General features: G+C 36.0%; 2 protein-coding genes and 2 long non-coding RNA genes across 5 annotated transcripts; 2 read left to right on the top strand and 2 right to left on the bottom strand.

The window, feature by feature from the left end:
- Positions 1 to 9748: 9748 nt before the first annotated feature.
- On the bottom strand, positions 9749 to 10387 carry LOC121978244. The gene has a single exon (XM_042530616.1). It carries the CDS (start codon positions 10385 to 10387, stop codon positions 9749 to 9751), a length of 639 nt encoding a protein of 212 aa, XP_042386550.1.
- A 5879-nt stretch (positions 10388 to 16266) lies between these two features.
- LOC121977530 lies at positions 16267 to 16608 on the top strand. The gene is made up of 2 exons (XR_006110898.1): positions 16267 to 16424; positions 16504 to 16608. It is a non-coding gene; the product is annotated as an uncharacterized LOC121977530 (long non-coding RNA).
- Positions 16609 to 27245: 10637 nt separating this feature from the next.
- Positions 27246 to 28131, top strand: LOC121977529. Its single transcript, XR_006110897.1, has 3 exons — positions 27246 to 27343; positions 27930 to 28001; positions 28076 to 28131. It is a non-coding gene; the product is annotated as an uncharacterized LOC121977529 (long non-coding RNA).
- Positions 28132 to 35569: 7438 nt separating this feature from the next.
- On the bottom strand, positions 35570 to 44568 carry LOC121975029 (eukaryotic translation initiation factor 5A-like). Of its 2 annotated transcripts, XM_042526382.1 has the most exons (6): positions 44431 to 44568; positions 44184 to 44318; positions 38512 to 38634; positions 38382 to 38438; positions 38229 to 38303; positions 35570 to 35847 (listed from the first exon to the last, which is right to left on the bottom strand). In XM_042526382.1, the coding sequence occupies exons 2-6, from the start codon at positions 44304 to 44306 to the stop codon at positions 35746 to 35748; spliced, it is 480 nt and encodes a 159-aa protein (XP_042382316.1). In that variant the 5' UTR covers positions 44307 to 44318; positions 44431 to 44568; the 3' UTR covers positions 35570 to 35745. The 2 variants fall into 2 exon arrangements, with proteins under 2 accessions (XP_042382316.1, XP_042382315.1); XM_042526381.1 differs by having other exon boundaries at positions 38229 to 38438.
- Positions 44569 to 60948: the final 16380 nt, after the last annotated feature.

Here is a 60948-nt window from a genome sequence, read left to right as displayed (position 1 = left end):
TAGATAATTTGCTCCTTCTAATTCAAGTGTACAGATTGATAAGAACCGACAGCATCATACAACAACTTACTAGGCATGATAATGGTTGAACAAAGAAATATGACTACACAACAAATCCAGTGAAGGAAGCATAGAAGAACAAAGCTACCTCTGATGAAGAGATATACTATTTATGGGAGTCAAGTGAGACTAAACTTATTTCTAGTTAAAATTCTTCCCTAGACCAAGAATGTTTAGGATCTACTGAAACAGGAATGAAGAGGTCCAGCTAATGGATTCCAAAAATCAGAGAAAGTAACGACATTGTAAAACTCGTAATCGGGCACGCAAGCTTGAACCCCAAAAGATTTTTTTTTCTTCATATGCTGGAAACTTCATTCAGATCTCTTGCTGGAAAGATCAAAACAACTGACTAATTAATTATTAGAATTACTATATCACCCTAGTAATAGCTCCAATAATCAACGAGCTTGTCACTCAATTGGCAAAGTCTTTTCGGATCCGGTCTATCCTAAATCCTAAACCGTATTAAGAACTATTCAGATGGATTCAGAAATTCACAAAATCATAATTAACTTGGTCATGAATCGATTTAACAAGAAGGTCAAAAGAAAATACTCACTTAATGATCAAAGCCTTTAAGTTATATATGTAGCGTCTAAGAAGCCCAACACACAAATCCTGTAGAAACAATAACAACAAAAAGAGGTAAATTTATAAGCCAGAAAACATGTCATATTAGTGGAAAGAATTAGCATAAACATAAAAGAAACTTGATAGTTGAAAGAATATATAAAACCAACTTAGCAATAGGAAATAACAACTAGTGCACCTGAATCAAGAACTAGTGCACCTTACTAGTGCATCTGAGACAACAGCTTTGGCACCTGAATCTAAGAATTCTTTCGCCAGGCATGGAGCAAGCCCTTATCTACTCATGCAGATTACATTTTGGTCTCACCAAGCTCCAACCTGGTAGAATGCATGTGATTGAATAAGTTTGTTTACACCTCTTAACAACTGAATTAAAAATGAACAAAGACAGAGTAATGGATAATCACCAGAGTAACCAGACATTGTATATAGAAACAACTAGATTTAAGAGTGAAAGCATTGTCAGATATATAACAGCAATTAGAAATGACTAGATTAAGAGTGAAGCATTGTTTGACTTCTCAAACGCAACGACAACCAAATGATACCCTCCCCAGTATGGACCTTAGATTTAATGTGCTAAATTTGTCATAAAATTGAAAGTATGTACATGTATTTATTAACACTTAAAATTTGTATTAGATTCATTAGAATAGTAAGAATTCATGCTAAATTTACAAATTAATTATCCTAATTAAAAATGCAAGCATTAATATTCAGTCTAGATGATCATCAAAGTAATTGAATTTTTCTTCAACTACAAAGTATCATAGCCACTCTGCACATAATTACCATCTTCAGATGTCAAGTAAACAGCAGGAACTCTAAGCTGAAACATAAATGCACTTAATTATATCTTAGTTGTTATCCTCCATAACCATTAGTTATAAGAGAGTAAATTTTGTAAATTAGGTTCTTGCTAAAGAGACAGTAGATACAAAATTCACAAGATGAGAAAATCCATACTTGCATGTGTTTTACAGCCCATATAACTTTGGTAGATACCACGTGACTTGAAAGGTCGCCATTTTGTTAATGGATCAGCTACAGATGAAGGCTTAGCCAAGGCGTAAGCTTCCTTTCTGTTTCTTCCTCGAACAAGCTAAGTGAAGACAGGCTCATTTAACACATTGGAGAAATGTAAATAATTTTGCCCATGTAAGATCAATATTGGCAAAGGTAAATCTTATTTTCCCCAGAAATGTGCTAGACTACACTGGAAAACTCAAGTGAGGGACATAGCATAGTGATTTTAGCACAGAAGTTGGCATGACATTAATCTGTGCATTAGATGATGATATCAACCCAAAGGAAATTAGGAATAAAAATCAACAACAAATTATACTGCGCGAGATTTACGTCTAAACTCTCTGCAGGTGTCTAATGTACTAAAGCTAGATCATAAAAACACTGCCTTAATAGTCAACCTACCAAGCCATGGATTAGAACTTTCCCTGGATGTTCTATAATGTACAAAGCTTCATCCATTACAAAGATTGTCATAAAAGTCAACCTTCTAAGACATGGATCAAAAACTCTCCCTATATTTATCAACAATGCTGCAAATGTATATTTTCTTTCATTATATTGCCTGGTTCCTCCATTCTCGTTCACACGATGGGCTCATTAGTTCTTCTGGGTGTAAAGCTCCTCTTCGCATCATTAAGAAAAAAAAAGAAAAAAAATGTGAAATAAAAAATGCGATTAATTTCATTGCCCTTGTTAAAAACCCAAGATGTGTCCATTCGAATTAGGATTCCAAAACAAGAAAATTTTAGCATAAAAATTTGCAAATTTCTTAACCCTCAAACACCAGAATCCTCCAATTTCAGCCCAGGATACTTGGAGCCAACGAGAAACTTAGCCCTTTAGCTCCGCCGTTGGGATGGACAAGCAAAAAGGGAAAAAGAAATGATACAAACATTAAGCGGCAAATCTATGGGAGGCTAAAATCGAGATGTACTTAAAATATCGAACACACCCTTGAGATCGTCTCTTCTTTTGTAGGCGGAGGTGAGGGCTTGGGACCGCTCAGACCAGCGAAGAGAGTACGACTCCGGGAAGTGGCAGATGGTGGAAAGAAGACGACGAGTGGGCATCAACGGCGGCGAGGCAAAGGGGGAGCCGTCGTAACCCCTCCCCCTCGAACCACCGCTCCCCCTCCAGGTGGCGGCAAAGGGGGAGCCATCGGAAGGGCGCCGACGAAGGCGAGGTCGTGATTGCCGGAGAGGTAGATCTGGCGCAGAAGGGGAGATAGCAGGAGGGGAGGGATAGGAGGAAGTAAGTCGATGCCCCTTCTGTGTACGAGCTCCTGGATCTCGGTGCTGTTCTCTCTTCCTTCGGATTCCCTCACGTTGCCGACCAACCGTGCCATGGTGGTCGTGGGTGTCCTCTCGCTGTTCGGATCTCGTCGGTCCCTACCTTTGCCGGGAAGAGCGAAGAGAGGAAGGAGGAGGAGGAAGAGAGGATCGGACGAGGAGGCGGGGAAGGGGCGTCGATCGAAGGGGAAGAAGGAAGGGGCGTCGATCGAAGGGGAAGAGGGAGATGAGGCTGAGAGGGTTTAGGTTTAGGCTGAGAGAAGGGGCGCAATATTGGTTTAGGTTTGGAGGGAACTTTGTGAAGTGTTGTAAATTTTGGCTGGTGGAAAAATTAATTTTTTTTTTTTATTCATTAACACCGGGTTTTAAAAACCGCTGTTAAAACCGGTGTCTATTAACAAAAAAAAGGCGCTCATAGACATCGGCTAAAAAATCGATGTCTATGAGCGAAAATCTGCGCTCATAGACACCGGTTTTTGAAAAAATCGGTGTAAAATACTCAAAGACATCGGTTTTTGCTTAAAATCGTTGTTGTTCCACCGATGTCTATGAGGGTTTTTGTTGTAGTGGTTCTCAATTATATTGACTGTCCATAATTAACCATTAATTATGAAATGATCATGAGTCACACCTAGTAGTATATTATGATCCCCAATTGACTGAAAAATCACAATTGATTCCAGAACCACTTCTGACCCCTCAGCTGTTACAATGAGTCTTGCCTCATTCCTTTCACTTGTTTTATACCCACTTAGCTTAGGGCATAGTTTCTGTATCAGTCCCCACTAGGCTGACTATGTCACACCTAGTCCAAGTAATACTTCATTGTCCTACAGATTCAAATTACTTTTACATGTGTCAAAGAGTACAATACTCTTAACATGTGATGCTTCGACCAACGACTAAGTAATAATCCTAACAAGTGGTCATAGGGTATACATCTCCTCACAATGAGCGGTGAATCCTCTGTGAGCTATCTAAACACCTTCGAATACTTTGACTTATACCCAATCATTTCGGGTCCACTCCTCTACGGAGATGCTTGCTTAAGATGTCAAAGAATAGGTCTTCATGACCAAAGTGACTTGAATACTTTAAGTCGAAGGAAACTTATACTTGAGCTGCAATGAAATCTTCATTGACATATCTATATATGTAAAGAACTATATGAAGTCTCATATCATATCACTCCAATGAACTAGTTGTTGGGACCGATGTGCCCACTAGAGGGGGAGGGGGGGTGAATAGCGTTTCGTCGCGCTTGCGTCGGTTTGCTTTGTCTTGTTGTTGTGCAGCGAAATACTCAAAGACAAACACTTACAATGCTAACACCTAGGATTTACTTGGTATCCACCTCAAGAAGAGGTGACTAATCCAAGGATCCACACACGACGCTATCTCCACTAATGAAACACTCCTTCTCGGTCGCAGCCGGAGGCAGAGAAGCCTTGTACAAACTCACACAACAACATAAACAAAAATACAAGAAGAGAGTACAAGATACAAATGAAAACACTACTTCTTCTTGCTTACTTGTTACTTGTTGTTGCCTCTTGAATCTTGAGAGAACACTCCCAAGAGCCTTCAAGAACTGGCGGTGAAGATAGGAGAAAGTCGCTGAAGATCGCTGTAAGCTCGCAGGAAAGAAATCGCAAAGATCTGCGAAGAAAACGCTCCTCCCAGGCTTTAAACAGTGCTCCCAATCGATCGAATTCATCCCCAATCGATTGCCACGTCAGCACCGCTCCATCGCAGCTGTCCATCACCTGCATCCTGCGCAACGGTCACTTCCCAATCGATCGATCGATCGATTGGGACTTCCTGAATCGATTGCCCGATCGATTCAGAACCTTTCTGTGCTCTCACATCCGCGTGAGAGCTTCTGCTGCCCAATCGATCGACCGATCGATTGGCAGCTCCCAATCGATCGCCCGATCGATTGGGAAAGTCTCTGTGCTCGCGATTTCATATCCCAATCGATCGAACGATCGATTGGGTCTTCCCACAATTGCAGCACAGTCCAATCGATCAACTGATCGATTGGACCCTGGTTCAATCGATTGCCTAATCGATTGACTAGCCTGAACTTGACTCAATCTCAAGTCCAAAGTCTCCAACCCAACTCCCAGTCAATCGTGATATGTTGGGTCTCCTTGCCTAGCATTTGGCCACACCCGACCAACCTCGAACTAGCCTTCTAGCCTCCTCTATCAGCTTTGCGTCTCTCGGATATCTCCCCATCCTTCACGCCTTGCCTTCAGGAGCTTCCTTCGGCCTCATCCTAGTTGTCGGGTTTTCCTTGCCAAGTCATACCAGGACTTACCTTGCCAAGACCATATGTTTGGACTTTCCAATTGTTGGCTCCTCACCAGAGCTTTCTCCTTTGCCAAGATCACACTTAGACTTTCCAACTGCCTGACTCCTCACCAGGACTTTCTCCTGCCTAGCTCCTCACTAGGACTTTCCCGTTGCCTGGCTCCTCACCAGGACTTTCTCCTTTGCCAAGATCACACTTGGACTTTCCAACTGCCTGGCTCCTCACCAGGACTTTCTCCTTTGCCAAGATCACACTTGGACTTTCCAACTGCCTGGCTCCTCACCAAGACTTTCTCCTTTGCCAAGATCACACTTGAACTTTCCAACTGCCTGGCTCCTCACCAGGACTTTCTCCTTTGCCAAGATCACACTTGAACTTTCCAACTGCCTGACTCCTCACCAGGACTTTCTCCTGCCTAGCTCCTCACTAGGACTTTCCAAATGTCTAACATCCAGCTAGGACTTCTCCAGTCAAATCTCCTATCAACCTTGACCTACTTGACTTGTATTCTCATCAACCTGGTCAACTCTTTGACCATCTCCATAACCGGACGATTGCTTCCAGCAATCTCCTTATATTGTCAAACATCAAAACTCAAATCCTGACTCAAGTTAGTCAAACTGGTCAAACTTGACCTAGGAAAATTGCCCAACACTAGTTACCATAACTAGCATCCATGTTTAACTCTTAACATCTCAATGCCTCCAACCAGTGAAGAATAGCTGCTTGGTTAGGCTAAAGAGTATAACCCGCGTTAGTCTCACAGAATAGATGGTGTCCGCACTCATCAATTCATCAACTAGGGATTATTTCAATACATTCATAATTACACAACTTGAGATGCTCACAAGTTGTGATACAATCATAAGTTCTCTCATGCTATAAATTGTATTACGGATATTCAGTAACTGGGTTTAAGATTAAATCATATACATAGAAAACATACACTCAATTAATGAAATTTTATTTATCTAATAAATAAATGCAAATGATAAGACAATTATCTTAGAATACCTCTCAAGTATAACAGTATCCACATTCTTTGAGCTTAGGACAACTTGATCAATTGTTGTTTGTATGAACTTTAGTGTTGTATGTGCAAAGGCAATTTATAGAGAACAGGTCCACCCACTTTTTCTTCTGGCTAGGCTACCGTCTCATCTGCCTCCTTCCTATTGCTCCTATGCATCTGACTTTCCCAATAGGGGTGTTGCTACAACCTTTTCCACTTTTGTTGTTCCTAGTGACCATGACTATGTAGGCCCCCGAGCTTTAGCACTAGATTCCACTTTAGCTGTCGTTGGTCGGCCAACAACTCATTAATTTGCCACTCGAGTTCTCCAAGTGTTTCCTGTTAATCTTTCCCATCTAATAGAGTTGTAAATGAGCAGAACATTTATAAACAAATTTGGTGTTCGGTTTAGTAAGAATTGGTTTATGTTCATTCAGTATACACAAGATTAATTAAATGAACAAGCTTGAACAACTCGTTTAATTAAACAAACAAACTTGAACACATATATGTATTCAGCTTGTAGCTTGTTAACGTTCGTGAATATGTTTGTGAACAATGTTCGTGAACATGTTCGCAAACAATATTTGTGAACAACATAAGTGAAAAATATTCATGAATAATATTCATGAACAACATTTATGAACAATATTCATGAACAATATTCGTGAGCATATGTGAACAATATTCGTGAACTATGCATGTTTATTAATAAAATTCTTTTAAACTTGCTAAATAAATAAAAAAAAACAAAATGAACAAATAAATTTGTATTATCAAGCTCAATAACTAATCAAACAAACTTAAAATTTAAAAGTTTGAAACAATCAAACAAGCTTGAACTTAGAGTTCGATAATATCTAAACGAACCAAGCTCAAGTCAAGCTCAAACTAAACTCAAACTTATAAAAAAGTAACCAAGGTAAGTTTGAACAATCATTTTAACAACTTGGTCTATTTTAGGCTCAGCTTAACTTGAATTAGTTACCTTATCAAACAAATTTGAACACCATAAAACTTAGCTCCTGCTTGTATGAACTTTAGCGTTGTATCTATTGTGCAAAGGCAATTCATAGAGAATAGGTCCACCCACTTTTTCTTCTGGCTAGGATACTGTCTTATCTGCCTCCCTCCTGTTGCTCCTGTGCATCTGACTTGCCCAACAGGGGTGCTGCTACAACCTTTTCCACTTTTGTTGTTCCTAGTGACCACGACTATGTAGGTCCCTAAGCTTCAACACTAGATCCCACTTTAGATGTCGTTGGTCGGCCAACAACTCATCAATTTGCCACTCGAGTTCTCCAAGTGTTTCCTATTAATCTTTTCCATCTAATAGAGTTAATGAAGTACAAAACGTTTATGAACAAGTTTAGTGTTCGATTTAGTAAGAACTGATATATGTTTATTCAATATACACAAGATTAATTAAATGAACAAGCTTGAACAACTCGTTTAACTAAACAATCAAGGTTGAACATATATGTATTCAGCTTGTAGCTTGTTAACGCTCGTGAATATGTTTATGAACAATGTTCGTGAACATGTTCGCGAAAAATATTTGTGAACAACATAAGTGAACAATATTTATGAACAATATTCATGGACAACATTCGTGAATAATATTCGTGAGCATTAGTAAACAATATTCGTGAACAATATTTGTGAACCATGCATGTTCATTAATAAAATTCTTTTCAACTTGCTAAATAAATTTTAAAAAATTAAAATAAACAAATAAATTTGTATTATTAAGGTCAATAACTAATCAAACAAACTTAAAATTTAAAAATTTTAAATAATCAAATAAGCTTGAACTTAGAGTTCGATAACATCTAAAGGAACCAAACTCAAACCAAGCTCAAGCTTATAAAAAAGAAATCAAGCCAAGTTTGAATAATCATTTTAACAGCTTGATCTATTTTAGGCTCAGTTTGACTTGACTTAGTTACCTTATCAAACAAATTTGAACACCATAAAACTTAGCGCCTGTTTGTATGAACTTCAATGTTGTATCCATTGTGCAAAGGCAATTCATAGAGAACAAGTCCACCCACTTTTTCTTTTGGCTAGGCTACCGTCTCATCTGCCTCCCTCCTGTTGCTCCTGTGCATCTGACTTTCCCAACAAGGGTGCTGCTACAACCTTTTCCACTTTTGTTGTTCCTGGTAACCACGACTATGTAGGCCCCCAAGCTTCAACACTAGATTCCACTTTAGATGTCGTTAGCCGGCCAACAACTCCTTAATTTGCCACTCGAGTTCTCCAAGTGTTTCTTGTTAATCTTTCCCATCTAATAGAGTTGTAAATGAATAGAACATTTATGAACAAGTTTGGTGTTCACTTTAGTAAGAACTGATTTATGTTCGTTCAATATATACAAAATTAATTAAATGAACAAGCTTGAACAACTCGTTTAACTAAACGAACAAGCTTGAACACATATGTATTCAGCCTGCAGCTTGTTAACGTTCGTGAATATATTTGTGAACAATGTTCGTGAACATGTTCACGAACAATATTTGTGAACAACGTAAGTGAACAATATTTGTGAACAACGTAAGTGAACAATATTCGTGAGCAACATTTATGAACAATATTCATGAACAATATTCGTAAACAATATTCGTGAACATTTGTGAACAATATTCGTGAGTAACATTCGTGAGCCATGCATGTTCATCAATAAAATTCTTTTCAACTTGTTAAATAAATAAATTAATTAATTAAATAAACAAATAAATTTATATTATCAAGCCCAATAATAAATCAAACAAACTTAAAATTTAAAAGTTTCAAACAATCAAATAAGCTTGAACTTAGAGTTCAATAACATCTAAACAAACCAAGCTTAAGTCAAGCTCAAGCTTATAAAAAAGAACCAAGTCAAGCTTGAACAATAATTTTAACAGCTTGATTTATTTTAGGCTCAACTTGACTTGATTTAGTTATCTTATCAAACAAATTCGAACACCATAAAACTTAACTTGACTTGACTTATTTATAACCCTACCATCTAACCGTTGTGCAATTGCGTCAGATTTACTAGCAACTTGTTGGAGTGTATACTAAAAGCCTAGCTTTTGTAAACATTTATTTGAAATAAAAGAATCACATTGGTCAAAATCTACATTTATTTGTTAAATGTAATTGTTCAATTAATTTATATAAGTAGACAACATGATCTGTGGTGTCACACACAGAAGATCATGTTGACGGTTCTTTATTTTTTTTTGGGGGGGGAACGTAAATGTATTATACTCCCAAAAAGAACAAAATACAATCATATGATGACTACAAAGTGCATAAGAGATTTATGACTTTGTATGACACCATTACACAAACATCACTCATCATCATCTCACTAGTGTCTACAAAGTACCAAACATGACTTGGACTTTGTATGATATCCGAGCATATCATAAAGCATTACCACACATTACAAAAGAATCACTTGATATCAACAGAGCGCCAAACATGAACTTGGACTTTGTGGAATATCTTCTCAAAGCAAGGAACAACATTCTCAAATCGACTCATGTTACGTGCATTCCAAACGAGATAAATCATTGAAGATAAGGCAAGATGTCTTGCTTTCATTTGCCGCCCTTTACCTTTATAATGTTGTCGAAATGTATCAAGATAAGAGGCCATATCGGTGATGTCAAAAGTGATGTCCATCCATGTCTTGACTTTATCAAGTAGAGGCTTGACAATCTCACAATCAAAGAAAAGATGAGTATTGGATTCATCTTGTTGGTGGCATAAAGCACATAATTTGTTGGGCTCATAAGGGATGGTGTCCGCCGTTCTTAGTCTTCCATGAGCAAGTAACCAAGATGTGAACCTATGCTTGGGCAAAATGTATGGCTTCCATAACACCAAAAACCAATCCACTTTAGCCGCTCTTGGACGGAAAAACTCATACGCCAAAGCCATCCCTTTATTTTCCCCCGCAAACCACTCTATCATTTTCATATTTGCGACGCCAATAGAGGTAGTTCGCTGTACAAGTTCATCACGAATAAAAAGTAAGCGTTTAATAAGGGGAGAATCCGAAGGCTTACTTCTCCATTGCCAAAAGCCCATATTTCGAAAATAGTGTTGATGAACCCATCGAACCCAAAGAGACTCACGTCGATTTTGAATATTCCATAGATTCCGACATAATAGAGCCATATTCCATGTTTGCAAATCACGTAAACCATATCCACCTTCTTCTTTGGGTAGACATATAGAAGCCCATGAGATTGGTGGATGTTTTGTTGACCATACAAAGGAACGTGAGATGCCATAAATCTTGTCAATAACACCTAATGTTGACGGTTCTTTAGAAATTATAAACAGTTGCTCACGACTAAGATGGAAAGGAACAAACTATCGGAATAGTCGTAGTGTAATTAAGTATTAGTTTATCTTGATTAATAAATTACACTGGTACACTCTAAGTATATTGAGTAAGACCATTTGGTAAGTTCCTTTTGTACTGACTTAGTAAAAGAACTAGACCTTAGTTATTATGAAAGTGTATGCTCTTAATCCTAATATAATAACAAGCACATATATTTAATATTTATTTCTTTGACTTATCAAAGGGTGAGATTTAGCTCGATAAATCAATATACCCGATAAGTTGGGAAATGATATTACTTATAGTGTGTATTGTTGATTATAGAAGGAATCTGTGTCCTAGTTATCTAGGTTGAGAATATCCCCAAGAGGAGCTCATAAGAATTACCATGTTAAACCCTGCAGGTGGACTTAGTCCGACATGACAATGAAATTGAGTGATACTACTCTTGGAGCTAGATATTAATTAAGTGAGTTGTCAGTAACTTACTTAATTAGTGGACATTCGTAATCTTAAACACAAGGAGACTAACACACTCATGATAAGAAGGAGCTTAAAATGTAATTTGGGATTGATGCGGTAGTGCGATAATAACTCTCTAGTGGAATGAGTTATTATCGATGAACTTGAGTTGTGTGTTCGGGGCGAGCACGAGATACTCAAGTTCATCGGAAGGCCAAAACTAATTTCTCCTCTAGGTCCCTGTCGTAGCCTCATTATAGCCTCAAGTCCATCCAAATGTAAGGCTCTTGTTGGTGTCCAAGAAGGGGGCCGACCCAATGCTTGGTAATCAAGCAAGCCGACCCTATTGCTTGGTGACCAAGCATGTAGCGGCCGACCAAGATTAATTCAAATAGGAGGGGTGTTTTGAATTTTTTTAAAATCTTCTCTTTGAAGAAAACTACAAATTTTAAAAGAGAGATTTTAATTTTTAAAACTTTCCTTATTTGAATTAGGCCACATGTTTTAATAGAGAGTTTTAAAAGTTTTAAAACTTTTCTTTTTTAACCATCCTCATGGTTTAAGAAAAAAAAGGAAGATAAATTTTAAAATTAAAATTTTCTATCATCATGTTTAAAAAGAAAATTTTATAACAGAAGTTTTAAATTTTAAAACATGGTTTTAATTTTTAGAACTTTCCTTTTTTAACTCTTATTTTAGGAAAGAGAGCTTGTAAATTTTATAAGAAGATTTCTTCTTGTAAAATTTTTAAAAAATATATTTCCTTTTTCCTTGATGAGGTGGCCGACCACCTTGCTTGGTGCCCAAGCAAGGGGCCGACCATAATTAAAATAAAAAATCATCATCTAATTGATTTGGTGATTGATTTAATCAAAAGGAAAGAAAATGAAAAATAAAAAGAGAAAAGGAAAAACTAGAGGATGATTTTATTTTTTGTCAAAAGTTTTTCCTTATTTGCCTTGGGCAAATAATATAAAAGAAGGGGTGAGGAGGCTTCATGAGACACAACAATTCTTATTCTCTTGCTTGGAGAACCTCAAGTGGCCGGCCCTCTCCCTCTCCCTTCTCTTTTCCCTTTTGCTCTCTTCTCCTTGGTGGTGGTGGTGGCCGGATTTTAGAAGAAGAGGAAGAAGCTTTTGGGTGGTGTTCATCTTGGAGGATCGTCGCCCACACGACGTCCAAGGTGAGGCGAGGAATACGACAGAAGATCTTGAGGTCATTAACTTACAAAGAGAAGGTGTAACTAGTAGTTTTCTTCCGCATCATATTAGTTATTTTCTTTGTAAGAATTCTAAATACAAGAGGCAATTTGATCTAGTTTATCGAATTTATTTTTCAGTTTGTGTTTTCTTCTTTTTCGAATTTGTGATTCGATTGTTCTTTTTGGTTAACCTAGAGTTATTTAAGAAAATTAAATATTAGCTTTCCTTAAAAGCCTTTGACTAGGCGGTGGTGGTTGCTCCCATATCCAAGAAGGCCATGTGCCTCGCCATGCAGTCCTGGAAGCTAATTTTGGAAATTAATATTTAATGGAATTAATAACATAGGTGGATTTGAATCAATAGTGTTAAGTTCCGCTTGTGATTCAAATCTAAACCATTAAGAACAGATAAGTTAAATTTGGAATCAATGATGTTAAGTTCCGTCTGCGATTCCTAATTTAACTTCTAAAGAACACAATAGGTTATTTAAGGAAAGGTTCGACACTTGTACAAAAAATTTTGTACAGTGGAATCGATACGTTTTCCTAGGACTAACCAACAATTGGTATCAGAGCTAGAGTTTGTCTCTGTATGTTTAGAATTCAAATAGGTTATGCACATGTCATACATAATTTAGGCAGGATAAAAGTAGGATGTGCTAACTCTTTGGTTGCAGGCTCCAACTATTATGGCTTATTGATGTTGTGTGTGATTGGACCCTTGGACATGTCAAGGGCATTATTTTATGTGCATGATTGTATGTAACTAATACAGCAGGAGCTGTATTAGCCCTAGGATTTTAGAATTTTATTTTCAATCTAGATTACATGTACATTCCCTCGTGGAATATAGGAATGATATATGTAAAATTCTATATTTGTCGCGAATCGTATCTTTAAGAGGCGTGGTGTTATTGGAGGACCAGAGGCGCAGCGGAATAAGAAGCAAAATAGATGCGACAACTCAACCCGATGGCGGTGACTAAAGATGATAGTAGCTAGGGTTGGAGCATACTGAAGACAGTGAAGGAAAAGACCATAATAGTTGGAAAATTAATTTCCAAATTTATTGCTTTTATTTATTGTGATGTTTATGTGCATGTGATGTATGCTAGCATAGGTTAAAATCCTCATTTTTAAATAACTAAGTGGGAGAGGAATTTTAATAAATCTCATGGTCTCCATTACTGGTTTGTAAGTGATGCAACAAACTTGCGTGTTGGCTCTGAGTGTCTCCCTCCACAACGGATGAGTTTGTTACGGATCACTAGAACAAATTTCCTTAATGGATAGTTATAGGAAATTATTTAGGAGCGTGTGATCTTCTCCAACTGAAGGGGCATAATCCTATTTAATGGACTTAGTATCAAGTAATGGTATACACTTAGACGCATTCAATAGTATCCTCCCCAACGGAGTCACTGCTATTGTATTGTGTGACCAAAGTGAAACCAACTATTAATTTTATTTGTCATAAAGTTAGGATGACAAGATAATAAAATTAATGGGTCACACCCTCCTCTTACAAATGTTGAATTTGTATACGTCCACACTAACGTGGCATGCAATATTCACGGTGATTTGAGGTGTTGGTTAATTTAAAATAGTATTGTTTGAGCAATCAATATTATTCTAAATTTAGAGTCTTGACCAAAGTTTATTTTTGTGATTCTTAGGATGACTTTCAACCCACTGGCTATTATACTGAAAGAGAATAAACTTACTAGTCCCAACTATATTGATTGGAAAAGAAACCTGGACATTGTTCTTACTGCTGAAAGCTATAAGTTTATACTGACTGAGGGTTGCCCTGATGCACTTGACGGTGACTCTACCCCAGAGGAGATTGAGTATCATAAGAAATGAGTAAAAGCTGATGAGATGGCGCGGTGTTACATTTTGGCTTCAAAGTCAAATGTATTGCAACATCAGCATCAAGATTTACCAACAGCTTATGATATAATGAACAATCTCAAAGAACTCTTTGGGCATCAGAGTCGGACTGCTAGGCAAGAGGCAATGAGAAAGCTAATGACAACCACCATGTCGGAGGGGGCACCCATAAGGGATCATATCCTCAAAATGGTGGCTTATCTGAATGAAATACAAGTTCTTGGAGGAGAAATCGATGGGGAAACTCAGGTCGATATAATTCTCCAAACGCTACCCAGAAGTTTTGAGCAGTTCCGCTTGAACTATAACATGAACAAAAGAGAGTATACGTTGGCAGAACTTCTGACAGAACTATAGGTATTTTGCAAAGTTCTCAGATTCACTATGCTGAAAATGGCTCTACTTCTAAGTCGAAGGCAAGAAGAAGAAGAAACAGGTCTTTTCAGAAAGAAGGTGAATAAACCTCGTGGTACTGGACAAAAGCTAGAATGAAGAAGTCATCTGCAAGCAGTCAGGACATTGGAAGACGGGCTGTCCTCGTAGGAATCAGAACAATAAAGGAATATCTCATGCTCTAGTAGTTGAAACATGTTTAGCGGTGTTATCTACCAGCACCTGGTGTGTAGATACGGGAGCTACTGATCATGTCTGCAATTCTTTGCAGGGGTTCCAGGAAACCCGACGACTATTTGAAGGAGAAATAACCGTCTACATGGGCAATGCTACTAAGGTGGCAGCTGTTGCAATGGGAGACGTCTATTTATCTTTTGATAGAAATAGAAATTTGGTTTTAAGAAATTGTCTTTATGTACCCAGTTTTAGAAAGAATTTAATTTCAATTTCTAAACTGTATGTGGTTATAAAGAGAAATAAGGTGATTATCTGTTCTGGTGCATTGGTTGGCAATTTATATACTTTAAATCCAATTTCTCCCACAAAGTAAAATATGGAAATTAATACACTACAAGAAAAATGTCATTCAACAACACTCAAAAGACAACGGTTTGGTATACAACGGTTTTATACCAAACCGTTGTCTTTTTGCCTTTTAACAAAGGTTTTAACAAAAACTGTTGTCTTTTAGTAATTTTTTTGGCCTATGACAACGGTTTTTAAAAACCGTTGTCTATTTATGTTTTTTTGGGGATACGACAACGATTTTTAAAGGGTACGACAACAGTTTTTTAAAACTGTTGTCTAGGTGTGCTTTTTTGGGATTACGACAACGATTTTTAAAAACCATTGTTTATTAAGTGTTGTTGAATGCGATTATTTTTGCTTTCGCCACTTTTTCTCCTTCGTCATTTTAAGTCACTACAACAAAAATAGCTTTTCGCAGCTTGCTATTAACAACGCACATTAAAAGCACGCCGTTAATAGTATTATTAACGGCGTGCATATTGATGCGCGCTGTTAATAGTATAAACTTAAAGAAGGAAAAAAATTACGTCTAGATATTAATGGCGCACATTAAAAGTATGCCGTTAATACTATAAATATTTAATAACAATAACGACATGCAAAAATAGGCACGCTGCGAATACTTTTTAAAATTATTAACGGCATGCAGTATGCTGCGATTAGTTTAAAAAAATAATAAAAAATTATTATTTATGTTTTGACCAACTTCAATTTTTTTTAAAAAATTTTAGTTTTAAAAAAAAGTTATCTTTAAAAAAATTAAATCAAACAAAAATATGTAAATAATAAAAAAAAAAGATTTTTTGCCCTATCCTGCAACGCGCCGAAGTCGTTGTTCATCTCCTCTTAAGTTTGTGTATATCCTAATTCTCCCATATTTCTACCTCTTTTTCCACTACTAGAAATATACCCTATTACTACACTTTCTTAATGTCATTTGATTTAAAATATCATTATAAATAATTTTTAACGATATTTATAAAAAAAGATTATTTTAAAAATTAAAAGATCATATTACACTATTTATTGAGACAAACTTTATCAATGTCACCGTATTATACCACCCTAGTAACATAATTACCTTCAATCCTTTTTTTTTCTATCTATTGTTTGTTTCTTTTTTCTCCTCAATCCCTAACCCGTACTTGCCACCACCGTTCCTCTCACCCACGCTCACGCATCCCTATCGCCGGCGTTGCCAGGCATCGTTCCTCTCACCAATGATCACGCATCCATGTCACCGTCCCTTGCAGGTTGCAGCCTGCAGTTTCGCCATTGTAGAGAAGGTCTCGATAGAGGTCACTAGCTTGACGATGTTAGGGAATACCTTATCTCCAAGTGAATCTCACCTCCTCAAATTTCCTTTCCTCTTTGCAGCTCTTCCCTCTCCGTAGCAAGCAAGAGGAGCGCAACAAGCTCGTCTTCCCTCTCCACAGTAAGCAAGGAGGAGCTCAAGGTAATCGTAAATTTTTTATTTCTCATTAAAATAGAATCCCAGAGAGCGTCGGCTGCGCGAACCGGCTACCTGCCAACTGCTTGGTGGAGGGTGATGATTTGTTTGATGAGGACTTGAACGGATTTATTTCTGAGCTTACGAATGTGATTCCCAAAGTCAATAAGGCCATGAGCTTTGTTGAAATTATCAAGTGAGTTTTTCTTTGTCCAAAATCTCTTGCTTTTGGACTGTGATAAGGTATAATTGAAGTCGTGCAATTTAAAACCTTTTTTCTCTTGTCTGATGGCTTACTTGAAGCCTTTATGCGCTTGGATTGATAGATCCTACTTTAATTCTTTGTCAATTCTGAGCAAGGTTTTACTCTCATTATGAGCATGGAGGTTTATAACATTTCGGTGTGACTCACAGTTAAGAATACATATAACTTATGAGAAGGACAGATTCCATTTTGTAACGAAACTCATTCTTCATATTTGATAAATTTTTAGGTGCTCTTCAGAAGTCCATATGATTAGGTTAACATTTATAAGTTTGTTTTATATGTTTGATAAGTTATGTACCAATTCATTTATGATACAAACCTTTGAGGTTTGTTTTTATAATGATTAATGCTTGTGTTCTATGGGGAATCTTGTTATATGATGTGAATTCTTATGCTTATCATCTTTGAAGAAGTTTTTATTTTCTCGAATGATGTATATGAGCCAAAACTTAAGAGGACGAACTGCTAAAAAACATCTTTCTTTCTTTTTATTTGCAGATTAGTTAGTTATACTGTTGGATACTGCTCCAACTGGTCATAATTTAAGAGTGTTGCAATTCCCATCTGTTAGAGTGTATACTAAAAGCCTAGCTTTTGGTATAAACATTTATCTAGAAATAAGAATCACATTGGTCAAATATCTACATTTATGATAAATGTAGTTGTTCAATTAATTTATATTGTAGATAACATGGTGTGTGGTGTCACACACAGAGGATCATATTATCAGTACCTTATAAATTATAAACAGTAGCTCACGACCATAATGGAAAGGAACAAACCATTGGAAGGTCGTAGTGTAATTAGGTATTAGTTTATCTTAACTATATAATTACACTAGTACACTTAGAGTGTATTGAGTAGGACCATTAGAGGCCGTTTCTTTTATACTGACTTTATAAAGAAACAAAGACCTCAGTTATTATGGAAGTGTGTGCTCTTAATCCTAATATAATAACAAGCACATATGTTTGATATTTATTTCTTTAATTTATCAATGGGTGAGATTTAGTTCGATGAATCAATAAACCCGATAAGTTGGGAAATGGTATCACTTATAGTGTGTGTTGTTGATTATAGAAGGAAACTGTGTCCTAGAGATACTAGGTTGATAATGTCCCCAAGAGGAGCTCATAAGGATTGCCATGTTAAACCCTGCAGGTGGACTTAGTCCGACATGATGATAAGGTTGAGTGGTACTACTCTTGGACCTAGATATTAATTAAATGAGTTGTCAGTAACTCACTTAATTAGTGGACATTCGATATCTTAAACACAGGGAGACTAACATGCTCATAATAAGAAGGAGCCAAAATGTAATTTGGGATTGGTGCGTAGTTCAATAATAGTTCTTTAGTGGAATGAATTATTATTGATGAAATTAAGTTGTGTGTTCGGGCGAACACGGGATGCTTAATTTCATCGGAGACCAAAACCAATTCCTCCTCTCGGTCCCTATCGTAGCCTCTAGTATATAGAGATTTATACCCACATTCTTACCCATCCAGTGGGGTCGGCCAAGCTAGCTTGGAACCCAAGCTAGGGCCGGCCAAGACCAAGTGGATGAGCCATGTAGGTGGGTCCCAAGCTTAGGTGGCCGACCACTAGAATATTTAAAAGGATTTTTATTAAAATTATTTCTTATGTGGATATCATGATTTTAAAAGAGAGTTTAAAAATTAAAAATTTCCTTTTATAGCTTTCTACAAAAGATTAAGAGAAGAGATTAATCTCTTTCCTTATTTGTAGTTTAAAAGGATGGTTTTAATTTTTGGTAAAAACTTTCCTTATTTGTAAATCATCTACATGTTTAAAAGAGAGTTTAAAATTTGAAATCTTTCCTTATTTGTTGATTAAAGGAAGATTTTAAATTTTAAGAAAACTTTCCTTTTTAACCATGTTCATGATTTAAAAGAAAGTTTAAAAATTAATAATTCTCTTTTATTAGTTTCTACAAAAGATTGAGAAAAGATTTGATATCTTTCCTTATTTGTAGATTAAAAGAGATTTTAATTTTTAGAGATAACTTTCTTTTTATCCACATGTTTAAAAGAAAGATTTTAATTTATTAAATTTCTTTTTTTAAACCAATCATGAAGGGATTAAATTATTGGAGAAATTTTATAAATTTCTGGAGACAAATTATGAAGTTTTAATTAATTAAAACTCTCCTTGTTTGTAGCTTTGGTGTGGCCGGCCAAATAGAATTGAGAAAGAAAATTATTTTTAATTAAATAATTTTTCCTTTTCAATGGAAAAAGAATTAAGGAAATTTTTATTAAATTTTCCTTATTCGCCAAGACCAAGGATTATAAAAGAGGGGGTAGAGAAGGCTTCATTGTGAACAACCTCTATTATTTCTCTTCCTCTTTTCCTTGGTGTTGTGGTCGGCCAACCTCTCTTCCTCTCTTCCTCTTGGTGGTGGCCGAACCTTCTCTATTTGCTTGGAGCTCTTGTGGTGGCCGGATACTACTTGGAGAAGAAGAAGAAGAAGGAGAGAAAGCTTGTATCCCTTGGAGCTTGGTTGGTGGAAAAGATCTTCATCTTTTGGAAGCTTTGTGCTTGGCCGAAACTTGAAGAAAGGAGAAGAAGGTGCTTTGGTGGATTCTCATCTCGGAAGATCGTTGCCCACACAACGTCCGAGGTTAGAAGAGGAATACGGTAGAAGATCAAGAGGTCTTTCTAAAAGGTATAACTAGTATTTTTTCTTTCCGCATCATACTAGTTATTTTTGGAAATAATACCAAATACAAGAGGCTTACGATTCTAGTATTTCGAATATGTTTTTCGAAGTTGTGTTCTTTTGTTTTATTTTTCCTTGTGATTTGATTGTTCTTTTCGGTTAACCTAAAGTTATTTTAGGAAATTAAATATTAGATTTCTATAAAAGGTTTTGTCTAGTCGGTGGTGGTTGCTCCCATATCCAAGAAGGCCATGTGCCTCGCCACGTCAGTACTGGGAACCAATTATGGAAATTAATATTTAATGGAATTAATAACTTAAGGTGATTTGGGTCGAACGTGTTAAGTTCTCAGGAGATCCAAGTCAAAACCTAAAAGAACAAATAGATTAAGTTTTGGATCAAACGTGTTAAGTTCCGCAGGCGATCCAAAATTTAATTTAAAGAACACATGGTAGCTAGGAAAAGGTTCAGACCTTTGTACAAAATTTTTGTACAGTGGAACCTCTAGGCTTTCCGAGTAGCAACCAACAATTGGTATCAGAGCTAGGGTTTTGCCTCTGTGTATTTGGTATTAGTTTAATTATGCACATGTCATACATAATTTAGGCAGGTTAATAGTAGGATGTGCTAACTTTGTGGATGCAGGATCCAACTATTATGGCTTATAGTTATTATGTGTGTGATTGGACCCTTGGACATGTCAAGGGCATTTTATTGTGTGTGCATGATTGTATTATAAAATACAGCAGTGTATTTAGTTTTATTAGGATTTTATTTTGATCTAGATACATGTACATTCCTTTTATGGAATATAGGATCAAAATGTAAAATTCTATTTATGTCACGGATCTAATCTTGCAAAGCGTGGAACCTTCGAGGACCAGAGGCGCAACGGAACTAGGAGCAAGATGGATGCGACATAGCCAAATATGGCAGCAGCTTGGGATGACAACACACGGAGGATAACTAGAGATAAAAGCCATAATAGTTGAAAATTAGATTTTCTATTTATTGCTTTTATATTGTCTGTGTGTGCATGTTGGTTTACATATTTAGTAGGCTAGCATAGTTAAAATTCCTCATTTATAAATAACTAAGTGGGAGAGGATTTTAAGTAAATCTCATGGTCTCCATTACTGGTTTGTAAGTGATGCAAACAAGCTTGCGCGTTGGCTCTGAGTGCCTTCCTCCACAACGGATGAGCTTGTTTGTGGATCACTAGAACAGACTTCCATTTTGGATGACTATAGGAAGTTAATTAAGAGCGTGTGATCTTCCCCAACGGAAGGGGCATAATCTTATTAATGGACTTAGTGTCAAGTAATGGTATACACTTAGACACATCTAATAGTATCCTCCCATCGGAGTCATCTGCTATTATTTGTGTGACCAAATGAAACCAACTATTAATTTGTCATAAAACTAGGTTGACAAGATAATAAAATTAAAGGGTTAAAACCCTCTTACAAATGATTGATTTTGTATACGTCCACACTAACGTGGCATACAAAATTAACGGTGTTTGAGATAATTTTATTTGTCATAAAGATACGTTGACAAGATAGTTAATGGGTAAAACCCTCCTTTTACAAATGTTGAATTTGTATACGTCCACACTAACGTGGCATGCAAAATTCACGGTGTTTGAGGTGTTGGTAAATTTAAATAATATTGTTTGAGGAATCAATGTTATTTTAAATTCAAAGAGTTTTGACCAAATATTTGATCAAAGACAGATCAACTATTAATTTTATTCATCATAAAGTAAAGTTGACGAGATAATAAAATTAATGAATAAAATCTCCTCTTCGATTTTGTATACACAAAATTCATGGAGATTTTAAGGAGTTGATCTTGACCAAATGTTTTTGTGATTCTTAGGATGTTTGTCAATCCTAGTAGTCATACTATAGAAAAGACTTAGTAGTCCCAATTGTAATGATTGGAAATAGGACTTGGACATTAAGGTATTGCCTTCTTAGAACTAAGAACAATTTAGGTGTATTTAATTCATTAGTTGAAACATGTCTAGTGGTGTTATCTACCAGAACCTGGAGTGTAGATACAAGATGCCATTAATCATGTCTGCAATTCATTGCAGGGTTCCAGGAAACTCGACAACTAAATGAAAGGTAAATCACCGTCCACATGGGCACTACTGTAAAAGAGTTGTTGCAATGGGAGATGTTTATCCTTTGATAAGAATAAAATATGGATTTTAAGTAATTGTCTTTACGTACCAAGTTTAGAAAGAACCTGATTTCAATTTCTAAACTATTATAGATATTATGTCTATTTTGATAACAAAGTTGTTATCAAGAAAAATAGGAAAGTTATCTATTCTGGTATGATGGTTGACAATTTATAATCCAATAAACTCCCACGATGCAACAAATGGAAATTAGTAACACATCTTCTAATTTTAAGAGAAAGCAACCTTCGGAAATGAACCAATTATATCTTTGGCATCTAAAGCTAGGTTATACTTGAGTAGGATTCATTGGTAGCTGATGAACTTTTGGGTTCATTGGTAGTGGAAATCTTTCCAACCTGCGAGTCTTACTTGGAAGGAAAATAACCAAGAAGCTTTTAAGTCCAAGGGGTATGGAGTCAAAGATATGTTGAAATCGGTTCATTCTGATTTGTGTGATCCTATGACTATCCAGACAAGAGGTAGTATTGAATATTTTGTCTATTTTATAGACAACTATTCAAGATACAAATAAATTTACTTAATGTACCGCAAGACTAAGTACTTTGATTAGTTCAAAGAGTACAAGGTTGATGCGGAGAAATGTTAAAGTAAAAAGTCACTATGGAAGATCGTAGTGGCAAGTACCTCTTGAGAGATTTTAGGAGTCACTTATCAGAAGTTGGATTTCAATCCCAACTAACTGCATCTGGTACACCCCAACAGAATGGTGTAGTAGAAAGAAGGTAAAGGACTCTTATGGAATAATTAGATAGATGATGAGTTATTCAGAAAATTACCAAATTTGTTTTAAGGATAAACTCTGATAACGAAAGTGAACATAGTACCTTCCAAGTTAGAACTCTCTACTCATATAGAATTGCTGAATAGGTGAAAACCTATTTTGAAGCATATTCGGATTCGGGTAATCCAGCACATATGTTAAAGAGAGACAATGATAAGTTGGATAGGAGTTCACTTGTTTGTAAGTTATCCTAGATAAACAAAAGTAGGTTTATAGTCTTAAAAATCAGAAGGTCATTGTTAGCATCAATGACTGATTTTTAGAAAATGACTATATAATGAACCAAGTGCTCATAAGTAAATTTGTTCTTAAGGAAATAATAAAGGACATGTCTAACCTAGTACCAACTGTACAAGATGAGATACCACAAGAAAACTGCAACACGTATCACAAATGATACACAATTGCATAAAGTGTCTTGTCATAGTGGGAGGGTTGTTAGGCAACCTAAATAGGTTCATGTTTTGGGAGAGTTTTTGGACTCGATCCCTGAAGGACATAAACTTGATCTCCGAACATATGACGAAGCACTCCAAGATAAATATGCAGCATCTTGGCAAAGAGTAATGAATAATAGAATTAGAATATATGTATTCTAATAAAATCTGGAAGCTTATAGAACCACCAAGTGGTGTAAAAGCCTTTGGGTGTAAAAGGTCTATAATAGGAAAAGAGGGATAGACAGGAAGGTTGAAACCTTCAAAGCAAGGCTTGATGAAAAAGGAAACTTTTTTCACTGGTAGTCATGCTTAAGTCTATCCGGATTCTTTTATCTATTTGGCAAGTGGATGTCAAGACAGCATTCCTTAATGGAAGTCTTGAAGAAAACATCCATATAAAGCAACCAGAAGGGTTCATTACAAAGGGCTAAGAGCATCTTGTGTAAAGCTCAATCAGTCTATGGACTGAGGCAAAGCTTCAAGGTCTTGGAACATCCGGTTTATCAAAGTAATTCAGACCTATGGATTTATTTAGTAACCGGATAAGTCTTGTGTATACAAAAGGTGTGATGGAAGCGTGGTGGTATTTCTTGTACTATACGTAGATAACATTTTTGGTAGTTGGAAACAATATCAAAATGTTGTCAGAAGTAAGGGTATGGTTGTCCAAACAATTAGATATAAAGGACTTGGGAGAATGTATATATTCTTGAGATCAAAGTAATAAGGGATCGCAAGAAAAGAATATTTTACTTATCCCAAGCTTCATACATCGGAAAAATCCTTGCTCGTTTAAAGCATGCAAAACTCCAAGAAAGGTTTCTTACCTTTTCAGGATGGAGTAACTTTATCTAAAGATATGTCTCTGTAGACATTAAAGGAGATAAAGGAAATAAAGGCAGTTCTTTATGCTTTAGCTGTCGGAAGCCTAATGAATGCTATGCACGAGATAAGAAATCTGTTTTGCCAAGGGCATAGTTGGCAGATATCAAAGTAACTCTGGACAAGGACAGTGGACTGCAGTAAAGCATATATTGAAGTACCTTAGATGCACTAGAGATTATATGCTAGCTTACAAGGCAGTTAATTTGGTCCTTGTGGGTTGCATGGATTTTGACTTCCAATCGGATAGGGACAATAATAAGTCAACCTCGGGGTTTTGTGTTTACTTTAGGAGGTAAAGTCATAACTATGGAAGAGTGATAAGCATAGGTGTTTTTCTGGACTCCACCATAGAAGTTTAGTCTATGGCAAGCCTCTGAGGTAGCCATAAAAGCTGAATGACTCAATAACCTCAAGATAGACTTAGATATGATTTCTGGTTTGTCCAAAGATTATTACAATTTATTGGTGCAGTAGCAAACTCGAAGAAACCATAAGTCTATAAAGGCAAGTAAACACAATAGAGCGCAAGTACCACCCAATACGAGAAATCGTATAAACGAGGAGAAGTTGTTGCTGCCTAGAATGCATCAGATGATGACCTATAGATTTTTTCACTAAGGTCCTTAAGGCGAGAGCTTTTGATGGACATGTTGAAGGGTTGGGAATCAGATGTATGGCAGCAGATATGGCAGCTTAGTCTTTTAGTATAAGTGGGAGATTGTTAGAGTGTATACTAAAAGCCTAGCTTTTGGTATAAACATTTATCTAGAAATAAGAATCACATTGGTCAAATATCTACATTTATGATAAATGTAGTTGTTCAATTAATTTATATTGTAGATAACATGGTGTGTGGTGTCACACACAGAGGATCATGTTATCGGTTTTATAAATTATAAACAGTAGCTCACGACCATAATGGAAAGGAACAAACCATTGGAAGGTCGTAGTGTAATTAGGTATTAGTTTATCTTAACTATATAATTACACTAGTACACTTAGAGTGTATTGAGTAGGACCATTAGAGGCCGTTTCTTTTATACTGACTTTATAAAGAAACAAAGACCTCAGTTATTATGGAAGTGTGTGCTCTTAATCCTAATATAATAACAAGCACATATGTTTGATATTTATTTCTTTAATTTATCAATGGGTGAGATTTAGTTCGATGAATCAATAAACCCGATAAGTTGGGAAATGGTATCACTTATAGTGTGTGTTGTTGATTATAGAAGGAAACTGTGTCCTAGAGATACTAGGTTGATAATGTCCTCAAGAGGAGCTCATAAGGATTACCATGTTAAACCCTGCAGGTGGACTTAGTCCGACATGACGATAAGGTTGAGTGGTACTACTCTTGGACCTAGATATTAATTAAATGAGTTGTCAGTAACTCACTTAATTAGTGGACATTCGATATCTTAAACACAGGGAGACTAACATGCTCATAATAAGAAGGAGCCCAAAATGTAATTTGGGATTGGTGCGGTAGTTCAATAATAGTTCTTTAGTGGAATGAATTATTATTGATGAAATTAAGTTGTGTGTTCGGGGCGAACACGGGATGCTTAATTTCATCGGGAGACCAAAACCAATTCCTCCTCTCGGTCCCTATCGTAGCCTCTAGTATATAGAGATTTATACCCACCGCATACCCACCTTCTTACCCATCCAATGGGGCCGGCCAAGCTAGCTTGGAACCCAAGCTAGGGCCGGCCAAGACCAAGTGGATGAGCCATGTAGGTGGCAGGCCAAAGCTTAGGTCCCAAGCTTAGGTGGCCGGCCACTAGAATATTAAAAAGGATTTTTATTAAAATTATTTCTTATGTGGATATCATGATTTTAAAAGAGAGTTTAAAAATTAAAAATTTCCTTTTATAGCTTTCTACAAAAGATTAAGAGAAGAGATTAATCTCTTTCCTTATTTGTAGTTTAAAAGGATGGTTTTAATTTTTGGTAAAAACTTTCCTTATTTGTAAATCATCTACATGTTTAAAAGAGAGTTTAAAATTTGAAATCTTTCCTTATTTGTTGATTAAAGGAAGATTTTAAATTTTAAGAAAACTTTCCTTTTTAACCATGTTCATGATTTAAAAGAAAGTTTAAAAATTAATAATTCTCTTTTATTAGTTTCTACAAAAGATTGAGAAAAGATTTGATATCTTTCCTTATTTGTAGATTAAAAGAGATTTTAATTTTTAGAGATAACTTTCTTTTTATCCACATGTTTAAAAGAAAGATTTTAATTTATTAAATTTCTTTTTTAAACCAATCATGAAGGGATTAAATTATTGGAGAAATTTTATAAATTTCTGGAGACAAATTAGGAAGTTTTAATTAATTAAAACTCTCCTTGTTTGTAGCTTTGGTGTGGCCGGCCAAATAGAATTGAGAAAGAAAATTATTTTTAATTAAATAATTTTTCCTTTTCAATGGAAAAAGAATTAAGGAAATTTTTATTAAATTTTCCTTATTCGCCAAGACCAAGGATTATAAAAGAGGGGGTAGAGAAGGCTTCATTGTGAACAACCTCTATTATTTCTCTCCCTCTTTTCCTTGGTGTTGTGGCCGGCCAACCTCTCTTCCTCTCTTCCTCTTGGTGGTGGCCGAACCTTCTCTATTTGCTTGGAGCTCTTGTGGTGGCCGGATACTACTTGGAGAAGAAGAAGAAGAAGGAGAGAAAGCTTGTATCCCTTGGAGCTTGGTTGGTGGAAAAAGATCTTCATCTTTTGGAAGCTTTGTGCTTGGCCGAAACTTGAAGAAAGGAGAAGAAGGTGCTTTGGTAGATTCTCATCTCGGAAGATCGTTGCCCACACAACGTCCGAGGTTAGAAGAGGAATACGGTAGAAGATCAAGAGGTCTTTCTAAAAGGTATAACTAGTATTTTTTCTTTCCGCATCATACTAGTTATTTTTGGAAATAATACCAAATACAAGAGGCTTACGATTCTAGTATTTCGAATATGTTTTTCGAAGTTGTGTTCTTTTGTTTTATTTTTCCTTGTGATTTGATTGTTCTTTTCGGTTAACCTAAAGTTATTTTAGGAAATTAAATATTAGATTTCTATAAAAGGTTTTGTCTAGTTGGTGGTGGTTGCTCCCATATCCAAGAAGGCCATGTGCCTCGCCACGTCAGTACTGGGAACCAATTATGGAAATTAATATTTAATGGAATTAATAACTTAAGGTGATTTGGGTCGAACGTGTTAAGTTCCGCAGGAGATCCAAGTCAAAACCTAAAAGAACAAATAGATTAAGTTTTGGATCAAACGTGTTAAGTTCCGCAGGCGATCCAAAATTTAATTTAAAAGAACACATGGTAGCTAGGAAAAGGTTCAGACCTTTGTACAAAATTTTTGTACAGTGGAACCTCTAGGCTTTCCGAGTAGCAACCAACACCATCAACTTTAGAGAAGGGGCTTGAGAAAGTTGTCTAAAAAAAATAGATTTGCCAGTATGTTGACTCAAGTAGTTGCATTATCCTTAGGCAATTCATGTGAGTTGCTAATATAATCCTTTCCTCATTGTTTATTTAGAGTTAATGATGTTTTAGTCTTGTGAGTTTTAGTTTGGTTGTGTGTTTAACAATCTTACTCTGTGTTGTTTGCTCAGTGTGTACTTGTGAATTCTTTCAGTAAATAGCATTGTTTTTCAACTTAGTTTTGAACGTATGCATTGTTATTAAGTGACTACTTCTTCCCCAAGTAGTATGTCTTAGGTGTCAGTTTATAAGTCTTCATCGACGTATTTTCTTTAAGCTCCTTACAACTGTTGTATTCTCACTATTGAGAAATTATATTGAAACCTCTCAAGCTCTTTGGGTTTTCCCTCCTTTCTGTTTGTTTGCCTGGGAAACTTTCTCAGAAGTCCTGATGGAAGATTATATTATCGATAGATGTCTTTCTTACTGATGCATATAATGACTTTACTTTATAGCCAAAAAAATTAACATTGGGATATCTACAATCTGAATTTGTTAATAATACAGATCCACTATATCTATGGTATTGATGTGCGATAACATCTGGCTGCTTGTGTAGCTTCTCAGCTTTTCTCATACACTTTTTCTTTTATGCTTGCAGGCAACAATGCTATTCAAAAAGATTTCCTTAAAGTTGGATGCGCTGTCTCACTTCCATTTTGCTCCAAAGCCGGTTAGCAATAAAGCTTATCAAGTGTTTAATTCTTTTAGTATTTATTTCTTGATTGACCATAAGTTATGATGTAGGTTATTGAGGACATGTCTATACAAGTCAATGTACCTGCTCTAGCAATGGAAGAGGTAAAAATATCTTTTGGAGTTGTCTTTTAGTTTATGGTAAAAACAGTTTCGAGTCACTGAAATACAATGGTTTTGCAGGTTGCTCCATTGGTCGCCTCAGATGCGGCTATGCTTGCCCCTGAGGAGATTTTTCATGGAAAATGAAACATCAAAGAAGAGGCAGAGTTAACAAAAGAAGAGAGGAAAAGGAGACGGGCCAACCAGAAAAGAAGATTTAGAAGATTGAAAGGCATCCTTTATTCGCTTATATTTATGGTTCTGCTTATTTTCATGCTTGTCTACAATCTGTGCATAATGGTTAAAAAAATTAGTGGCAAACTTGTGACAAACATGATCCACCACTTAGAATTACATAGTTATTGTGCACAGGATTGCATAATTTCATTCTGCTCTTTTTAGGTGTCCTCAAGAGTATTGGGAAGAATACCGACAAGCTAAAAAAATGAAGAGACTTTAACAAATTAAGGAGCACTAGGAGCTGCAATCCCTCCTCTTCACCGACATCTAAGTAGAAAATCTTGTGTTATTGTTCTACCTTTGTTTTAATAGTGTTATCATTTTGTTGGTTGCTTATGAAATTTTGTTGGTTGCTTATGAAATTTCTTCAGAATGTTATAGATATTATTTTTGAATGATAGAAAATTGTATATTAAATTTTATTTTGAAATTTAGTATTTTGAATTATTTATAATATTGGAAAATTATGTATTAATTTTTTTTATTTTTTTCTAAAAAAGACAACGGTTTTTCACCGTTGTCGTAGATAGTTTAAAACTGTTGTTGAAGACCCTGTTATTAAAGGTAGACGCTCAAAGACAACGGTGAAAAACTGTTGTCTTTAAAGGAAAAGACAACAGTTTTTTCACTGTTGTAAAAATGTTGTCTTTGCCTTCAAAGACAACGGTTAAAAACTGTTGTCTTTGGGCACCCCTTTTAACAACACGGCCTTTAACAACAGTTCAAAATGGGCTACGACAACGGTGAAAAACCGTTGTTGTTAGGCTTTTTTCTTGTAGTGATAACACATCTTCTAACTCTAATAAGAGAAAAGAACCTTCGGAAATGAACCAAACGTATCTTTGGCATCTAAGGCTTGGTCATATTAACTTAAGTAGGATTCAAAGGCTTGTAGTCGATGGACTCTTGGGTTCATTAGAGTTGGAAAACTTTTCAACATGTGAATCCTGCTTGGAAGGTAAAATGACCAAGAGACCTTTTAAGGCCAAGGGGTATAGAGCCAAAGATGCGTTAGAACTGGTTCATTCTGATTTGTGTGGTCCTATGTCTATCCAGGCAAGAGGTGGTTATGAATACTTCATCTCCTTTATAGACGATTATTCAAGATACATATACATTTACCTGATGCGCCGCAAGTCTGAATGCTTTGACAAGTTCAAAGAATATAGGACTGATGTGGAGAAACATTTTGGTAAAAGTATCAAGACACTACGGTCTGACCGTGGTGGCGAATACCTCTTTGGAGAATTTAGGAATTACTTATCAGAAGTCGGGATTCAATCCCAATTGTCTGCACCTAGTACACCCCAACAGAATGGTGTGGCAGAACGAATGAATAAGACTCTTATGGAAATGGTTAGATCGATGATGAGTTATTCAGAATTACCAAATTCGTTTTGGGGATATGCTTTAGAAACAATAGTGTACATCTGAGTATGATACATTTTAAAACAGTTCCTTCTACTCCCATGGAATTATGGAATGGACGTAAGTCTAGTCTGAATCATATCCGGATATGGGGTAGTCCAACACATGTGCTGAAGGGAGATACTGACAAGTTGGAATCACGTACAGAAGTTTGTCTGTTTGTGGGATATCCTAAAGGAACGAAAGGTGGTTTATTTTATAATCCTAAAAATCAGAAGATCATTGTTAGCACCAATGCTCGATTTTTAGAAGAAGATTATATAATGAACCATAAGCCAATGAGTGAAATAGTTCTAGAAAAAATAAGAGAGAAAACGTCTACTTTAATACCAACAGTACAAGATAAAGTACCACAAGAAACTACAACACGTGTCACACATGAGACACAACCAGAGACAGTGCCTCGTCGTAGTGGAAGGATTGTAAGGCAACTTGAGAGATTCATGTTTTTGGGAGAGTCTTCGGATTTGATCCCAGATAAATATGAACCTGATCCCCGAACATATGACGAAGCACTCCAAGATATAGATGCAGTATCTTGGCAAAAGACAATGAATTCCGAAATAGAATCCATGTATTCTAATAAGGTCTGGGAGCTTGTAAAACCACTTGATGGTGTAAAAGCTATTGGATGCAAGTAGATCTACAAAAGGAAAAGAGGGACAGATGGGAAGGTAGAAACCTTCAAAGCAAGGCTTGTTGCGAAAGGGTATACTCAGAAAGAGGGAATCGACTAAGAGGAGACTTTTTTGCCGATAGTCATGCTTAAGTCTATCCGGATACTCTTGCCCATTGCCGCTCATATGAATTATGAGATTTGGCAAATGGATGTCAAGACAGCTTTCCTTAACGGAAGTTTTAAAGAAAACATTCATATGAAGCAACCAGAGGGATTTATTAAAAAAGACAAAGAACATCTAGTGTGCAAGCTCAATCGATCCATTTATGAACTGAAGCAAGCTTCAAGATCTTGAAACATCCGGTTTAATGAAGTAATCCAATCATATGGATTTATTCAGTGTCCAGATGAGTCTTGTGTATACAAGAAGTGTAACGAAAATATGGTGATATTTCTTGTACTATACGTAGATGATATTTTGTTAATTGGCAATAATGTTAAGGTATTATCGTACGTAAGGGTATGGTTGTCCAAACAATTTGATATGAAGGACTTAGGAGAATGTGCACACATTCTTGGGATCAAAGTTATAAGGGATCGCAAGAAAAGAATGTTGTGCCTATCCTAAACTTTATATATAGATACAATCTTTGCTCGTTTTAGCATGCAAAACTCCAAGAAAGGTTTCTTACCTTTTAGGCATGGAGTAGCTTTATCTAAAGAGATGTCTCCGAAGACATCAAAGGAGATAGAGGACATGAAGGCAGTTCCTTATGCTTCGGCTGTAGGAAACCTTATGTATGTAATGCTGTGTACGAGACCTAATATCTGTTTTGCTGTGGGCATGGTTAGCAAATATCAAAGTAACTCTGGACAAGGACATTGGACTGCTGTAAAACATATATTAAAGTACCTGAGAAGGACTAGAGATTATATGCTAGTCTATCAAGCAGACGATTTGCTCCCTGTGGGTTACACGGATTCGGACTTCCAATCAGATAGGGACAATAGTAAGTCTATGTCAGGCTATGTGTTTACTCTAGGAGGTGGAGCCATTGCATGGAGGAGTGTTAAGCAGAAATGCGTCTCGGACTCAACCATGGAAGCTGAGTATGTGGCAGCCTCTGAGGCAACCAAAGAAGCTGTATGGCTCAGGAACTTTCTAATGGACTTAGATGTGATACCTGGTTTGCCCATGATCATCACAATTTATTGTGATAATAGCGGTGCAATTGCAAACTCGAATGAACCACGAGCCCATAAAGCAAGTAAACATATAGAGCGTAAGTACCACCTGATACGAGACATCGTCAAGCGAGGAGAAGTTGTCGTCGCCAAGATTGCATCAGCAGATAACTTGGCAGATCCTTTCACTAAGGCCCTTCCGGGGAAAGCTTTTGATCGGTATGTGGAGAGGATGGGAATAAGATATATGGCAACAGATATGACAGCTTAGTCTTTTAGTATAAGTGGGAGATTGTTGGAGTGTATACTAAAAGCCTAGCTTTTGTAAACATTTATTTGAAATAAAACAATCACATTGGTCAAAATCTACATTTATTTGTTAAATGTAATTGTTCAATTAATTTATATAAGTAGACAACATGGTGTGTAGTATCACACACAGAAGATCATGTTGACGGTTCTTTATAAATTTAAACAGTTGCTCACGACTAAGATGGAAAGGAACAAACCATCGGAATAGTCGTAGTGTAATTAAGTATTAGTTTATCTTGATTAATAAATTACACTGGTACACTCTAAGTATATTGAGTAAGACCATTTAGGTAAGTTCCTTTTGTACTGACTTAGTAAAAGATCTAGACCTTAGTTATTATGGAAGTGTATACTCTTAATCCTAATATAATAACAAACACATATATTTAATATTTATTTTTTTGACTTATCAAAGGGTGAGATTTAGCTCGATAAATCAATATGCCCGATAAGTTGGGAAATGATATTACTTATAGTGTGTATTATTGATTATAGAAGGAATCTGCGTCTTAGTTATCTAGGTTGAGAATGTCCTCAAGAGGAGCTCATAAGGATTGTCATGTTAAACCCTGCAGGTGGACTTAGTCCGACATGACAATGAAGTTGAGTGGTACTACTCTTGGAGCTAGATATTAATTAAGTGAGTTGTCAGTAACTTACTTAATTAGTGGACATTCGTAATCTTAAACACAGGGAGACTAACACGCTCATGATAAGAAGGAGCTCATAATGTAATTTGAGATTGGTGCGGTAGTGTGATAATAACTCTCTAGTGGAATGAGTTATTATCGATGAACTTGAGTTGTGTGTTCGGGGCGAGCACGGGATACTCAAGTTCATCGGAAGGCCAAAACCAATTTCTCCTCTAGGTCCCTGTCGTAGCCTCATTATAGCCTCAAGTCCATCCAAATGTAAGGCTCTTCTTGGTATCCAAGAAGGGGGTCGACCCAATGCTTGGTAATCAAGCAAGGGCCGGCCACATCCTCTTTATAGGGGTCGGCCCTATTGCTTGGTGACCAAGCATATAGGGGCCGACTAAGATTAATTCAAATAGGAGGGGTGTTTTAAATTTTTTAAAATCCTCTCTTTGAAGAAAACTACAAGTTTTAAAAGAGAGATTTTAATTTTTAAAACTTTTCTTATTTGAATTAGGCCACATGTTTTAATAGAGAGTTTTAAAAGTTTTAAAACTTTCCTTTTTTAACCATCCTCATGGTTTAAGAAAAAAAAAGGAAGATAAGTTTTAAAATTAAAATTTTCTATCATCATGTTAAAAAAGGAAATTTTATAATAGAAGTTTTAAATTTTAAAACATGGTTTTAATTTTTAGAACTTTCCTTTTTTAACTCTTACTTTAGGAAAGAGAGCTTGTAAATTTTATAAGAAGATTTCTTCTTGTAAAATTTTTAAAAAATATATTTCCTTTTTCCTTGATGAGGTGGCAGACCACCTTGCTTGGTGCCCAAGCAAGGGGCCAGCCATAATTAAAATAAAAAATCATCATCTAATTGATTTGGTGATTGATTCAATCAAAAGGAAAGAAAAGGAAAAATAAAAAGGGAAAAGGAAAAACTAGAGGATGATTTTATTTTTTGTCAAAAGTTTTTCCTTATTTGCCTTGGGCAAGTAATATAAAAGAAGGGGTGAGAAGGCTTCATGAGACACAACAATTCTTATTCTTTTGCTTGGAGAACCTCAAGTGGCCGACCCTCTCTCTCTCTCTTAATTCTCTTTTCCCTTTTGCTCTCTTCTCCTTGGTGGTAGTGGCGGTCGAATTTTAGAAGAAGAGAAAGAAGCTTTTGGGTAGTGTTCATCTTGGAGGATCGTCGCCCACACGACGTCCAAGGCGAGACGAGGAATATGGCAGAAGATCTTGAGGTCATTAGCGTACAAAGAGAAGATATAACTAGTAGTTTTCTTCCGCATCATACTAGTTATTTTCTTGGTAAGAATTCTAAATACAAGAGACAATTAGATTTAGTTTATCGAATTTATTTTTCGAGTTTGTGTTTTCTTCTTTTTCGAATTTGTGATTCGATTGTTCTTTTTGGTTAACCTAGAGTTATTTAAGGAAATTAAATATTAGCTTTCCCTAAAAGCCTTTGACTAGGCGGCGGTGGTTGCTCTCATATCCAAGAAGGTCATGTAATCCTGGAAGTCAATTTTAGAAATTAATATTTAATGAAATTAATAACATAGGTGGATTTGAATCAATAGTGTTAAGTTCCGCTTGCGATTCAAATCTAAACCATTAAAAACAGATAAGTTAAATTTGGAATCAATGATGTTAAGTTCCATCTGCGATTCCTAATTTAACTTCTAAAGAACACAATAGATTATTTAAGAAAAGATTCAATATTTGTACAAAAATTTTTATATAATGAAATCAATACATTTTCCTAGGACTAACCAACTCAACTCACAGCATATTGTGACCACATCCCGCAATTCACACTTTAACACATTTAAATTTATATAGTGCGCCATTCCCTGCTCTTGCCTTCAAACTCGCACCTCCAACATGTTAAAGTTGCCCACGTATACCATCGATTGATTGGATAGCAGAGCTTACGTGTCTATCACGTAGAAAAGCCTCAAAGCAACGATGCAACATTAGGTCATCTCCTCCGTTACTCCGTACAATCAATCATGGTAGTCATTGGCTGAGCTGCAGGTGATGCGACTATGGTGCCCTCCGCCACCTCTAACCAGCTTTGTAGCAAGTGCTAACACCTTTACTACCCTGCAAGGTGGTTGGCAGTGCACCCTCTTGCAACGTTCAGCCAGTGGCACTGCAGAGCAACGCACTGTGGCTCCACCGGCTTCCCTCTTCCTCAAGCCCTATATCCTTCAGTTGGAGTGATCTTTTCACCTGCCTCTACCACTTACAATCAACAGCCAACTTCTGTGACTACTGGCACTCCCTACGATCTTCCTGCAATCCTCACCAGCGGTCCTCCAGACTCAAATGATCTTCCACAAACAGTTAATTTCCAAGCTCTCAAGTGTCCACCATGCCCATCACCTTCCCTCATTCCAAATAGACCCTTGGTCGTCTGTCTATGCTACGACAAAAGCCCCCATCGCATGCACGCCAACAACAAGCGCCTGTTTACTGCTATAAAACTGTCAAACAATTAAACCTATCCACAGATCATACACGCTGAACGAACTAGCTTCATAAGCTAGTGAAATTTCTAAAACCTAATGTAACAACACACAAATGTCCATTGTACAAAAGATCATGCACACTCTAAACTCAAGAAGCACATGGATGGCAGAGCATTATGAAAGTATGGGTAATTATAGTCGAATTAAATACACATATAGGAGGTTCTCTGAATACTATATGATCCAAGTATAACATAACTATTTCTCAAAAATAAAAAAGAATTAGAATATGATTGGAATATACATTCCTTGAGTGAATCACAATTCTAAATCATATTCCTATTTAGTTTTGTAACTAAATATGCAAAAATAGTTAAAATTCATCAGAAATAAAAGCAACTATTTCAGCAAAACAGTCATAAAAAAACTTCATATTCCTGAACACAAACGCCAAAACTGAAAATTAATTTGATGCACAATTTTAGTGTTCATACGAGCTATGAGTAATAAAATCAAACACAACAGGAAACAATGGACCACGAGGAAAATAGGTAAAGTTCACTGTTTTGGTCGTAATTATATATGATCCAGTACATCCTGTTTATGTTTCTGAAGGCAAAAGCAGTTCAAGCCAATTAATGGCATAGTCTTTAGGTGATCTCAAATACACCCATTATGTTCTTACAAATCCACAGCAGATAACCAAAACAGCACATAAATATATCTACTTAGGGCCAATGTCCTTGAGTGCACAGATCTGTTCTTCGCCCATTGCAGACATTACAGTCACTACCAGATCTTTTCCTTCAGCAAAGCCATCTTTGATCTGCCACATGGAGAAATCCCTAGGTAAATGACCTTTTTCACACGCATTCAGTGTAAATTTGACAATTGCAGAACCAGACCTCAACTAACTCATGTGCAATATAATCAAATTTCAATTTTTAATTTGGGGGTATATGAACGGGCCGGGAGACCAATCACGGAATTTGACTATATACAACTATCATGCTCCATATTTCAATTTTTATTCGGGTCTATATGAAAGATCAATCTCTTAGCTTTTGGCCGGAGAGAATTGTATACCTAGCCCCAGGACCCATGCAGTTGAAAATTTAGAAGCTGCATTGTCCTCTATAATTTATGCACGAAATTGAGGCAATTTAGATGATAATTTTTTCAGATGGATTCACTAGATGAAAGACATCCAAATTATATAAGGGACCAGGAGAGGACCAGGGATAAGGGACCAGAGGATCCAAACTGCTATGACCGACTCATTTTCCCCAGCATCAGTTACAATCCAAGGGTCACTAGAGAAAAGATCACTAAGAATGTCACACGCCCTTAGATCATACCAGAATACTATTGTACAAAAGAGACACTTTCTATTTTATTTTTTTTTCTACTTTCAGTTCAAAAAAATAAATATTTAACTGTTTTAATATACAGAATAGCAAAAAATCACATAATTCTCTTTTGTCCGAAAATGTATAGGATATAAACAACTTTCATTTACCGGTTGAACACGAAGATGCGTGAATTACTTCTGATTGTGAAGTCAATAATCAACAAAGAAAAACAGATGTTTCCCTCAATAGTTTTGCTAGGTGTTTCGACTGACACTTTTGCATTTAGTTATACATGGCAATATTATATTATTATTTGCACCTTCAAAATTGAACTGGCAGGGACGGCCAGACATGCACGTAAATGCATAAAAGCTACACAAATAATCTGGATGTGCTCAGCGATATGCAGATCCCTTGGACTTTAGCAAACTAATCAGCCTAAGTCAAAGACTAGAAATCACAAAGAGCTACTAGGTAACGAAATCTATGACATAATTTGTACAGATTTTCAAATTTATCACAACATTTTAAACTTCTCAAATCTATTATAATGTTTTGGATTCGACAACAAATTTATCACTAGTTAAATCATCCTCCATTCATTGTTAAGTTGCTGATGTGGCACTGATGTGTTAAACACCAACTCACCGGGATGGAATACAATTTCATCAAAAATTTAACTAACTCAAAATGTTGGCAAATTAAAAAAACATAAATTTAGATATTTGCCTATTCTTTTGTCCACCCTTATTGCCTCATTTAACCTCTCCAACTACCTCAACTCCTCTCTCATCCGCCCTCATCATCAAACAACACCTTGTCCTTGACCTGTAACTCAATAACTTCGTTGACCCACTCCCCTCAATGCTTGTGACACTACCCAAACTTAGGTACCTCAACCTCTCCAACTTAGGTACTTCAGTTGAATTGCTGGCCAACTGAATTCTACTACCATTTGACTGGTCCTCCAACACCAACCCACACACAAACTCTTCTACAACTGAATTGGTGACCTTACCATGTTCCACAACATTAACCTATGCTACAACCAGTTCACCAGTTCAACCTTGAGATGCTCCCTTGGTCACTATAACCTCAAAGGGAGATCCACAGTGACTTGACGAACTCTCGCAACTCTCCTACCTCAACCTTTCCTTTAATTATCTACGTGGAAGCATCCCTAAACTATAGTCAAGCTCTTTGACCACAGCTCAACAAGGCTTAGTAAGCTCATTGAATTGCACCATTTTTGTATGCCCTTGAACCAACTTAAATGCTACTTCCGAATGACATCTTTTATGCACAGCTGTTAAAGAGCCTCCAGATGCACATGGATAGCTCACCAGTCACACCCTTGGCCTTGTACAGTTCATCAATTTTTTAGATCTCCCCTTCCACAAAATTTATCTTGCATGGCATGCTCAATTGCTACCTCTCTGAAATAGAGCTAGCGCACCTCACTGCGACAAAGCTTGGTAACAGGTTAGATTTTTACAAAATGTAATCCTCTAGAAAAGAGAAAATTAAGGGAATTATAGATTAAAGATTAGAGATTTAAGGATTTTTATTTTCCATTTTAATTATTTAATAATTATATAAGGTTGATATTTTTGTTTTAGTTAGCAAGCAACGTTGATCACTTGACTAAGTTGGTATTCTGCAATGTCAACAAGATAATAGCAGATCGATGGAATTCCAATAGGTGATAGATTTGTTATTGATATATAGAATATATAATTAATTTGAAAATTTGAAACTTCATGATAGATTTGAAAATTCAAAAATAGAGTTAGATATTAACCCAACAAACTTAATTGTCTAATTTAATGGAACCGCATATATATGGTGCACTAACCTGAGAAAGAAGATTTTCATCAGTTGGAAGTCTCAGATCATCCTTTGTATTACCATTTTCAGTCAGCAGACTCAGCTGAGTGTAATGAAAGGGATCGAGAATACTAAGAACAATAAAAACAACTAAATTAATAACATTAAGTTTTAGTCTTACAAATCCATCTTCAGAAATATCAATCAGCTGATAGTCAGTGCGAGTGACATGGGGTACCTACAATCCGTTGAAATTAAAATTCAGTCTTAAAAAACAACTATTCAGAAACAAAGTGAAATATTTGACTTGCATCACAGTTGTGAGAAGATGGGACAATATCTTCAAGTTTCTTTGCATTGAATATATCAATGCCAACAAAGTGACATTTAGCATGACCATGTTTTCCTGTCTTGGAGGTGGAAACTTCTACAACCTGGAAGACAATTAAAACCTATCATATCAGTAACATTAACAACAGTAACAAAGCAGAACTAAAGGAAAGTTACAGAAACAGCTCCAGTAGAAATGAAGAGCAAGACTTCATGTCACAAAATCATTTAAAAATATGATCAGATCATAAGAAAACTAGCTTCTGATTGGTCAATATGAATGTAGAACAATGTAAGGCATTACATAGCTATGGTTCTGCAGTATCAGTAAAATCATGATGTAGCCATAAGCCATCAAATCATTTGCACAGTTACAATTAGGCTGCCCGTATAAAGAAATATCAAAGAATCAACAAATAAGAAAAGCAGATATTCTAAACGAAATTCTACCATTCTAGCTTCTTTCTGATGGGCATTTCATTAAATAATTATAAACATGAGAGGTACAGAAGAAAAAGGGAGTGCAAGAATTTAGAACCACTGATATGATTCTAGTATAAACTATTATTGTAATTTAATTATAAAAAAATTATATTAGAGCAATAAAAAACCATATTAATAAATGAAAAAAGATTAATAGTATGTAGGAATTATGATCTCAAATTGAAGCAAAAGCCATCAGACAAATAAATATATAGAATCAGCCCTTGCCATAGAACTCCATCCTATTAGACCAAAAAGAAACCCATATGATTGTTGGTAAGGAGACAAATACATGAAAAAAAAAATTATGTTAAGAAGATATTAAATTATTTGATACCATTTTGAAAATTCCTCCTTTTATCTAGGAAAGAGTGCACAAAATTTATCCAGGAGGACCTCTTGGATCATGGTGTTGGTGCAATCGTGCCCTAAGTGATCAGGCATAGATTAAACAAAGAGTTAAATCAGGCCTTGCATATATATTTGATATATTTGTTAAATTGTGCAGGAACTTGATAGGACACACATGGAGCTCCTTGAGCTTGTGATTCGATATGGTTGAGTGAGAATGATGATTTAGCGAGGCAAAGGGCACATGCTCAATGGATAAAAGGTGTGATGATGTTTACAAAAGGACGGATGAGGTATCTGAGAGATTGCAAGTCAAGAAGCATTGCATGATGTTGGAGTAGCTCATCAAGCTTGACTTGGGCATGGACAAATTAGTTGGCTCAGTGGCTCGATGTATGTTGGAGATCAAAGAAGGAGAGAATGACATATCTAAGGAACATAGGACGAGGAATATCAAGGCTTAACATTGATAATAGCAGGAAGAAGGTGAACTTGAGCAACCATTCTAACATTCTTAAGCTTCCTTGTTGTATTCATAACTTAGTTAATTTTTGTGTTGTCCTTATTTCTTATTCATCTTCTTGTAAGAGGTCTCTCCACCTCAAAAAACTATCCAAGAAAGAGTAAGCTTGCGGATTTAAGAGTGACTCACTAGAATTATATATTGTGGAGTAAACATACTTAGCATTGTATTGCACATGCTATTATTTCTATTGCATATATTGTTTCCTTGTGTGACCTTGCAAAGGTATTAGAAAAAGTATAGATTTATAATTGTAGGTCAAGTGCTATTTATTCCTCTCTAGCCTTTGGAGTGACTCACTAGAATTATATATTGTGGAGTAAACATACTTAGCATTGTATTGCACATGCTATTATTTCTATTGCATATATTGTTTCCTTGTGTGACCTTGCAAAGGTATTAGAAAAAGTATAGATTTATAATTGTAGGTCAAGTGCTATTTATTCCTCTCTAGCCTTTGGACCACTTTCTGTCCAGTCGATAACTCACCACCGAACGAGCATCTATTTAAGGAGAAAGCGTTTCATTACCACCCTAATAAGTGGTCTCTTTGTCAAAGGCAAAGAGACAAGATAAAATGCTCTATGAAGTTCCAACATACCAATAAGAATGTTCTATGAAGTTCCAACACACCAATAAGATTTCAGTTTTTTGAAAAGAGAGATGGAGACTTCATTAAAAACCCAACTGATTTTAGAATGTTTCTTGCCATGGAACGGAGATTTGAAATCACAAAAGACAAGAAAGGAAGAAATTAAGGTATAGATCATTATTTCATTAACCAATGATTTGTTGAACAAGATAAGGAATATTAGAATTCAAGGATCTTTGGAAAAACTTGTTATTTTGGGAATCACGTAAAAGAGAAGCTCAAGAAGAGGTAGTGAAAGAGGTACAAGAAGAACCCAAAGCTCAACGAGATGAAGTAAATCAAGGGGATCAAAAAGAATTTATTTTAGTAATCAATAAAGACAAAGACCTTCATCAAGTGGTGAGCCTTCAACCTCTTCAAGGAATGAGCATGAAACAAAGACAATGGAGAAAGAGACTTTAAAAGTTGCAACCTCAAGCTCCTCTATTCAAATCAAGACTAAGGGCATTACTTCTTTAGTGCAATGAAAAGGGGCATTATAAAAACAAAAGCCCGCATGCTGGAAGGAGATAAAGAAGATAATGAATCCTAAACTTTGTAATTTCAATAATATTACTAAACCAACTTGTAGACAAAAATAAACAAAGAAGAAGAATGATCACATCAGTTGCTTCACATGCCCTGAGAAGTTATTGCCATATAAAGTACCAAAAAAAAGTAGTGAAGAGGAAAAACCTAAGAAAGAACAAAAGGAAATTGGAAGCTCAAATTAAGAGGGAGTTCCAAAGATAAAAGATAAGGTATCTATTCCTACGTTGAATTTTAAATTGACTATGCATAATTCAAATTTTGCATGATAACGTCTGCTTGCTTAAGGTTAGTAAACAAGATAATAAAATTTAAGAATCGACCTAAGAAGGGTAAACATATGGCTAGGTTTAGGAGCATGTTATCTAAGTATGGAATTTTAGATTAAAGAGTTTAGAGTTAGAGAATCAAACTTTGAGGCTGAGACTTGAATCTATGGAAAAGACCCTAGAAAACTTTACTAATAGGTCTAAGGGTTTAAATATGATGCTAGGAAAACAAAGGTCAAGTCATGATAAATCTAATTTGGAATACAAACTATCATTGGGGGTGTATATTCTAGAGTAGCTTTTTACATTTAAACTTAGAAAGGTGCATAGAGAGGTCATCTTTACTGAACACTTGTAACCCAACTACGACCACAATGTTTTGGATTATAAAGAATGGGTTCAGCATATTAAAGGGTTCTAAGTTGTGTCAATGAGTTTGAAAAGGATTGGTAAGCACAATCCTATATAATTGGCACGTTAGGGTACTTTCATGCAACGGAACATTGTGAATCATGTTTAAATTGCATGAAATGGTTATAAATTGTATTTGCTATCAAATTGATTGATGTATGATTGCAATTCAATATATATTTAACATGTACAATTTAAAGGGTTAAAAAATAAGACTTGCTAAGGTTTATTGACCAATTTAGGTAGTTTTAAGAATTGTATCAAGTTTGAAAAATATGATGATTTTTTATGAAAATTTATTTTTCTTAGATAGATATAGTTGAAACAATAGAACTCTCTTTGTTAAGAGATTTGTGAAAATTTGAATGCATTATATAAATTGGCACTATGGTGCAATTTGGAGTGGAGTTGAATGCGTCAGTAACCAATCAAACAGCTCTAGGTTCAGTCGATTAGCACCTAATAGGTAGTTGTAGTTGATTGGAGTTGTGCAGAATGTTCAAAATTAAAACATTTCAATGTATTTTAATCATGATTACATGGGATATTAGTGTAGATCCGAGGATGCATAATGTATTTGAGGAAGCGCAGGAGCATTAAATGATGATGGAGTAGCTTGTGGAGCTTGGCTTGGCGTGGTCAACTTGGTTGGCTCAGTAGCTCAAGGCCTACTAGAATTCAACAAAGGATGGAATGGGCCATATGAGAGATGCAAGACGAGAAGTATCAAAGTGCAGCATTGAAAGTAGTTGAAAAAGGTGAATCTTAAGCAGTCATCTAACATTCTTGAGCTTCCTTGTTGTACACAATATATAATTTAATTGTTGTCTTACTTGCATTTATTTCTTGTTTAGCTTCTTATGTAAGAGGTTTCTCTACCTCCAGAAGATAGCTGAGTAGGGAGTAAGATTTCAGAATGACTCATTGAAGAATCATAGGTCGTGGAATAGGAACAAAAGTTAGAGCCGTGTTATATAGTTTGTTAGTATTGTCTTGCATGTGCTTGTATTTCCTCTGCATATAATCCTTGTTTGTGTGATCTTTCTAAGGCATTAGCAAGAGTATAGATTTGTAGTGTTATCACCCCCTTTAGCCATTCAACCACTTTCCCTCCTGGTCCTAAAGCATGGTTGTCAAAGATTGTGATCTGACCTAAGGATCCTTTGATCCAATAACATAAATTGACCATCATATTCCACGTAGGATCTAATTAGTTCTAAAGTTCTAAAGGACCCACAATTCTTTCCTATATATAAGATTTCTTTCTTACCAACATGAATCAATTGAAAATTTGCTAGTCTTTATCCCACAACAAGTGGTGTCGCACCTAATCGCTTTGCCTATACCACAACCAATGTTGAAGAGAGTGCCACTCTCCATAATTGGACAAAGAAGAGCAGGTAGTGCTGCCCCCAATACTGGTGGAAATGGGATAATGCTTGAACTAATCATGTTAGAGAAGTAAAGGAAATTGTACCTCCGGCAATTTATATGTTGATTAAGAACTCTATGGAAGAAGCCATACATTCAATGCTAGACAAGAGGATAGAATTGAGTAATTTCTTTTCTGGGTAGTGCATCTTGAAAATCCCATATGTAAACATAGAGTTAGTGGCCAAATTATTTATGGAAAATGATGATAGTGGTGGAGGGATATAATAAGAGATAGAGCTCAATGGCGTAAAAGGATTCATACAGCCGACCCCGCCTAGTGGAGAAAGGCTTTGTTGCTGTTGTTGTTGTTGATGATAGTGGTGGAGGGGATTAACTGGATCGAAGCATGGTTGAGACAGAAAGCATGGTCCATGGTAGGATATGCCGAGGAGAGGAAATAGGAGGTAGAGGAGCAAGAAAGTAAGTTGATTGGATGCCTTCAAACTTTCACAAAATGACTAGGTTGAAAGAAAGACAAAATTCATCGAAGCAACATATATACGAAAGTAGATAGCATAACTTGCATTCATAACCCACTGATCTGAACAGGGGTAATTCTAACGCATTCAATCTTAATGCAAAATTTAAATAATCAAATCACAGAAGTATGATAGAAAAAATCATATATTACTATATGACCAATGGATCATCAAAGAGCCAGGGTACTGGATAAGAACAGAAGCAATTTCCAAACATAATAAGAAGATGCATTTTTCTTCTAATGAAACTAAGACACGGTGAGTTACACTAGATGAGATTGAGAAATGAAGATCCCATATTAATTCATAAGAATTCCAAACGTCCAAGTAATTTACAGCGCCCAAAAAGAAATGAAACCCTCAGGGACAATTTACTCAAGATGGAAAATATGAAGGGAGGAGGAACTATATATATATATATATATATATATATAGTATTATCGATAATAAAGTCATGGAAATGAACCCAATTTCCCATTAAACACATGTAAATAAAAGAACGACAAGATCAAGTTAGGCGAACCTTGCATGGTCGCCCCTTGATGACGATATAACCATTTTTCCGGATTGTCCCGGCCTGCTGCGGATAAGTCTTGGAAGCACCGGCATCGGCCTTCGATTCGAAATGGTGCTCTTCATCCGACATGCTTACTGGTACCTGTACTTGCATAAATCGATGGACGGAACCGAAATTCGACAAATTTGATTCAAAAAAAATATATACAGTTTCAAATTAAATGGGAGAAGTAAATTGTGTAGAGATTTGAAACCTGTCGTGGCTGGCGAACTGACTGTCAGAAGAGGACGTCAGGAGCCGTAGCGAAGGAGACGGAGATCACAGTGCGCGGGTAGGCGTTGAAGAGGGGCGGAGGTCCGGATTCCAACCGGATTAAATTTACACGATCACATTGTCGCATCCGGAGTGGATATAACCGTCCGATGCGGGTGGGCCACAAGTGGACGGGGGATATGGATTCTTCATCTCCTCGCGTGAGATGTACGCATGGGAGTTTCAAAGAAGCGGACGTCCGTTACTGGGAATATATCCTTCTTCGAGTGTGAACTGTGTGTGCCATAAAACAGCGTACAGATCTCCCATCCATAGAGCATCAACCGATAAAACACTAATTTTGAAAGTATCAAAAAGCGGCATCCTTTTTATTTATAAATTATTTATGACAAAAATGTCCTTATTATTTAGAAAGATTAAAGAGGCGCCTTTATATTTTCCACCCGTATGGATTGACACAATTGGTAGATGGATAGATTATTATTTTAATAAATTTTAGGATTAATATTTAACGGATTTAAAATATTTCGTTCAACGTTTGACTTCTCACTTACAAAAGATTATTGTATTAAGATAAATGTCTTTTTGATTTACCCTTTTTCAAAGAGTAGGACCATCTTAAAGGGGCGATAGGATGCTCATGGAGAAGTTCTAACTATGAGAGTAATGATGGTCATTTGTTTGAGAGAAGATAGTTGGAGATTCAATAAAAGTCTTACATTGGAAAATATGAAAAAAATCATCGATTTAAAAGGATATATTAATATGACAAGAATGACTTTTGCAAAATTTGATATGATAAAGTTTGATGGGATCAGGAACTTCGAATTATGACAGAGGAGAATTAATGATTTGTTGGTGCAACAAGACATGATGAAGGAGGTAGGAGAAAGAAAATTGAAAAGCATGGAGAAATTGAATTGAGAAGAACTTTATATATTTGTAACAATTAGGCTTTGTCTTACCGATCATGAGAATGCTAAGGTAATGATTTTACCTATTGCTCTAATGAAAAAGACGTCTTTCTCCCCAGGGATAATCGAATTGGTACTTAGGAGGTAGATTAGCACATAAAAATAGAAGTAAAATCTTCGGAAAATAATCCATTGAGAGAATAAAATCTCTCTCATCTAAAGAGACATCGTTCAGACATCGTAATTTATTTCTTTTTAAATGTCTTGGGACGGAGGTAGAGGAGCGCATAGGACTAATACATCATCTCTTGTCATAAGAAAGAGGCATTTTTTTTTAGTTATTAAAAAAAAAATCACACCCCACTAGCCATTAATGTATAATTTACTTAACCATCCTTTAATATACTGTTCTATTATTCTCTCGAGTCTAAATCCTGAACTGGTCAGGTACATTATAGCAACTATAATTTCATAACTATTATATATGGTCATAACAACTATGATTTCGTAATTACTATAATGTATATTTAATATGTTCAAAAATATTTATATTGTAATAACTATAATTTTACGCAGTTGGTATAACACGGATTTGACATGCTGATCTAATAATCATAGTGTAATAATTATAATTTCATAGTTGTTATAATATGTTTTTGGTTGAAGATTTAAGTGAAAAATATATGTGAGAGATAATAATAAAAATGGTGTAGGAGAGGAAGATTGGAGCTCGGATCCTCTGGACCGCATTTTGTGATATAAGGGATGGTCCCTAAGCATGTATTGGTGGGGATGAATGATCTCTATCTATTTTATAAGTGGGAGTCATGTATTCCATCAATACATGCTTAGAGATCATCCTTTGGATCGTAAAAGCGGTCCAGAGGATTTACCCTCAGAAGATTGGATATTGAAGATGATTTTTTTATTAAAAAAATAAAAAGGGACGTCCCTTTATTTAGATAAATAGTTTGATTTTATCCATTATTTAACGCATATATACTAGTTAATAACCTTCTCGATTCACAGATGGGTATAAAATTCTAATTAGTCTAACGCCCGTGCGTTGCTGAAAGAAAATACTACTTTAAAACATTTTTAATACATATTGAAAAGGTAATGCACCCCCAACATATTTAATTATTAATACTCTATGAAAATTAATAAAAAAATTGATAAAAGATCTAAATATTATGCAAAATTATGAATATATTAATTTATATAATCTAACTCATAGTTTTGACAATATAAACAACCTTAATAATAAGGGGAAAAGTTATAATAAATTGTTTAATAATATGACAAAGGAAGAGATGGTAAAGTTTAATTGCTTGTGAAGATAAATCATTTTAATTATAATTTAGATAATAAAGTTATGCAATTGTACCTCAAGTAATAAGATTCAACTCGAGTTTAAATAAAGGCCTTAATTGAGATCTTTCAATAATTTACTAAGTCACGTAGTCAATTTTTTTCAATAATCAAATTATATATCTAAGTATCATATTTATCAAAATACATATCTCTTTCTCGTTATACTCTTTGATCATCTATCAACTGTTTTTTTACTTAATTAGTCAATAGTTATGTATCAAATTAGATATCTTAATCGATTCCGGAATTTTTGTACTCTATCTGGACTCCAATCAACTACATCAGTCAATTACAACGTTATACCTAGATAAGATTTTAATTCATCAACTGACTTAACTTAAGGTTGTGAAGATTTGTCAAAATCAACGGTTCTAAATCTAGAATGTAAAATTTAGGTTTGAGAATGTGATTACATTCAAAAGGATTCAAGTAGTGCAATGAACTTAGTTTGAAGAAATTTTGAGATGCCTTAGATTATTAGTCAATTTTGATTAAAATTTATTGATGATCCTAAATTATTTAAAATTTTAAAATCTTAAAATGGTCTAATCCATGGGAGTCCTATAAATACATTATCAAAATCAGTGATGTCACTAGAAGCAAATGAATAGTGAACCATAACTTATTATTTGTCAATCGTCGGACTCGTCTACAATAATTAGAATGCAACAGAAATAAGAACATAAAATAAAATAAATAACACAAGCACAACACATAAATTTTTAGATGGTTCGGAACCCCCAGTTCCTACTTCATAGCCTAGTCCTAGCACACCACTATATCTTTGTCATTCTCGGATACTTTATAAAGATAGAGAGGCCTCTTTCAACACTTATTCTTACAAATAATACAAGACAAATATAAATATACAAATGATATCAAAAGAAATTGAAATAAACACGTTTACACAAAGAAGTTTGACCTTGATCATTATTTGTCTCTTTTGAATTTCTTCCTGAGGTCTTGAAATATAGCAACATTCTCTCCAAAAACCTCCAAAGAACTAATGTTAAAATCCTCCATGAAACCCTCTCCTATAGGCTTCAAGTTGTGGCTAGAAACCACCCAACAATAAATTGTTAACACCGTCAGTCGATTGCTCCGTCTAAATTCAACTATTTCACCTATAAAATGACTCTTTCTAGCTCAGCATTAACTACAAAAGTCGACTATTCAATGCCATTAATCAACTGTTATACCATCAATTTGTTGGGTTCGGAGCGCAGCATAAGACATATAATGAATCATGGATCTTTTCGTGGTACATATAGTTTTACACATAATAACATAAAACATACCTTGAGTCCTCGATAGACTTGAATGATATTACAGACAGATAAGAGCCCTACGTATGACTCCTCTAGCGATATCAACGCGCACTAGATCACGAACTTGACACGATCCGTTAGGTGCTAGCCTCTTGGATCGACAAAGCCTTGGAAGCACTACGATCTCTTCTGAACGAAAAAGAAGTTGACGAAAGAGAAATGGAGAGAAGGAATACTACTCTTGAATCTTTCCGAGGATGTCTACTTATAGCCTCCAAGGAATACGAAGAGTTAAGTTTTCAATAAATTTATCATTTATGATCTTCATTAATTAGGAAAATGAAGAGTTATAGCTTCCATAAATTCTTCATTTATGAGCTTCATTATGATGACTCTTCAACTTCTCCATTAATTATCATTATGATGACTCTTCAAATTCTCCATTAATCATCATGAGTATGACTATTCGAATTCTTTCTTCTTTGTATTAAATAAATCCATATTTGATCTTGATCTCGACTAGCTTCCGATACCATTGTTCATGTCTACGTGTTATCCGTGTGACCCTTTAGGTTTTATGCACGAAGGCAGTGTAAATCCATACATAGACTAAGATAACCGTCTAGCAACAATTTTTAACCACCCAACGCAATAAAATTAATATCAGTCATAAACTATAAACCACCATGAACTGATTACTGTGTAATTCAATCTCTTCATCTAAGCTTACATCCCAATTAATTCGATACATTATGCATCATTATCAAATTAATTGTTTTACTTGATTTCCAAGATATAATAGACTCCTCTTGAATGATAAATTATTTCTCCCATGGCCATGAATGTCAAGTCACTAATATCTCTATCAAGTGGCCAGGATGTTAACTCCTAATCCAAGAGAGCGATGAATCCTCTATTGACTCAACACTGTTCTCTCTACACTTTGTCATACACCCAACTACCGTATTAATCATAATCCGATTAAAGACGGCTTTTAACGGCGTCAAAGCACATAACTCCACGCATCGAATAAATGAATGTTTTAAGTCAAAAGATCAGTTACACTCGTTCATAAGAGGAATAACCAATGATGCTTAATATGTAGTCTCCTCTTAAGCGGGTCATGTCCAGTGTACCTCTAAACTCAAGGCACCCCCAAGTACAACTTGGATATCCATCCCTCGGTCTATCTCGACCTAGTCATACTAAGTGTTGATCTAGATATCCATGCCCCCTCTAGATATCTATCCGATCAAGGACTGTTTTCATATTAATATACCCATTAATCTGTAGGACTTTATCATTAATCATATATGTATAGAAAAGTAAATAATTAATGATAAATTATTACCTTTATTAAATAATTATCCACAAAATACATAAGGAGTGTCTTGACACATAAGTGCACACACTAACAATTTCCCACTTGCACTATTGCCAAACACTACAGACTCTCAGTCCTAGGCTCCTCATTACATGATGTATGTATGACATGACATGTTATTTTTGTGTTTTTCATAATAAGGCATGAGTGCAAGAATAAATATGATGTCATGACATATGATGGGCAAACAAAGCATGGTAAATTAGCATAAATAAAATATACCTAGATTATCTAAGTATCCTAAAACCTTAGCTAACTTAACTTAAATCCTAGATTGCCCATTACTTCCCAAGAAAATGCCAACACCTAAATTTGGCATTTCCTTTGCTTTTATAAATTTTTGTGCCAATTTAAATTAAGTATATTCCTTAAATTTTGGCACAATTTACTCTTTTAGGAGTAACCAAATAACACAAGGCTTAGATTTACCTTTAACTTCCCAATAAAATGGCAAAATCCCAACTTGACATTTCTTCACGCTTGATTTCTTGTGTCAATTAAAATTATATCCATATACTCAAATTATGACACATTTTACTCCATTTAGGAAGTAAATGATAATCCTTTTCATTTTCAAAGGTTAATAATAACATTGAAAATGCTCTTCGAGTGCCAACTTCATCAAAGTTGGGTTAACTACCCTTCTAATCGGAGTTGACACTCTCTATCCCATCTAAGGGGTAGAGAAAATGCTCATAGGAACCCAAAACTTATTGGAGCTCCTTGGATGCTCTAGGTACTCACTAGGGATAACTTCCCTATATACCTTTTTAGTGACCTTGTTAGGCTTCTTAGAAGCCTTGGTCACTTTTTCTAGATTAACTCTAGGGATTTCTTCCCTTGTGATCTTTCTAGTGACTTTCTTAGACTTCTTAGAAGTCTTAGTCACGTTTATTGTTGTAAAAATACTTCTAGGGATAACTTCCTTTATATTTTTGACTTGACCACTAGGCCTAGGGTTAGTTCTATAGCTATATGGAACCCTATGGTAAGAAATTGCATCCTTCTTAGCCTTAGGTTTGTATCCCAAACCTTTACGACCATAGGATGACCCTTGTTTCTCTAAACCTAGGTTTTACTCTTGAAACCTTGTGTATCATTTATGATTTTTCTAAGAGTCCTCTCCAATTTATCAAGTCTTGACCTTAAGACTTGATTTTCTCTCCATAACTCCTCAACCTTAGATTTTTCATTTACACTTTGATTTTTCTTATTCTTAGGCAAATACCTAGAATCCTTAGAGTTATTGCCTAAATTATTTTCTATCTTTCTAACCTTAGGTTTGGTAGTTTTAGCATGAAGAGCCATATGCTTTTTTTTAATGCTATCATGCTTCTTATTTTTATGGTAAATAGCATTAAAATGATAAAAGTTGGAATTAGCATGCTTTTTACCATTATTTAAAAGGGTAGGCTCAATAAATGATACCTTTCGTTTTACCTTGGAGGCTCCCCCTTTACTCATGCTTCCTCCCTTAGGCTTGACCGTCTTCTTCCCCTTAGGACATTGACTTCTATAATGTCCTTTTTGGTTGCACAATAAGCACACAATGTGCTCATTGTTCTTCTTTGTTGTGGGGAAGGTCTCCTTGGAATTCTCCTTGCCCTTTGGTGCCACTTGCCCCTTCTTCTTGGCTAATTTAGGGCATTTGCTCTTGTAGTGCTCATGTTTCCTACATTCAAAACATATGATGTGTTTTTTATTTTTAATGGAAATATTTTTACCTTCACATGTAGGGATGACACTTAATCCTCCATTTAAAGTTTCTTGATCTTTGGAGGATGCAATGTCTTCTTCTCCATTTGACCCGGATGTAGAAGTTTCTCCTTCTTCTTGATCTGATGTCAACAAAGGTCGCTCCCCCTCAATCCTAGAGGTGGAGGCTTCTTCATTTTCCTCTTGTACATGAAACACAGAGTATGCTCCCTCTTTGCCCTTTTCATTGTATTCCTTTGAAGACGAAGCTTCTTGGACCTCTTCTTCGGAAGTTGAGCATCTCTCAACTTCAGAATCCTCTTCCTTTTGATCTTGCTCCATTGAGTCACCCTCTTTGGATTTTTCTTGGATTTGTACAGTGGAGGGTTCTTCATGAAGCTTGGCCAACTTGCTCCACAATTCCTTTGCATCTTCAAATTCTCCAATTTTGCAAAGAATGGTGCTTGACAATAAATTAACCAATAATTTGGTTACCTTGTCATTCGCCTCGCACCTTTGAGTTTGTTCTGTTAGTTAGTCCTAGGAAAACGTACCGGTTCCACTGTACAAAAATTTTTATACAAGTGTCGAACCTTTCCTTAAATAACCTATTGTGTTCTTTAGAAGTTAAATTAGGAATCGCAAACGGAACTTAACATCATTGATTCCAAATTTAACTTATCTGTTCTTAATGATTTAGATTTGAATCGCAAGCGAAACTTAACACTATTGATTCAAATCTACCTATGTTATTAATTTCATTAAATATTAATTTTCAAAATTGGCTTCCAGGACTGCATGGCGAGACACATGGCCTTCTTGGATATGGGAGCAACCACCACCACCTAGACAAAGCCTTTTAAGGAAAGTTAATATTTAATTTCCTTAAATAACTCTAGGTTAACCAAAAAGAACAATCGAATCACAAATTTGAAAAATAAAACAAAAAGAAACACATCTTCGAAACAAATCCGAAAACTAGATCTAATGTCTCTTGTGTTTGGAATTCATACAAAAGAAATACAACTAGTATGATGCGGAAATTAATTACTAATTATACCTTCCTTTGTAAACTTTAATGACCTCTTCATCTTCTACCGTATTCCTCTTCTTATCTCGGACGTTGTGTGGGCAACGATCTTCCGAGACGAGAACCACCAAGCTCCTTCTTCTCCAAGCTAGATTCGGCCACCATTAATTCTCCATGAGAAGTAAAGGTCCGACCACCACCACCAAGCTCCAAGGGATGCTAGAAACGAAGCCTTCTTTTTCTCCTTCTTCTCCTAGCTAGAATCGACCACCATGGACTTCCCTTAAGTTGATGCCGCCGGCCACAAAGGAGGAAGAGAAAAGAAGGAGAAGAGGAGACCTTAGGGTCGACCACACCAAGGAAGAAAAGAATAGAGTCGTTAGCCATGAAGGCACCTCTACCCCCTCTTTTATATTCCTTGGTCTTGGCAAATAAGGAAATTTTAATAAAAACTTCCTTAATTCTTTTGCCATGAAAAGGGAAAATTTAATTAATTAAAAATCAATTTTCTTTCCTCAATTCATATGGTCGGCCACTTTCTCCCCAAAACAAGGAAAAATTTAATTCACATAAGAATTAAAACTTCCTTATTTGTTTCCAGAAATTTATAAAAATTTCTCCAATAATTTTTATCCCTTCATGATTGGTTAGTAAAAAGGAAATTTTATAAATTAAAATCTTTCTTTTAAACATGTGGATAATTTTCAAAAAGGAAAGTTATCTCTAAAAATTAAAATATTCTTTCAATCTACAAATAAGGAAATATATCAAATCTTTTCTTAATCTTTTGTAGAAATTAATAAAAGAGAATATTTAATTTTTAAACTCTCTTTTAAATCATGAACATGGTTAAAAAGGAAAGTTTTCTCGAAATTAAAATTTCCTTTCAATCTACAAATAAGGAAAGATTTCAAATCTTTTCTTAATCTCTTTGTAGAAAGCTATAAAAGGAAAGATTTAAATTTTAAACTCTCTTTTAAAACCATGATATCCACATAAGAAATAATTTTAATTAAAAATAAATTCCCTTTTAATATGGCCGGCCAATCAAGCTTGGGCTCCAAGCTATGGCCGACCAATTAACTTGGCTCAACCTTTGGGTCTTGGCCGACCCTAGCTTGGGTTCTAACCTAGCTTGGCTGGCCACCAAAAGTGGGTAAGAAGGTGGGTATATGGTGGATATAAATCTCTATATACAAGAGTCTACGATAGGGACCGAGAGGAGGAATTGGTTTTGGTCTTCCGATGAAATTAAGTTTCCTGTGTTCGCCCCGAACACACAACTTAACTTCATCAATAATAATTCATACCACTAAAGAATTATTATTGAACTACCGCATCATTCCCAAATTATATTTTTGGGTTCCTTCTTATTATGAATGTGTTAGTCTCCCTGTGTTTAAGATGTCGAATGCCCACTAATTAAGTAAGTTACTGACAACTCATTTAATTAATATCTTAGTCCAAGAGTAGTACCACTCAACCTTATCGTCATGTCGGACTAAGTCCACCTGCAGGGTTTAACATGACAATCTTTATGAGCTCCTCTTGGGGACATTATCAACCTAGATTACTAGGACACAGTTTCCTTCTATAATCAACAAGTCACACTATAAGTAATATCATTTCTCAACTTATCGGGCATTTTGATTTATCGAGCTAAATGTCACCCTTTGATAAGTCAAAGAAATAAATATTAAATATATGTGCTTGTTATTATATTAGGATTAAGAGCACACACTTCCATAATAACTAAGGTCTAATTCTTTTATTAAATCAGTATAAAAAGAACTTTCCTTAAATGGTCCTACTCAATATACTTAGAGTCTACTAGTGTAATCTATTAGTCAAGATAAACTAATACCTAATTACATTACGACTATTCCAATGGTTTGTTCCTTTCCATCTTAGTCGTGAGCTACTGTTTATAATTTATAAAGAACCGATAACACGATCTTCTGTGTGTGACACCACACACTATGTTATCTACAATATAAATTAATTGAACATCTACATTTGGTATATATAATGTAGACACTTGACCAATGTGATTCTTATAAATGTTTATACAAAAGCTAGGCTTTTAGTATACACTCCAACATGTTCTTGGCTCCATTTGCTCTTTTTGAGGATTTTGCCCTTTGAATTTCTTGGAGCCTTGAAGCCTTCCATGAGAGCAAACCATTGCTCTATCTCCATCATAAGAAAATTCTCGATTCTTGATTTCCAAGAATCGAAGCTTGTCATTGTGAACGGTGGAGGCACCCTTGTATCGAATCCAAGTCCATCTTGGAATTCTATTTGAAGTTGAGCTTCTTGAATGAAGTCTTTGACTTGTAGAATTGCTCCAACTTCTTCACCCTCTAGCTTTTTGCCCCTTTCGATGATGATTCCGGTGAAGAGTAACCTTGCTCTGATACCACTTGTTGGGACTGAAAATGAAGCTAGAGGGGAGAGTGAATAGCTTGGCGCGATCTCGTGCTCGTCGTTGCTTGTTTCTTTAAGATGATAGCAGCGGAAAATACAAGAAACAACACAACAACGCTAACTCTAGGGATTTACTTGGTATCCACCTCAAAAAGAGGTGACTAGTCCAAGGATCCACACACTCACGCACCCTCCACTATGTAAACACTCCTTTTCGGTAACTACCGAGGGCGGAGAAGCCTTACAAGCTCTCAGTATAAGAAGAAAGGAAAGGGAAACAAAATACAATAAGATCTTACAAGTTTGCACACGAAACCCTAACCCTAACTTCTTCCTCGCCTCTTGATTTGGACGTGCACCAGCACAAGCCTCCAAGAATCTTCAAGAACTGGCGGTGAGAACTCTGTAGAGAAGCTATGGAATTGCTGGTGTCGCTGGAGAAGAAAGCCAAGAGTTCTATCGACAAAATCGCACGCCAACATCTTTATCAAGCGCTAACAGTCGAATCCCAATCGATTGGATTGCTCCCAATCGATTAGGGAGGCTTTGGATCAATCGGCCAATCGATCTAGGGCTTATCGCGCGAAATCGCACCTCCTAATCTATCGACTGATCGATTGGAGGCTCTGAATCGATCGACCGATCGATCCAGAGCTATTCTGTGTGATGGCGAGCTTCTCCCAATCGCTCCACTAATCGATTGGGAGGAGGCTTGTCGCGGGGACTCACCCAATAGATCAGCCGATCGATTGGGTATGAGCTTCTCCCAATCGCTCCACTAATCGATTGGTTTTTGCCTAAAACCAAGTCCAAAGTCCCCTAAACTAACATTCGGTCAACCATGACCTGTTGGTACATCATGCCTAGCATCTGATCACCCTTGACCTGCTAGGACTCCCTCACCAAGTGTCCGGTCAATTCCTTTGACTCACTTAGATTTTTCTCCTCGTGCCAAGTGTTCGGTCATCCTTGAACCACTTGGACTTATCTCCACCAGGTGTCCGATCAACCTTAATCCACCTGGATTTTTCATGCCTGGCTTCACTCACCAGGACTTCCCTTCTACCTACCTTCACTCACTAGTACTTCTCATCTGCCTGGCTTCACTCACCAGGACTTTCACCTAGCTTCACTCACCAAGATTTTCCTTCTGCCTAGCTTCACTCACTAGGACTTTTCAAATGCCCAGCTTCACTCACCGGGACTTTCCATACTGCCTAGCTTCACTCACTAGGTCTTTCACCTGGCTTCACTCACCAGGACTTTCCATACTCTGCCTAACCTCCCAGTTATGACTTTCACCTGGCTTCACTCACCAAGATTTTTCAGTCAAGTATCCAGTCAATCTTGACCTACTTGACTCTCCTTCACATCTAGACTGGTCAACCTTGACCAAAAGAGAATTGTACCAACAATCTCCCTACATGAACAATTGCACCTGCAATCTCCATGTATTGTCTCCATGTATTGTCAAACATCGAAATCCAAACATCAAGACTCGAGCTTGAACCAATTCAAGCTCAGTCAACCAGGTCAACCTTGACCTAGGGAATATTGCACCATCAGTTTCCTATACCAATCTAGGTATTTGGAACCGAGGAGAATATTCTCTTTCTTGAGAATGCTTCGCAGTGATAAGGTACTTGTGTTTGCCATCTAAAATTTAAAGCAGAGTTTTAGTATTTGTGGAATATATTTAATAAAGGTCTTTTATAACTCCTATTATTTTATTCAAGTCTAATAGCCCTCACTGTTAGAATCGGGAATTGGTTGGTAACAATTCCTAATAGGACCAAAACCCTGAATCATATAGAATGCAGACAGCTGAGCTATACCTACATGCTACATTCATCAAGTAGGCCTTAACTTGACAATCACAAATCTATGTGATTTTCGGTATGCTCTTGTTGAGCCTTATATTCTCAACCCTTGCCCCTCAAATCAGTTAACCTTAGCTGAGCTAAACAAGTCAACGAATTTGAGTTAAGTCGACCCACTAATAATTATGATAAATTATAGATGTTTTGACACAAGCCCGCAGCTGAGTTGTGTTGGTTGGTCCTGTCGCTGCATCCATCTTGCTTCTTACTCCGCTGCGTCTCTGGTGCTCCTATAGTACCACGCCTCGTAAGGATACGATCCGCGACAAAAATAGAATTTTACATTTATCGATCCTATATTCCATAAGGGAAGGGAATGTACATGTAATCTAGATCGAAACAAAAATGTAAAATCCTAATAACTAATACAGCTCCTGCTGTATTTAATATTACAATCATGCACACACAATAAAATGCCCTTGACATGTCCAAGGGTCCAATCACATACAACAACCATAAGCCATAATAGTTGGAGCCTGCAACCACAAAGTTAGCACATCCTACTATTATCCTGCCTAAATTATGTATGACATGTGCATAATTAACAAAAAACCAAAACACACAGAGGCAAACCTTAGCTCTGATACCAATTGTTGGTTGGTCCTAGGAAGATTCTACTGGTTCCACTGTACAAAAATTTTGTACAAGTGTCGAACCTTTCCTAAATAACCTATTGTGTTCTTTAGAAGTTAAATTAGGAATCACAAACGAAACTTAACATTATTGATTCCAAATTTAACTTATCTGTTCTTAATAGTTTAGATTTGGATCGCAAACGAAACTTAACACTATTGATCCAAATCAACCTATGTTATAAAGTTAATTAAATATTTATTTCTAAAATCGGCTCCCAGGTCAAACATGGCGAAGCACTAGGCCTTCTTGGGTATGAGATCATCCACCACTGCCTCGACAAAGCCTTTAATAGAAATTCAATATTTAATTTCCTAAAATAACATTAGGTTTAACCGAAAGAACAATCGAATCACAAATTCAAAAAACAAAAAAAACACAACTCGAATTACAAATTAAAAAAACTAGAATCTAATGCCTCTTGTGTTTGGAATTCATACAAAGAAAAATAACTAGCATGATGCGGAAAACAATTACTAGTTATACCTTTTCTTTGTATGCTAATAACCTTGAGATCTTCTGTCGTATTCCTCGCATCGCCTTGGACGTCGTGTGGGCGATGATCCTCCAAGATGAACACCACCCAAAAGCCTTCTTTCTCCTTCTCTAAAATCCAGCCACCATCACAAGAGAACAAAAGAGAGCAAGGGGAAAAGAAGAGGGAGAGGGCCGACCACAAGAGGGAGCACCAACTTGAGAATAAGAATTGATAATTCATGAGGCCTCCTCTCCCCTTATTTTATATTACTTGCCCAAGGCAAATAAGGAAAGACTTTTTACAAAAATTAAATTCTTTCTCTTGTTTTTCCTTTTCCCCTTTTATTTTTCCTTTTCTTTCCTCTTGATTGATTCAATCATCAATCATTGATTCAATTGATTGAATCATGGATGATTGGATGCTTTTAATGGTCGACCCCTTGCTTGGACACCAAGCAAGGGTGGTCGGCCACGTCATCATCAAGAGAAATAATTTTTTATAAAATTTTATAAAAGAAGAAATCCTCTTATAAAATTTTACAAGCTCTCTTTCCTTATGTGGATGTTAAAAAAAGGAAAGTTTTAAAAAATTAAAACCAAGTTTTAAAATTTAAAACTTCTCTTCCAAAATTTCCTTTTTTAACATGGTTACAAAAAAGGAAAGTTTTAAATTTAAAACTCTCTTTTAAAAAATCATGAGGATGGTTAAATAAGGAAAGTTTTAAAACTTTTAAAACTCTCTTTTAAACCATGTGACCTAATTCAAATAAGGAAAGTTTAAAATTTTAAAATCTCTCTTTTAAACTTGTAGTTATCTATAAAGAGAAGATTTTAAAAATTCAAAACACCCCTCCTAATTTGAAATATAGTGGTCGACCCCTCCTTTTCTTGGGCACCAAGCATAGGACCAACCCTCTTGAGGAGATGGTGGCTGACCCTTGGCTTGGTCACCAAGCCTTGGGTCGGCCCCCTTCTTGGACACCGAGATGGACTTTTATTTGGATGGACTTGAGGCTTTAATGAAGCTATAATAGGGACCTTGAGGAGAAATTAGTTTTGGCCTTCCGACGAGCTTGAGTATCCCGTGTTCGCCCCGAACACACAACTCAAGTTCATCAATAATAACTCATTCCACTAGAGAGTTATTATTGCACTACCGCACCAATCCCAAATTATATTATGGGCCCCTTCTCATCATGAGTGTGTTAGTCTCCCTGTGTTTAAGATATTGAATGTCCACTAATTAATTGAGTTACTGACAACTCATTTTAATTAATGTCTTAGTCCAAGAGTAGTACCACTCAACCTCATTGTCATGTTGGACTAAGTCCACCTGCAAGGTTTAACATGATAATCCTTATAAGCTCCTCTTCGGGACATTCTTAACCTAGATGACTAGGACACAATTTCCTTCTATAATCAACAACACACACTATAAGTAATATCATTTCCCAACTTATCGGTCATATTGATTTATCAAGCTAAATCTCACCCTTTGATAAGTTAAAGAAATAAATAATAAATATATATGTTTGTTATTATATTAGGATTAAGAGCACACACTTCCATAATAACTAAGTTCTAGTTCTTTTATTAAGTCAGTATAAAAAAAACTTACCTAAAATGGTCCTACTCAATACACTTAGAGTGTACTACTATAATTTATTAGTCAAGATAAACTAATACCTAATTACACTACGACTATTCCAATGGTTTGTTCCTTTCCATCTTAGTCATGAGCAAATGTTTATAATTTATAAAGAACTGATAACATGATCTTCTGTGTGTGACACCACACACCATGTTATTTTCAATATAAATTAATTGAACAACTACACTTAGCAAATAAATATAAACATTTGACCAATGTGATATTTTTATTTCAAAAATAAAGGTTTACAAAAGCTAGGCTTCTAGTATACACTCTAACAATCTCCCACTTATACTAAAAGACTAAGCTACCATATCTGCTGCCATACATCTGATTCCCATCCCCTCCACATGCCGATCAAAAGCTTTCGTTGGAAGGGCCTTAGTGAAAGGATCTGCCAGGTTATCTACTGATGCAATCTTGGCGACGACAACTTCTCCTCGCTTGACGATGTCTCGTATCAGGTGGTACTTGCGCTCTATATGTTTTCTTGCCTTATGGGCTCGTGGTTCCTTCGAATTTGCAACTGCACCACTATTATCATAATAAATTGTGATGATATTGGGCAAACTAGGAATCACATCTAAGTCTATTAGGAAGTTCCTGAGCCATACAACTTCTTTGGCTACCTCAGAGGCTGTCACATACTCAGCTTCCATGGTTGAGTCTGAAACACATTTATGCTTTTTACTCCTCCATGCAATGGCTCCACCTCCTAAAGTAAACACATAGCCTGACGTAGACTTACTGTTGTCCCTATCTGATTGGAAGTCTGAATCTGTGTAACCCACAGGGAGCAAATCATCTGCTTGGTAAACTAGCATATAATCTCTAGTCCTTCTTAGGTACTTCAATATATGCTTTACAGTAGTCCAATGTTTTTGTCCAGGGTTACTCTGATATCTACTAACCATGCCCATGGTAAAGCAGATATCCGGTCTCATACACAGCATTGCATATATTAGGCTTCCCACAGCCGAAGTATAAGAAACTGCCTTCATGTCCTCTATCTCCTTTGATGTCTTCGGAGACATCTCTTTAGATAAAGCTACTCCATGCCTAAAATGTAAGAAACCTTTCTTGGAGTTTTGCATGCTAAAACGAGCAAAGATTGTATCTATATATGAAACTTGAGATAGACACAACATCCTTTTCTTGCGATCCCTTATGACTTTGATCCCAAGGATGTGTGCACATTCTCCTAAGTCCTTCATATCGAATTGTTTGGACAACCATACCCTTACGCCCGATAACACTTTGACATTGTTGCCAATTAACAAAATGTCATCTACATATAGCACAAGAAATACCACCACGTTTTCGTTACACTTCTTGTATACACAAGACTCATCCGGACACTGAATAAATCCATATGAATGGATTACTTCATTAAACCGGATGTTCCAAGATCTTGAAGCTTGCTTCAGTCCATAAATGGACTGATTGAGCTTGCACACTAGATGCTCTTTACCTTTTTCAATGAACCCTTCTGGTTGCTTTATATGGATGTTTTCTTCAAGACTTCCGTTAAGGAAAGCTGTCTTGACATCCATTTGCCAAATCTCATAATCCAAATGAGCGGCTATGGATAAGAGTATCCGGATAGACTTTAGCATGGCTACCGGCAAAAAAGTCTCCTCATAATTGATTCTCTCTTTCTGAGTATACCCTTTCACAACAAACCTTACTTTGAAGGTTTCTACCTTCCTGTCTGCCCCTCTTTTCCTTTTGTAGATACACTTGCATCCAACGGATTTTACACCAT

Source organism: Zingiber officinale, chromosome 4B, assembly GCF_018446385.1.
Source record: "Zingiber officinale cultivar Zhangliang chromosome 4B, Zo_v1.1, whole genome shotgun sequence".
NCBI lineage: Eukaryota > Viridiplantae > Streptophyta > Magnoliopsida > Zingiberales > Zingiberaceae > Zingiber > Zingiber officinale.
Note: the sequence above shows the minus strand (reverse complement) of the source record. Positions and strands in the feature narration are given on the sequence as shown.

Excerpts from the sequence above, each read along its gene's own strand:
- LOC121978244 (XM_042530616.1), bottom strand. The coding sequence starts at position 10,387 with ATGGGCTTTTGGCAATGGAGAAGTAAGCCTTCGGATTCTCCCCTTATT.
- LOC121975029 (XM_042526381.1), bottom strand. The coding sequence starts at position 44,306 with ATGTCGGATGAAGAGCACCATTTCGAATCGAAGGCCGATGCCGGTGCT. Across the intron at positions 38,635-44,183 it reads TCAAGGGGCGACCATGCAAG|GTTGTAGAAGTTTCCACCTC; the intron begins GTTCGCCTAACT and ends ATTGTCTTCCAG. Across the intron at positions 35,848-38,228 it reads ATGAAAATCTTCTTTCTCAG|ATCAAAGATGGCTTTGCTGA; the intron begins GTTAGTGCACCA and ends TCCATGTGGCAG.